General features: G+C 37.6%; 4 protein-coding genes, 1 non-coding gene and 1 pseudogene across 9 annotated transcripts in view; 5 read left to right on the plus strand and 1 right to left on the minus strand.

The window, feature by feature from the left end:
- The first annotated feature begins 25559 nt into the window (after positions 1–25559).
- Positions 25560–29399, plus strand: LOC130935394 (DNA-3-methyladenine glycosylase). Its single transcript, XM_057865123.1, has 6 exons — positions 25560–25916; positions 26082–26153; positions 26345–26468; positions 27064–27134; positions 28805–28862; positions 29055–29399. The coding sequence occupies exons 1-6, from the start codon at positions 25605–25607 to the stop codon at positions 29219–29221; spliced, it is 804 nt and encodes a 267-aa protein (XP_057721106.1). The 5' UTR covers positions 25560–25604; the 3' UTR covers positions 29222–29399.
- A 299-nt stretch (positions 29400–29698) lies between these two features.
- On the minus strand, positions 29699–33580 carry LOC130935392 (gamma-tubulin complex component 3). 4 transcript variants are annotated; one of them, XM_057865121.1, is made up of 4 exons: positions 31246–33580; positions 30713–31144; positions 30546–30642; positions 29699–29900 (listed from the first exon to the last, which is right to left on the minus strand). In XM_057865121.1, the coding sequence occupies exons 1-2, from the start codon at positions 33549–33551 to the stop codon at positions 30892–30894; spliced, it is 2559 nt and encodes an 852-aa protein (XP_057721104.1). In that variant the 5' UTR covers positions 33552–33580; the 3' UTR covers positions 29699–29900; positions 30546–30642; positions 30713–30891. The 4 variants fall into 4 exon arrangements, with proteins under 4 accessions (XP_057721104.1, XP_057721103.1, XP_057721105.1 ...); XM_057865120.1 differs by having other exon boundaries at positions 29699–29903; XM_057865122.1 differs by lacking the exon at positions 29699–29900 and having other exon boundaries at positions 30218–30635.
- A 5859-nt stretch (positions 33581–39439) lies between these two features.
- On the plus strand, positions 39440–43689 carry LOC130932527 (E3 ubiquitin-protein ligase SINAT2-like). The gene is made up of 4 exons (XM_057861857.1): positions 39440–39631; positions 41095–41431; positions 41994–42380; positions 43150–43689. Exons 2-4 carry the CDS (start codon positions 41210–41212, stop codon positions 43468–43470), a joined length of 930 nt encoding a protein of 309 aa, XP_057717840.1. The 5' UTR covers positions 39440–39631; positions 41095–41209; the 3' UTR covers positions 43471–43689.
- Positions 43690–44168: 479 nt separating this feature from the next.
- On the plus strand, positions 44169–59642 carry LOC130933753 (uncharacterized; annotated as a pseudogene).
- LOC130937225 (small nucleolar RNA R71) lies at positions 52929–53036 on the plus strand. Its single transcript, XR_009068452.1, has one exon. It is a non-coding gene; the product is annotated as a small nucleolar RNA R71 (small nucleolar RNA).
- Positions 59643–69405: 9763 nt separating the features above from the next.
- The window catches only part of LOC130936832 (probable protein kinase At2g41970), a 2463-nt gene continuing 346 nt past the window's right edge, over positions 69406–71522 (plus strand). The window contains exons 1-7 of one of the 2 annotated variants that reach the window (XM_057866991.1): positions 69406–69426; positions 69560–69718; positions 70194–70447; positions 70535–70661; positions 70819–71092; positions 71246–71378; positions 71498–71522. The exon at positions 71498–71522 is cut by the window's right edge and continues 62 nt beyond it. In XM_057866991.1, the coding sequence (XP_057722974.1) occupies positions 69619–69718; positions 70194–70447; positions 70535–70661; positions 70819–71092; positions 71246–71378; positions 71498–71522 (913 nt within the window). In that variant the 5' untranslated portion in view covers positions 69406–69426; positions 69560–69618. Of the gene's footprint in view, positions 69427–69559; positions 69719–70193; positions 70448–70534; positions 70662–70818; positions 71093–71245; positions 71379–71497 lie in introns of those variants that run through there. The other variant, XM_057866993.1, reaches the window with a different exon arrangement.

Below are 71522 nucleotides of genomic sequence, written 5' to 3' on the forward strand. Positions count from 1 at the left end.
TTCTGGTGGAAATGGCCATTGGTCGTGTACCTGTAGACGTCGTACACCAAGGCACCTAGTAGATCTTTATCAAGCATCTTTAAAAAAAGACGACAAAGGAAAGGAAACGAATTTTGTTTCAAATGATGCTGAAAATTCCACCACTCATTATGATGTGTCAGATTTCTTTGAGGATCCTGAAGAAAATATTGGTCATTTGATTAATGATAGAATAGTTTAATATATATTGCTAAGTATTCATATAAATAAATAATGTAAAAAACTTCTTGTTAAGTTTTATTTTCTATGCATTTAAGTTTCAAATATGATGTATATAAATAATGAAATATTAATATTTATGTTTAAGAATTTCGAAATCATTAAATGTGTAAAGTTTTAAATAATAATAATAATAATAATAATAATAATAATAATAATAATAATAATAATAATAATAATAATAATAGTGACAATAATAAAATTTTAGTATATGACATTATTTTTATGTATAGTGTTTTTTAGAAAAATAATTTCGACCAAGTATTCAATTTAACTGTGCATACTACTCATTTTATTATTATTATTATTTGTCTTTGAAGAAAATGGCAAAGGTATATAATGAAGATGTATGCCTTGCGGATAGTGCAAGTTCGCACACCATTCTCAAAAGTGATACATATTTTACCCATTTTGTGCCAAAAGAAGAATATGTTAATACTATTATTGGTTCAGGCAATGTAATTGAAGGCTCCAGAAGAGCTATAATTTTGTTTTTCAAAGGAACAAAATTCATAATAAATAATGCACTATTGTCTACCAAGCCTCTAAGAAACTTGTTGAGTTTTAAAGATATCCGCCGAAATGGATATCATATTGAGACTATGAATGGGGGAGGTCATGAGTACTTATGTATCACAACTCATGATTCAAATAAAAATGTTATATTAGAAAAGTTACCATCCCTTTCATCTGAGTTATATTATACCAAGATTAGTGTGACTGAATCACATGCCATTGTAAACCAGAAGTTTACTAACACAAATGAATTCATAACTTGGCATGACCGATTGGGTCATCTAAGAACAACCATGATGCGGAGAATTATTGAAAACTCCCATGGACATTTACTACTAAAGAACCAGAAGATTCTTAAATCTCGTGGATTTTGTTGTGCTGCATGTTCTCAAGGAAAGTTAATTTTAAGACCATCACCAATAAAAATTGGATTTGAATCTCCTGAATTCCTATAACGGATTCAAGGTGATATATGTGGACCTATTCATCCACCATGTGGATCTTTTAGATATTTTATGATCCTGATAGACGCATATTCAAGATGGTGTGCTTATTATCTTATCGCAACCTGGCGTTTGCGAGATTACTGACTCAAATTATTCGATTAAAAGCACAATTTTCATAAAATCCAATTAAAGTAATTCGTCTTGATAATGCTAGTGAATTTACTTCTCAAGCCTTTGATGCTTATTGTATAGCTAATGGAATAAGTGTTGAATATCCAGTAGCTCATGTTCACACACAAAATGGGTTAGTAGAATCACTTATTAAACGCCTCTAATTAATTGCTAGACCCTTACTTATGAGAACAAATCTCCCAACCTCGATTTGAGGGCATGCTATTTTACATGCCGCAACACTTATTCTTTTGAGGCCAACGAGTTACCATCAGTTCTCTCCTATGCAATTAGCCTTTGGCCAACAACCAAATATTTTCCATTTAAGAATATTTGGGTGTGCAATATATGTTCCCATTGCACCACTGATGAGCGGATAATTTATACGCTTTTTGGCATTGTTTTTAGGTAGTTTTTAGTAAGTTCAAGCTACTTTTAGGGATGTTTTCATTAGTTTTTATGTTAAATTCACATTTCTGGACTTTACTATGAGTTTTTGTATTTTTCTGTGATTTCAGGTAAATTCTGACTGAAATTGAGGGATTTGAGCAAAACTCTGAAAAAGGCTGACAAAAGGACTACTGATGCTGTTGGAATCTGACCTCCCTGCACTCGAAATGGATTTTCTGGAGCTACAGAATTCCAATTGGCGCGCTCTCAACGGCTTTGGAAAGTAGACATCCAGAGCTTTCCATCAATATATGATAGTCCATACTTTATTCGGAAATTGACGACGTAACTTGGCATTGAACGCCAAGTACATGCTGCTGTCTGGAGTTAAACGCCAGAAAAACGTCATGATCCGGAGTTGAACGCCCAAAACACGTCATAACTCGGAGTTCAACTCCAAGAGAAGCCTCAGCTCGTGGATTGATCAAGCTCAGCCCAGGCATACACCAAGTGGGCCCCGAAGTGGATTTATGCATCAATTACTTACTCATGTAAACCCTAGGAGCTAGTTTATTATAAATAGAACATTTAACTATTGTATTAGACATCTTTGGTCTCAGTTTTGTTTTATTCTTCATCCTAAGAGGCTATTGATCACGTTTTTGGGGGCTGGCCATTCGGCCATGCCTGAACCTTTTACTTATGTATTTTCCACGGTGGAGTTTCTGCACACCATAGATTAAGGGTGTGGAGCTCTACTGTACCTCAAGTATTAATGCAATTCTATTTTCTTCCATTCAATTCAACTTGTTCTTATTCCAAGATATTCATTCACACCCAAGAACATGATGAATGTGATGATTATGTGACGCTCATCATCATTCTCACCTATGAACGCGCGTGATTGACAACCACCTCCGTTCTACATGCAACCGAGCTTGAATGTGTATCTCTTAGATTCCCCAACAGAATCTTCGTGGTATAAGCTAGATAGATGGCAGCATTCATGAGGATCCGGAAAGTCTGACCTTGTCTGTGGTATTCCGAGTAGGATCCTGGGAATCCGGAAAGTCTAACCTTGTCTGTGGTATTCCGAGTAGGATTCCGGTAATGAATGACTGTGACGTGCTTCAGACTCGCAAGTGCTGGGCGTTAGTGACAGACGCAAAAGAATCAAGGGATTCTATTCCAGTAGGAGCGGGAACCAACCAGTGATTAGCCGTGCTGTGACAGAGCGCGTGAGCGTAGTTTTCACTGCGAGGATGGGATGTAGCCTTCGGCCAGTGTGATGCCTCCAGACGATTAGCCATGCGAGTGACAGCCGCAGAGGACCATTTTTCCGAGAGGATTAAAAGTAGCCATCGTCGAACGGTGAACCCCTATACACAGCTTGCCATGGAAAGGAGTAAGAAGGATTGAGTTGAAGCAGTAGGAAAGTAGGCGTTCTTGAGCCATACAGTATCTCCATTCGCTTATCTGAAATTCCCACCAATGAATCTGCATAAGTATTCTATCCCTTTTATTATTTCTTCTTTTTTTTATTAATTTTCGAAACCATAAACAAATTTAATCTGCCTAACTGAGATTTACAAGGTGACCATAGCTTGCTTCATACCAACAATCTCTGTGGGATCGACCCTTACTCACGTAAGGTATTACTTGGACGACCCAGTACACTTGCTGGTTAGTTGAACGGAGTTGTGTCCACACATAAGTGCCATAATAATGATTTCATACAAATACAAAGAATATGGATCATAATTTCGTCCACCAAATTTTTGGCGCCGTTGCCGGGGATTGTTCGAGTATGGACAACTGACGGTTCATCTTGTTGCTCAGATTAGGTAATTTTCTTTTCAAAAATCTTTTTCAAAATTTTTCTTTTCTTTTTCGTTTTTCTAAAATATATTTTCGAAAAAATTTTTAATAAAAATCCAAAAAATCATAAAATCATAAAAACAAAAAATATTTTGTGTTTCTTGTTTGAGTCTTGAGTCAATTTTTAAGTTTGGTGTCAATTGCATGCTTTTAAAATTTTTTTTCTTGCATTTTTCGAAAATCCCATGCATTCATAGTGTTCTTCATGATCTTCAAGTTGTTCTTGATAAGTCCTCTTGTTTGATCTTGATAATTTCTTGTTTTGTGTTGTTTGTTGTTTTTCATATGCATTTTTTGTTTGTTAGAGTCCATGCATTAAAGATTTCTAAGTTTGGTGTCTTGCATGTTTTCTTTGCATCAAAAATTTTTCAAAATTATGTTCTTGATGTTCATCATGATCTTCAAAGTATTCTTGGTGTTCATCTTGACATTCATAGCATTCTTGCATGCATTCATTGTTTTGATCTAAAAATTTCATGCATTGAGTATTTTTGTTGTTTTTCTCACTCATAATTAAAAATTCAAAAATAAAAAAATATCTTTTCCTTATTTCCCTTCAAATTTTCGAAATTTTGGGTTGACTTGGTCAAAAATTTTCAAAATTAGTTGTTTCTCACAAGTCAAGTCAAAATTTCAATTTTAAAAATCTTATCTTTTCAAAATCTTTTTCAAAAATCATATCTTTTCCATTTTTTTTATTATTTTCGAAAATTTTAAAAATTATTTTTCAAAATCTTTTTCTTATCTTTTATACCATGTTTTCGAAAATATGCTAACAATTAATGTGATTGATTCAAAAATTTGAAGTTTGTTACTTTCTTGTTAAGAAAGGTTCAATCTTTAAATTCTAGAATCTTATCTTGTAGTTTCTTGTTAGTTAAGTCATTTTAAAAAAAAATTAAATCTTTTTCAAAATATCTTTCTCTTAAAATTTTTATTTTATCTTTTATCTTATCTTTTTCAAAAATTTCATCTTTTTCAAAATTTGATTTCAAAATATTTTATCTAACTTCTTATCTTCTTATCTTTTTAAAATTTGATTTCAAATCTTTTTCAATCAACTAACTAACTTTTTGTTTGTTTCTTATCCTTTTCAAAACCACCTAACTACTTTTCCCTCTCTAATTTTCGAAAATACCTCTCTCCTTTTCAAAAATTCTTTTTAATTAATTAAGTATTTCATGTTTTAATTTTAATACCTTTTAATTTTCAAAAATACTAACCCCTTTTTCAAAATTATTTTCGAAAATCTCCCTTCTCTTTTCTTCTTCTATTTAATTATTTGTTTACTAACACTTCTCTTCACCTCTCTTCATCTAAAAATCCGAATCTCCTTCTTCATTCTTCTACCCCTTTCTTCTTCAACTAACATAAAGGAATCTCTATACTGTGACATAGAGGATTCCTCTTTCTTTTCTTGTTTTCTTCTCTTTCATATGAGCAGGAACAAGGATAAAGGCACTCTTGTTGAAATTGATCCAGAACCTGAAAGGACTCTGAAGAGGAAATTAAGAGAAGCTAAATTACAACAATCTAGAAACAACCTTTCAGAAATTTTCGAACAAGAGAAGGAGATGGCAGCCGAAAATAATAATAATGCAAGGAGAATGCTTGGTGACTTCACAAAGCCAACGTCCAAGTTTGATGGAAGAAGCATCTCCATTCCTGCCATTGGAGCCAACAACTTTGAGCTGAAACCTCAGCTAGTTGCCTTAATACAACAAAATTGCAAGTTTTATGGACTTCCATCTGAAGATCCTTATCAGTTTTTAACTGAGTTCTTGCAGATCTGTGAGACTGTAAAGACTAATGGAGTTGATCCTGAAGTCTACAGACTCATGCTTTTCCCTTTTGCTGTAAGAGACAGAGCTAGAGTATGGTTGGTTTCACAACCCAAGGATAGCCTGGACTCATGGGATAAGCTGGTCACTGCCTTCTTGGATAAATTATTTCCTCCTCAAAAGCTGAGCAAGCTGAGAGTGGATGTTCAAACCTTCAAACAAAAAGATGGTGAATCCCTCTATGAAGCTTGGGAAAGATACAAGCAGCTGACCAAAAGATGTCCATCTGACATGTTTTCAGAATGGACCATATTAGATATATTCTATTATGGTCTCTCTGAATTTTCAAAAATGTCATTGGACCATTCTGCAGGTGGATCTATTCACCTGAAGAAAACGCCTGAAGAGGCTCAAGAACTCATTGACATGGTTGCAAACAACCAATTCATGTACACTTCTGAGAGAAATTCCGTGAATAACGGGATACCTCAAAAGAAAGGAGTTCTTGAAATTGATGCTCTGAATGCCATATTGGCTCAGAACAAAGTGTTGACTCAACAAGTCAACATGATCTCTCAAAATCTGAATGGATGGCAACATGCATCCAACAGTACTAGAGAGGCAGCTTCTGAAGAAGCTTATGATCCTGAGAACCCTGCCATGGCAGAGGTTAATTACATGGGTGAACCTTATGGAAACACCTATAACTCATCATGGAGAAATCATCCAAATTTCTCATGGAAGGATCAACAAAAGCCTCAACAAAGCTTTAACAATGGTGGACGCAACAGGCTGAACAATAGCAAGCCATATCCATCATCTTCTCAGCAACAGACAGAGAATTCTGAACAAAACACCTCTAATTTAGCCAATGTAGTCTCTGATCTGTCAAAGGCCACTTTCAGTTTCATGAGTGAAACAAGATCCTCCATCAGAAATCTAGAGGCACAAGTGGGCCAGCTGAGTAAGAAAGTCATTGAAACTCCTCCCAGTACTCTCCCAAGCAATACAGAAGAGAATCCAAAAGGAGAGTGCAAAGCCATTGACATAGTCAATATGGCCGAATGCACAAGGAAGGAGGAAGACGAAAATCCTAGTGAGGAAGACCTCCTGGGACGTTCCTCAAGCAAGAAGGAGTTTCCTATTAAGGATCCAAAGGAGTCTGAGGCTCATACAGAGACCATAGAGATTCCATTGAATCTTCTTCTGCCATTCATAAGCTCTGAAGACTATTCATCCTCTGAAGAGGATGAAGATGTGACTGGAGAGCAAGTTGCTCAATATTTAGGAGCTATCATGAAGCTGAATGCCAAGTTATTTGGTAATGAGACTTGGGAAAGTGAACCTCCCTTGCTCATTAATGAACTGGATACATGGATTCAGAAAATTCTACCTCAAAAGAAACAAGATCCTGGCAAGTTCTTAATACCTTGTACCATAGGCACCATGATCTTTGAAAAAGCTCTGTGTGATCTGGGGTCAGGGATAAATCTTATGCCACTCTCTGTAATGGAGAAGCTGGGGATCATTGAGGTACAACCTGCCTTGTTCTCATTACAACTGGCAGACAAGTCATTGAGACAAGCCTATGGAATAGTAAAGGACGTGTTAGTAAAGGTTGAAGGCCTTTACATCCCTGCTGATTTCATAATCTTAGACACTAGGAAGGAAGAGGATGATTGCATCATCCTTGGAAGACCTTTCCTAGCCACAGCAGGAGCTGTGATAGATGTCAACAGAGGTGAATTAGTCATTCAATTAAATGGGGACTACCTTGTGTTTAAGGCACATGGCCATCCCTCTGTGACAGAAGAGAGTAAGCATGAAGAGCTTCTCTCAGTTCAGAGTCAAGAAGAGCCCACACAGTCAAACTCTAAGTTTGGTGTTGTGAGGCCACAACCAAACTCTAAGTTTGGTGTTAAGACCCCATATCCAAACTCTAAGTTTGGTGTTGGCAGCTATACAACATTGACCTGATCACCTTGTGGCTCCATGAGAGCCACTGTCAAGCTATTGACATTAAAGAAGCGCTTGTTGGGAGGCAACCCAATTTTATTTATCTAATTTTTATTTTATTCTATATTATTGTTATTTTGTGTTTTATTAGGTACATGATCATGAGGAGTCACGAAAAAAATCATAAAAATTAAAAACAGAATCAAAAACAGCAGAAGAAAAAATTTTCACCCTGGAGGACGCACAGGCTGGCGTTCAACGCCAGTAAGATGCATCTGGCTGGCGTTCAACGCCAGAACAGAGCACCATTCTGGCGCTGAACGCCAGAAACAAGCAACATTCTGGCGCTGAACGCCAGGAATGTGCCCAGAGAGGAAAAACTGGCGCTGAACGCCAGTAACAAGCATGAAACTGGCGTTCAACGCCAAAAACATGCTTTACATGGGCGTTGAACGCCCAGAATGTGCACCAATGGGCGTTTAAACGCCAGAATGGTGTGCAAAGGCATTTTACATGCCTATTTGGTGCAGGGATGGAATTCCTTGACACCTCAGGATCTGTGGACCTCACAGGATCCCCACCTACCTCGCCCTCTCTCTTTCCATTCATGGTCATCCCTTCTGTTTTTCATTCACCACCTACATCTATCCACTCTTCCCCATACACCCCACCTACCTTTACAATTCAACTTCTCTTTCCCACCCAATCCCACCCCTATAGCCGAATCCATCTCCCCTCAATCACCTCCATTTTCTTCTTCTTCTTCTTCCTCTCTTCTTTCTTCTCTTGCTCGAGGGCGAGCAATATTTTAAGTTTGGTGTGGTAAAAGCATAGCTTTTTTTTGCTTTTCCATTACCATTAATGGCACCTAAGGCCAGAGAAACCTCAAAGGGAAGACAAAAGCTTCCACCTCTGAGTCTTGGGAGATGGAAAGACTCATATAAGCCGTCATAGCTCAGTGGTAGAACATGTGGCTGCAAATCAAGAGATCCCTGAGATACCTCAGGGGATAAGTTGTCCTCCACACAAACATTGGAAGCAACTAAGGGTAGAAACACCAAAATTACTAGGAATCATTCAACAGAAGCAAGGAAGAGACATAGAGGAGCTCAAAAAGCACCATTGGACCTTCAAGAAGGCGCCACCCTCACTCAGGTAGATTCATTCCTTGTTCTTATTTCTTTCTGTTTTTCGGTTTTTAATGTTGTGTTTATCTATGTTTTGTGTCTTTACTTCATGATCATTAGTATGTAACCATGCCTTAAAGCTATGAATAAAATCCATTAATCCTTCACCTCTCTTAAATGAAAAATGTTTTAATTCAAAAGAACAAGAAGTACATGGATTTCGAATTTATCCTTGAATTTAATTTAATTATATTGATGTGGTGATAATACTTTTTGTTTTCTGAATGAATGCTTGAACAGTGCATATGTCTTTTGATCTTGTTGTTTATGAATGTTAAAACTGTTGGCTCTTGAAAGAATGATGAACAAAGAGAAATGTTATTGATGATCTGAAAAATCATGAAATTGATTCTTGAAGCAAGAAAAAGCAGTGAAAAAGAAGAAGCTTGCGAAAAAAAAAAAAGAGAAGGAGCAGTAGAAAAAGCCAATAGCCCTTAAAACCAAAAGGCAAGGGTAAAAAGGATCCAAGGCTTTGAGCATCAATGGATAGGAGGGCCCAAAGGAAATAAAATCCAGGCCTAAGCGGCTAAATCAAGCTGTCCCTAACCATGTGCTTGTGTCATGAAGGTCCAAGTGAAAAAGCTTGAGACTGAGTGGTTAAAGTCGTGATCCAAAGCAAAAGAGTGTGCTTAAGAGCTCTGGACACCACTAACTGGGGACTCTAGCAAAGCTGAGTCACAATCTGAAAAGGTTCACCCAGTTATGTGTTTGTGGCATTTATGTATCCGGTGGTAATACTGGAAAACAAAGTGCTTAGGGCCACGGCCAAGACTCATAAGAAGCTGTGTTCAAGAATCAACATACTTAACTAGGAGAATCAATAACACCATCTGAAATTCTAAGTTCCTAGAGAAGCCAGTCATTCTAAACTTCAAAGGAAAAAGTGAGATGCCAAAACTGTTCAGAAGCAAAAAGCTACAAGTCCCGCTCATCTAATTATAATTAATATTCATTGATATTCTGGAATTTATAGTATATTCTCTTCTTTTTTATCCTATTTGATTTTCAGTTGCTTGGGAACAAGCAACAATTTAAGTTTGGTGTTGTGATGAGCGGATAATTTATACGCTTTTTGGCATTGTTTTTAGGTAGTTTTTAGTAAGTTCAAGTTACTTTTAGGGATGTTTTCATTAGTTTTTATGTTAAATTCACATTTCTGGACTTTACTATGAGTTTGTGTGTTTTTCTGTGATTTCAGGTAAATTCTGACTGAAATTGAGGGATTTGAGCAAAACTCTGAAAAAGGCTGACAAAAGGACTGCTGATGCTGTTGGAATCTGACCTCTCTGCACTCGAAATGGATTTTCTGGAGCTACAGAACTCCAATTGGCGCGCTCTCAACGGCTTTGGAAAGTAGACATCCAGATCTTTCCAGCAATATATGATAGTTCATACTTTATTCGGAAATTGACGACGTAACTTGGCGTTGAACGCCAAGTACATGCTGCTGTCTGGAGTTAAACGCCAGAAAAACGTCATGATCCGGAGTTGAACGCCCAAAACACGTCATAACTCGGAGTTCAACTCCAAGAGAAGCCTCAGCTCGTGGATTGATCAAGCTCAGCCCAGGCATACACCAAGTGGGCCCCGGAAGTGGATTTATGCATCAATTACTTACTCATGTAAACCCTAGGAGCTAGTTTATTATAAGTAGAACATTTAACTATTGTATTAGACATCTTTGGTCTCAGTTTTGTTTTATTCTTCATCCTAAGAGGCTATTGATCACGTTTTTGGGGGCTGGCCATTCGGCCATGCCTGAACCTTTTACTTATGTATTTTCCACGGTGGAGTTTCTGCACACCATAGATTAAGGGTGTGGAGCTCTACTGTACCTCAAGTATTAATGCAATTCTATTTTCTTCCATTCAATTCAACTTGTTCTTATTCCAAGATATTCATTCGCACCCAAGAACATGATGAATGTGATGATTATGTGACGCTCATCATCATTCTCACCTATGAACGCGCGTGATTGACAACCACCTCCGTTCTACATGCAACCGAGCTTGAATGTGTATCTCTTAGATTCCCCAACAGAATCTTCGTGGTATAAGCTAGATAGATGGCAGCATTCATGAGGATCCAGAAAGTCTGACCTTGTCTGTGGTATTCCGAGTAGGATCCTGGGAATCCGGAAAGTCTAACCTTGTCTGTGGTATTCCGAGTAGGATTCCGGTAATGAATGACTGTGACGTGCTTCAGACTCGCAAGTGCTGGGCGTTAGTGACAGACGCAAAAGAATCAAGGGATTCTATTCCAGTAGGAGCGGGAACCAACCAGTGATTAGCCGTGCTGTGACAGAGCGCGTGAGCGTAGTTTTCACTGCGAGGATGGGATGTAGCCTTCAGCCAGTGTGATGCCTCCAGACGATTAGCCATGCGAGTGACAGCCGCAGAGAACCATTTTCCCGAGAGGATTAAAAGTAGCCATCGTCGAACGGTGAACCCCTATACACAGCTTGCCATGGAAAGGAGTAAGAAGGATTGAGTTGAAGCAGTAGGAAAGTAGGCGTTCTTGAGCCATACAGTATCTCCATTCGCTTATCTGAAATTCCCACCAATGAATCTGCATAAGTATTCTATCCCTTTTATTATTTCTTCTTTTTTTATTAATTTTCGAAACCATAAACAAATTTAATCTGCCTAACTGAGATTTACAAGGTGACCATAGCTTGCTTCATACCAACAATCTCTGTGGGATCGACCCTTACTCACGTAAGGTATTACTTGGACGACCCAGTACACTTGCTGGTTAGTTGAACGGAGTTGTGTCCACACATAAGTGCCATAATAATGATTTCATACAAATACAAAGAATATGGATCACAATTTCATCCACCAACCACCTTCTCATACCAAAATGGGACTCCAAAGAAAATTGGGGATATATGTTGGATATGATTCTCCCTTTATAGTGAGGTATCTTGAGATACAAACTGTAGATATATTTAAATCCCGGTTTGCGGATTGTCATTTTAATGAATCAAAATTTTTAACATTAGGGAGGAGAGAATAAGCTTCCTGAAAAGGAACTTAATTGGAATGCATCATCCTTGATGCATTTAGATCCTCGATCAAGGTATTGTGAACTAGAAGTTCAAAAGATTATACGTTTGTAAAGAATAGCAAATGAATTGCCTGATGCATTTTCTGATACAAAGAGGATAACCAAATCTTATATACAAGCAGAAAATGTCCAAATTCGAATTGATGTCACAGTTGGACAAATTGCCACCGAAGCAAATACACGCCAGAAGCGTGGCAGGCCTGTCGGTTCCAAAGAAAAAAATCCTCGAAAGAGAAAAGAGGTAAATACTATTTCTATTGAAAAAGACATAGTAAAGACACATGCAGTTATCCAAAATTCTGATATAGTTTTAACGCTAGAAGACATTCAGGTACTTGAAAATTGTGAAAATGACGAGATCGATAAATTTTATCTTTACAGGAGAGAAATGAGACTGAAATAAGACAATTGTCAATGAAATATTTGCCTATAATGTGGCATTAAATATCATGCATGAAATTAAGGATCTTGAGCCAAGATCAGTTGAAGAATGTCGACAAAATAATGATTGGCCAAAATGGGAAGAAGCCATGAAAGTTGAGTTAGACTCACTTGCAAAACGTGAAGTTTTTGGACCTGTAGTCTGGTGCACGAATTTGTGATTCGCACAACTAACCAGCAAGTGCACTGGGTCGTCTAAGTAATACCTTACGTGAGTAAGGGTCGATCCCACGGAGATTATTGGTTTGAAGCAATCAATGTTTATTTTATTAATCTTAGTCAGGAGGCCAATAGGATTAAAAGTGAAATTACCAGATTTGATTATAAAAATAAAAGAGAATAACAGTGTTACTTGTTGTGCAGTAATGAGAAACATGTTGGAGTTTTGGAGATGCTTTGTCCTTTGAATTTCTACTTTTTCCTTGAAATCCTCTTCCCACACGCAAGGTTCCTTCCATGGCAAGCTCTATGTAGGATGTCACCGTTGTCAATGGCTACCTCCCATCCTCTCAGTGAAAACGTTCCTATGCTCTGTCACAGCACGGCTAATCATCTGTCGGTTCTCAATCAGGTTGGAATAGAATCCATTGATTCTTTTGCGTCTGTCACTAACGCCCATCCTTCAGGAGTTTGAAGCTCGTCACAGTCATTCAATCCCAGAATCCTACTCGGAATACCACAGACAAGGTTTAGACTTTCCGGATTCTCATGAATGCCGCCATCAATCCGGCTTATACCACGAAGATTCTGATTAAGGAATCTAAGAGATACTCATTCAATCTGATGTAGAATGGAGGTGGTTGTCAGGCACACGTTCATGGATTGAGAAAGGTGATGAGTGTCACGGATCATCACCTTTACCATAATTAAGCGCGAATAAACATCTTAGATAAGAACAAGCGTGTTTGAATGGAAAACAAAGGAATTGTATTAAATCATCGAGACGCTGCAGAGCTCCTCACCCCCAACAATGGAGTTTAGAGACTCATGCCGTCAAAAAGTATGTAATTCAGATCTGAAAATGTCATGAGGTACAAGATAAATCACTAAAAGTTGTTTAAATAGTAAATTAGTAACCTAGGTTTACAGAATATGAGTAAACTGAGATAATTGGTGCAGAAATCCACTTCTGGGGCCCACTTGGTGTGTGCTGGGGCTGAGACTAAAGCTATCCACGAGTAGAGGCCTTTCTTGGCGTTAAACTCCAGGTTATGACGTGTTTTGGGCGTTCAACTCCGGATCATGACGTTTTTCTGGCGTTTAACTCCAGACAGCAGCATGAACTTGGCGTTCAACGCCAAATTACGTCGTCTATCTTCGCGCAAAGTATGGACTATTATATATTGCTGGAAAGCTCTGGATGTCTACTTTCCAACGCCGTTGGGAACGCGCCAATTGGACTCCTGTAGCTCCAGAAAATCCATTTCGAGTGCAGGGAGGTCAGGATCCAACAGCATCAGCAGTCCTTTTTCAGCCTAACTCAGATTTTTGCTCAGCTCCTTCAATTTCAGCCAGAAAATACCTGAAATCACAGAAAAATATACACACTCATAGTAAAGTCCAGAAATATGATTTTTGCCTAAAAACTAATAAAATTTAACTAAAAACTAATTAAAACATACTAAAATCTATATGAAATTATCCCCAAAAAGCGTATAAAATATCCGCTCATCACAACACCAAACTTAAACTGTTGCTTGTCCTCAAGCAACTAGATGAATAAAATAGGATGAAAAGAAATTAAGAAACAATAATATCTCAGAGTTTCAAGTGAAGCTCAGATTCTAATTAGATGAGCGGGGCTAGTAGCTTTTTGCTTCTGAACAGTTTTGGCATCTCACTTTATCCTTTGAAATTCAGAATGGTTGGCATCCATAGGAACTCAGAATTCAGATAGTATTATTGATTCTCCTAGTTTAGTATGTTGATTCTTGAACACAGCTACTTTATGAGTCTTGGCCGTGGCCCTAAGCACTTTGTTTTCCAGTATTACCACCGGATACATAAATGCCACAGACACATAATTGGGTGAACCTTTTCAGATTGTGACTCAGCTTTGCTAGAGTCCCCAATTAGAGGTGTCCAGAGTTCTTAAGCACACTCTTTTGCTTTGGATCACGACTTTAACCACTCAGTCTCAAGCTCTTCACTTGGACCTGCATGCCACAAGCACATGGTTAGGGACAGCTTGATTTAGCCGCTTAGGCCTGGATTTATTTCCTTGGGCCCTCCTATCCATTAATGCTCAAAGCCTTGGATCCTTTTCACCCTTGCCTTTTGGTTTTAAGGGCTGTTTGGCTTTTATTCCTTTTGATCCAAATATTATTTTTTTCGCAAGAAAATTTTTTTTTCACTGTTTTTTCTTGCTTCAAGAATCAATTTCATGATTTTTCAGATCATCAATAACATTTCTCTTGTTCATCATTCTTTCAGGAGCCAACAATTTTAACATTCATAAAATTCAATATCAAAAATATGCACTGTTCAAGCATTCATTCAGAAGACAAAAAGTATTGCCACCACATATAAATAATTAAATTTTCCTTATTAAGAACTCGAAAAAATTAAATTGCCTCTTTATTCTACAAATCTACTATTTTATTCATGTTTGATGATGATGAGAAAAATAAGTTATAACTTAATTGGAAATAAAGCCAAAATAGATATGCTAATTACTACTACTCCTATATAACTTCTAAGGTAAAATCCTATAATAATACTATCACAGAGTTAAAGCTAGAATTAGAACTTAACAACCTGTATTTTGGGAAGTGGATGTTCCTCTAGTCTGTGGGGTGCCTTCAAGAATTAATTTCTGACGCTTCGGCTCCCTTAAGTTCACATCCTTGCTCTTCCTGTTCTCTTAGGTGCCATGATCTTAATGAGTTTTAACTCAGTGATCATGGCAAATCACACCAAACTTAGAGGTTTGCTTGTCCTCAAGCAAAAGAAAGGAAAGGAGAGGAGTAGAAGGAGAGGCAGTTTCGAAAAAAGATAAGATGAGTTGAAAAAGATATGAGAAGAAATTAAAAATATTTGAAAAAGAATTGGATTGGAAAAAGATTTGTGTTTATAAATTAAGATACATTTGATATTTTTGAAAAAGGGATTTTAGAAATTAGGGTTCTTAGAAAACTAATTTGATTTTGAAGAATGACATTTTGAAACATGTTTATGCAAGAAATCATGAATTGAAACATAAAAATTTAGAAAAATTGTAAAGAAAAACGAATTTTACCTCCTCCCCACCATCCTGGCGTTAAACGCCCAAACGATGCATGTTTTGGGCGTTTAACGCCCAAATGCTGCTTCTCCTGGGCGTTCAACGCCCAGCTGATGCTTCTTTCTGGCGTTGAACGCCAGGAAGTCCTTTGTCACTGGGCATTTTTCTGAACGCCCAGGATGCTAACAATCTGGCGTTAAACGCCCAGAAGGTGCTTCTTTCTGGCGTTCAACGCCCAGAAGATGCTCCTTTCTGGCGTTTAACGCCCAGATGGCTACCCTTACTGGCGTTGAACGCCCAGTGGGTGCTTCTTTTGGGCGTTCAACGCCCAAAATGTTTCTTACTGGCTTTTTCACGCCAGTGAGCTTCCAAATTTCCCTGTAACTTTGTGAATTCAATCAATTGCTATTTTTACCCTTTGAAGATACTTGGACACATACCTGTAAAAAAAGGAAATTTATTTAATTAGTAAATAAACTTTGTAAATGGCTGGGTTGCCTCCCAGCAAGCGCTTCTTTATTGTCTTTAGCTGGACTACCACTGAGCTCTAATCAAGTCTCAGTTTTGAGCATTCTTGCTCGAAGTTACTTTCAAGATAATGTTTAATTCTCTGTCCATTAACAATGAACTTTTTGTTAGAGTCATTATCCTGAAGCTCTACGTATCCATATGGTGATACACTTGTAATGACATATGGACCTCTCCACCGGGATTTTAATTTCCCGGGGAATAATTTGAGCCTAGAATTAAATAGCAGAACTTTCTGCCCCGGCTCGAAGACTCTGGATGACAATTTCTTATCATGCCATCTTTTCGCTTTCTCTTTATAAATCTTTGCATTCTCGAAAGCATTGAGTCTAAATTCCTCTAGCTCATTTAACTGAAGCAATCGTTTTTCTCCAGCTAATTTGGCATCAAGGTTTAGGAATCTGGTTGCCCAGTAGGCCTTATGTTCCAGTTCCACTGGCAAGTGACATGCATTTCCATACACAAGCTGGTATGGAGAGGTCCCTATAGGGGTCTTGAATGCTGTTCTGTATGCCCACAGAGCATCATCCAAGCTCCTTGCCCAATCCTTTCTACGGTTAATTACAGTCCGTTCCAGGATTCTTTTGAGTTCTCTATTTGAGACTTCAGCTTGCCCATTAGTCTGTGGGTGATATGGAGTAGCTACCCTGTGGCTAACTCCATAACGCACCAGAGCAGAGTAAAGCTGTTTATTGCAGAAATGAGTGCCCCCATCACTGATTAACACTCTAGGAATACCAAATCTGCTGAAGATATGTTTCTGGAGGAACTTTAACACTGTTTTAGTGTCATTAGTGGGTGTTGCAATAGCCTCCACCCACTTGGATACATAATCCACTGCCACCAGAATATAGGTGTTTGAGTATGATGGTGGGAAAGGTCCCATGAAGTCAATACCCCATACATCAAACAATTCAATCTCCAAGATTCCCTGTTGAGGCATTGCATAACTGTGAGGTAGGTTGCCTGATCTTTGGCAACTGTCACAATTAAGCACAAATGCTCGGGAATCTTTATAGAGAGTGGGCCAGTAGAAGCCACTTTGGAGGACTCTTGTGGCTGTTCGCTCACTTCCAAAATGTCCTCCATACTGTGATCCATGGCAGTGCCATAGGATCTTCTGTGCTTCTTCCTTAGGCACACATCTACGGATTACTCCGTCTGCACATCTCTTGAAGAGATATGGTTCATCCCAAAGATAGTACTTTGCATTTGTGATTAATTTCTTTGATTGCACCCTACTGTACTCTTTGGGTATGAATCTCACTGCCTTGTAGTTTGCGATGTCTGCAAACCATGGCACTTCCTGGACGGCAAACAGTTGCTCATCCGGAAAGGTTTCAGAGATCTCAGTGAGAGGGAGGGACGCCCCTTCCACTGGTTCTATTCGGGACAGGTGATCTGCTACTTGATTCTCTGTCCCTTTTCTGTCTCTTATTTCTATATCAAACTCTTGCAGAAGCAACACCCATCTGATGAGTCTGGGTTTTGAATCTTGCTTTGTGAGTAGATATTTAAGAGCAGCATGGTCAGTGTACATAATTACTTTAGATCCTACTAAATAGGACCTGAATTTATCAATGGCGTAAACCACTGTAAGTAGCTCTTTTTCTGTGGTTGTGTAATTCTTCTGTGCATCATTTAGAACACGGCTAGCATAATAAATGACGTGCAGAAGCTTGTCATGCCTTTGTCCCAACACTGCACCAATGGCATGGTCACTGGCATCACACATCAATTCAAATGGTAATGTCCAGTCTGGTGCAGAGATGATTGGTGCTGTAACCAATTTAGCTTTCAGAGTCTCAAATGCCTGCAAACACTCTTTATCAAAGATAAATGGCGTGTCAGCAGCTAGCAGGTTGCTCAGAGGTTTGGCGATTTTTGAAAAATCCTTTATAAACCTCCTATAGAATCCTGCATGCCCCAGAAAACTTCTGATTGCCTTAACATTGGTAGGTGGTGGTAATTTTTCAATTACTTCTACCTTAGCTTGATCCACCTCTATTCCCTTGTTCGAAATTTTGTGCCCAAGGACAATCCCTTCAGTCACCATAAAGTGACATTTTTCCCAGTTTAAAACCAGGTTAGTCTCTTGGCATCTTTTCAGAACAAGTGCTAAATGGTTAAGGCAGGAGCTGAATGAGTCTCCAAATACTGAAAAGTCATCCATGAAGACTTCCAGGAATTTTTCCACCATATCAGAGAAAATTGAGAGCATGCACCTCTGAAAGGTTGCAGGTGCATTGCACAGGCCAAATGGCATCCTTCTGTATGCAAATACTCCAGATGGGCATGTGAATGCCGTTTTCTCCTGATCTTGGGGATCTACTGCAATTTGATTATAACCTGAATATCCATCCAGGAAGCAGTAGTATTCATGACCTGCTAGTCTTTCTAGCATCTGGTCTATGAATGGTAAAGAAAAATGATCCTTTCTGGTAGCTGTATTGAGCCTTCTGTAATCAATACACATGCGCCACCCAGTAACTATTCTTGTAGGAACCAGTTCATTTTTTTCATTATGAACCATTGTCATGCCACCTTTCTTAGGGACGACTTGGACAGGGCTCACCCAGGGGCTGTCAGAAATAGGATAAATAATCCCAGCCTCTAGTAATTTAGTGACCTCTTTCTGCACTACTTCCTTCATTGCTGGGTTCAGCCGCCTTTGTGGTTGAACCACTGGCTTGGCGTCACCCTCCAGTAAGATCTTGTGCATGCATCTAGCTGGGCTAATGCCCTTAAGATCACTAATGGACCACCCAAGAGCTGTCTTGTGTGTCCTTAGCACTTGAATTAGTGCTTCCTCTTCCTGTGGCTCTAAGGTAGAGCTTATGATTACAGGAAAAGTATCACCTTCTCCCAAGAATGCATATTTTAGGGAAGGTGGTAATGGTTTGAGCTCGGGTTTAGGAGGTTTCTCCTCTTCCTGAGGGATTTTCAGAGGTTCTACTATTTTCTCTGACTCCTCCAGATCAGGCTGGACGTCTTTAAAGATGTCCTCTAGCTCTGATTCGGGACTCTCAGCCATATTGACCTCTCTTACCAGAGAGTCAATAACATCAACACTCATGCAGTCATTCGGGGTGTCTGGATGTTGCATGGCTTTGACAACATTCAATTTGAACTCCTCCTCATTGACTCTCAAGGTTACTTCCCCTTTTTGGACATCAATGAGGGTTCGGCCAGTTGCTAGGAAAGGTCTTCCTAGAATGAGAGTTGCACTCTTGTGCTCCTCCATTTCCAGCACCACAAAGTCAGTAGGAAAGGCGAATGGCCCAACCTTGACAATCATGTCTTCAATCACGCCTGATGGGTATTTAATAGAGCCATCAGCAAGTTGAAGACATATCCTGGTTGGTTTGATTTCTTCAGTTAAGCCAAGCTTTCTGATAGTAGATGCAGGTATTAGGTTGATACTTGCCCCAAGATCACATAAAGCTTGCTTGGTACAAGTACCCTCTAATGTGCATGGTATCATAAAGTTCCCAGGATCTTTAAGCTTCTCAGGTAAGCTTTTCAGAATGACTGCACTGCATTCTTCAGTGAGGTAAACTTTTTCAGTTTCCCTCCAATCCTTCTTATGACTTAAGATCTCTTTCATGAACTTAGCATAAGAGGGTATTTGCTCAAGTGCTTCTGCAAACGGAATCTTTATTTCAAGAGTCCTGAGATAGTCTGCAAAGCGGGCAAATTGCTTATCCTGTTCCGCTTGGCGGAGTTTTTGAGGATAAGGCATTTTGGCTTTGTATTCCTCAACCTTAGTTGCTGCAGGTTTATTACCTACAGAAGTGGATTGGGAAGCCTTTTTAGAAAGGTCAGCACTTGTATGTGACTGATTCCCCACTGGCATTTGAATGCCAGTGGTGGGAGCTGGAGTGGCGTTAGACGCCACTTCCTTGTTTGTTACAGGCGTTTGAACGCCAGAACCATGCTCCCTTTGGGCGTTCAACGCCGGATTCATGCTTGTTTCTGGCGTTGAACGCCAGGAATGAGCATGGTCTGGGCGTTCAGCGCCAGCTTTATTCCTCTCTGGGCTCTGATTGTCCTCAGAGGGATTTTGAGTATCCACCTGTTCATTTCTTGGTTTCCTGCTGCTTTGAAGTGAGGTATTTAATGTTTTCCTACTTCTTAATTGAACTGCTTGGCATTCTTCTGTTATTTGTTTTGACAGTTACTTTTCTGTCTGCTTTAATTGTACTTCCATGTTCCTGTTAGCCATTCTTGTTTCTTGTAATATTTCCTTGAATTCGGCTAGCTGCTGAGTTAGAAAGTCTAATTGCTGATTGAATTCATTAGCCTGATCCACTGGACTGAGTTCTGCAGTTACTGTTTTAACTTCTTCTTTCATGGAAGATTCACTGCTTAGGTACAGATGTTGATTTCTGGCAACTGTATCAATAAGCTCTTGACCTCTTCAATTGTTTTTCGCATATGTATAGATCCACCAGCTGAGTGGTCTAGAGAAATCTGAGCTCTTTCTGTAAGCCCATAGTAGAAGATGTCTAATTGCACCCATTCTGAAAACATTTCAGAGGGGCATTTTCTTAGCATCTCTCTGTATCTCTCCCAGGCATCATAAAGAGATTCATTATCTCCTTGTTTGAAGCCTTGGATGCTTAGCCTTAGCTGTGTCATCCGTTTTGGAGGGAAATAGTGATTCAGGAATTTTTCTGACAGCTGCTTCCATGTTTTTATGCTGTTCTTAGGCTGGTTATTTAACCACCTCTTAGCTTGATCTTTTACAGCAAATGGAAACAGTAATAATCTGTAGACATCCTGATCCACTTCCTTATCATGTACTGTGTCAGCAATTTGTAAAAATTGTGCCAGAAATTCCGTAGGTTCTTCATGTGGAAGACCAGAATACTGGCAGTTTTGCTGCACCATGATAATGAGCTGAGGATTCAGCTCAAAGCTACTAACTCCAATGGAGGGTATACAGATACTACTCCCATATGAAGCAGTAGTGGGGTTAGCATATGACCCCAGAGTCCTCTTGTCTTGTCCATTCATACTTACTTCCATAGTGGAATACAAGAGTGATGATATGTATGTTGATATTATTTATTTTATAATAGTGGAATAACTAAAAATGGAATATATGAAAAATATTTTGAAAATACTTTGTGAAAATTTTTCGAAAAATTTGAAATTGAAATTTGGATTTTATATTAAAAATTTCGAAAATGTAGTTTTAAAATTGGTTAGAAAATAATTTTTTTTTTGAATTTTATGATGAAAGAGAAAACAAACACACAAAAGACACAAGACTTAAAATTTTTAGATTTAGTGCTCCTTATTTTCGAAAATTTTTGGAGGGAAAACACCAAGGAACACCAAACTTAAAAATTTTAAGATCAAGACACAAGAAAAACTCAAGAACACCTTGAAGATTCACAAGAACACCAAGAACAAAAGAAAGAACACCAAACTTAAAATTTTTAGAAAACCAAGACAAATTTTCGAAAATTAAAGAAAGATTAACAAGAAAACACCAAACTTAAAGTTTGGCACAAGATTAAATCAAGAAAAATTATTTTTGAAAAAGGTTCCAAAGGGTATAACCAATTATCAAGAACAACTTAAAAATCAAGGAAGAACCAAGAACACTAACACGAGATTTTCAAAGAAAATATAAAATATGCAATTAACACCAAACTTAGAATAAGACACTAAACTCACAAAAAATTAACACTTAATTAAGAAAAATAATATTTTTGAAAAGAAATTTTTGAAAAGAAACTATCCTATCAAAATTTGATGACTCTATAACAACAATAAATTATTCCTAATCTAAGAAATAAAATATGCCTTCAATTGTTCAAACTCAATAATCCCCGGCAACGGCGCCAAAAACTTGGTGCACGAATTTGTGATTCGCACAACTAACCAGCAAGTGCACTGGGTCGTCCAAGTAATACCTTACGTGAGTAAGGGTCGATCCCACGGAGATTATTGGTTTGAAGCAATCAATGTTTATTTTATTAATCTTAGTCAGGAGGCCAATAGGATTAAAAGTGAAATTACCAGATTTGATTATAAAAATAAAAGAGAATAACAGTGTTACTTGTTGTGCAGTAATGAGAAACATGTTGGAGTTTTGGAGATGCTTTGTCCTTTGAATTTCTACTTTTTCCTTGAAATCCTCTTCCCACACGCAAGGTTCCTTCCATGGCAAGCTCTATGTAGGGTGTCACCGTTGTCAATGGCTACCTCCCATCCTCTTAGTGAAAATGTTCCTATGCTCTGTCACAGCACGGCTAATCATCTGTCGGTTCTCAATCAGGTTGGAATAGAATCCATTGATTCTTTTGCGTCTGTCACTAACGCCCATCCTTCAGGAGTTTGAAGCTCGTCACAGTCATTCAATCCCAGAATCCTACTCGGAATACCACAGACAATGTTTAGACTTTCCGGATTCTCATGAATGCCGCCATCAATCCGGCTTATACCACGAAGATTCTGATTAAGGAATCTAAGAGATACTCATTCAATCTGATGTAGAACGGAGGTGGTTGTCAGGCACACGTTCATGGATTGAGAAAGGTGATGAGTGTCACGGATCATCACCTTCACCATAATTAAGCGCGAATAAACATCTTAGATAAGAACAAGCGTGTTTGAATGGAAAACAAAGGAATTGTATTAAATCATCGAGACGCTGCAGAGCTCCTCACCCCCAACAATGGAGTTTAGAGACTCATGCCGTCAAAAAGTATGTAATTCAGATCTAAAAATGTCATGAGGTACAAGATAAATCACTAAAAGTTGTTTAAATAGTAAACTAGTAACCTAGGTTTACAGAATATGAGTAAACTGAGATAATTGGTGCAGAAATCCACTTCTGGGGCCCACTTGGTGTGTGCTGGGGCTGAGACTAAAGCTATCCACGAGTAGAGGCCTTTCTTGGCGTTAAACTCCAGGTTATGACGTGTTTTGGGCGTTCAACTCCGGATCATGACGTTTTTCTGGCGTTTAACTCCAGACAGCAGCATGAACTTGGCGTTCAACGCCAAGTTACGTCGTCTATCTTCGCGCAAAGTATGGACTATTATATATTGCTGGAAAGCCCTGGATGTCTACTTTCCAACGCCGTTGGGAGCGCGCCAATTGGACTCCTGTAGCTCCAGAAAATCCATTTTGAGTGCAGGGAGGTCAGGATCCAACAGCATCAGCAGTCCTTTTTCAGCCTAACTCAGATTTTTGCTCAGCTCCTTCAATTTCAGCCAGAAAATACCTGAAATCACAGAAAAATACACACACTCATAGTAAAGTCCAGAAATATGATTTTTGCCTAAAAACTAATAAAATTTAACTAAAAACTAATTAAAACATACTAAAATCTATATGAAATTATCCCCAAAAAGCGTATAAAATATCCGCTCATCATAGTCCATACACCAGAAGATGTAAAACCTGTTGGATACCAATGGGTATTTGTGAGAAAACGAAATGAGAAAAATGAAGTTGTACGCTACAAAGCTCGACTTGTAGTACAAGGTTTTTCACAAAGACCCGGTATAGATTATGAAGAAACTTATTCCTCTGTAGTGGATGAAAAAACATTGTGTTATATATATATATATATATATATATATATATAAAAGTCCCTGGAGGACTAAAGATATCTAAACCATCCAATGAATATTCACAAGGGTTATACTTAGTTATATTGCAAAGATCTTTATATGGTCTAAAGCAATCTGGACGAATGTGGTATAATCGTCTTACTGAGTATCTGGCAAAAAATGGATTCAAGAATGATGATATCTGTCCATGTGTTTTCATAAAGAAATCTGCATCTGGGTTCATCATAATTGCTGTGTACGTTGATGATTTAAATATTATTGGAACTCTTGAAGAGATTCCAACAATTATAAAAGCTATGAAAGAAGAGTTTGAGATGAAAAATCTCGGAAAGACTAAATTTTGTCTCAGCCTGCAGATTGAGCTTACAAAAAATAGGATATTTATTCATCAAACAACATACACAGAAAAGATCTTGAAAAGATTTTATATGGATAAGTCACATCCCTTGAGTACCTCAGTGATCGTAAGGTCTTCGGACGTGAAAAATGATCAATTCCATCCTAAAGAAGAAAATGAAGATATCCTTAGTCTTGAAGTACCATATCTTAGTGCCATTGAAGCGCTAATGTATCTTGCTAATAATACACGACCCGATATATCATTTGCTGTGAATTTACTAGCAAGATATAGTTCCTCTCCAACAAGAAGACATTAGAGTGGAATTAAACAAATCTTTCGATATCTTTATGGAATGGTTGATATGAGATTGTTTTATCTATATGGATCCAAGTCACAATTAGTTGGTTATACAGATGCTGGATACTTGTCTGATCCACATAAAGGAAGATCTCAAACAGAATAAGTGTTCACATATGGTGGTACATCTATATCATAGAGTTCCACGAAACAGACGATTGCAGCAACATCCTCTAATCATGCTAAAATACTAGTGATACATGAAGCTAGTCGCGAGTATTTTTGGCTCAGGAGTCTGATCCAATATATTCTGTCATCATGTGAACTGATTGATCATAAGATAGCTCCAACTATCCTGTTTGAAAATAATACAGCATGCATTGCTCAACTTAAAGGCAGATACATCAAAAGCGATAGAACAAAGCATATTTCTCCTAAATTCTTCTTCACTCATGATCTTCAAAATCAAAGAACAATTGATGTTCAATAGATTCACTTAAGTGACAATCTGGCAGATTTATTCACAAAGTCACTCCCAAAATCCTCCTTTGAAAGATTGGTACATGAGATTGAGATGCACCGATTTTGAGACATTAAATAATGTCAACAAGAGGGGGAGACTGTACTCTTTTTTCCTTGGTCAGGTTTTTTCCCATTGAGTTTTTCTTGACAAGGTTTTTAATGAGGCAGTCCCCATCACAAAGGATTTTGTACTCTTTTTCCTTCACTAAAATTTTTTCATTGGATTTTTCTTTAGTAAGGTTTTAACGAGACATAATCTTAAATGGTCATCCAAGGGGAGTGTTGTCATAAGCATGAAGGATGTGGATGCCCATTAATATCACAGGTGACTCAGTTTTTCCATAAAAGAATATTCATGTTACCAAAAAAAAATTTACATTTAATAAATGTTGAAAATATGAACCCTATACATGTATAAATAAGAAGTATGGTACCAGACAAAACACACAACAATAAAACAAATATCTTCTTTTTCTCTTCACATTACAATATAAACTCTCTTACCTCTCTACAGTTTTAAATTATAATAATCATAATATTAGTAAATATAGAGAGGGGAATGCTAGGTAAACAATGACCGTCTTGAACAATTACCAATCAAATAAAAATACACTACACTTCTAAATTAACCATCTAAATCTTAAAATTAAAATAACCATCCGTACATCTAGTAAAATGAATATCCAATATATCTGTTATTCACATTATTTAATATTTTTATTATCTACCTATACTTTTCCATATAAAAATTACTTCTATTATAATAAAATAAGAGTATTAGTAAATGTTAATACTAAAATTTTATATTTCTTTATTTTATATTTATTTTCTTCCTTGTTTATTTATTCTACAACAATGTGAAATTTTTATAAGGTTATTATTAAAGTTTTAATTTTAGAAGGAAATTGATAAATTGAGTGTAAGTAGAAAGCGTGGAAAATTTGAGAGAACATAAGAAAGGTTGAAAAGCTAAGGGACAGGGTGGTGGCTAATCCCAGCATGCGGCATGTCTCTCCCAACAGAAACAGAAACAGCATCGTCTTTCTTTGATTCCTTCTGTTTCCGCGGAACCCTAATGAACCCACGACGTACCCAGCGGTTCAAACGAGTAGCCGAACCGGAGAAGAAGAAGAAATCCAGCCCTACGAAATCATCCAAGTTCAGCGCTGCAAAACCCAAACGCATATCAGAATCCAAATCAGCCACAAAAATGGAAATTTTACCCTCCACTTTCTTCCAGATTGATGCTTTAGACCTTGCCCCTCGTTTGCTCGGAAAGTTCCTTCGCCGTGACGACGTCGTTCTTCAGATTACTGAGGTAGCTATGCATTCCTCATTCTCCTTTCTGAAATTGCACTCCTTTATAACTGTTAAATCCGTTTCATACTTTCATCCGAACTAGGTTAAAAAAAGTTTTTTTTTTCTATTTTTTTTATAAATTTGGTTTGCATTAGTGATTTAACGGGGGAAATGTATCAGACAGGTTGAAGCTTACAGACCAAATGATTCAGCTTGTCATGGGCGGTTTGGCATTACATCAAGGACTGCCCCTGTTGTAAGATGCTTTCTTTATTCTTTGCCATTCTTAATAGAGCAATGAAAATAAAATAGGTCGAGTTCTTCAACTTGAATCACGGACTTGTATAGTATATCTGTAATTCTGTATATATATATATATATATACTCCCTTATTGAAGATTATTGGTGGTAGTGTAGCTGGAGCAACTTTGGTGTGTGTTTTTGTAGTTTGGACCAGGTGGGCATGCTTATGTTTATCTTTGCTATGGTCTCCACATGATGCTCAATGTTGTTGCTGACAAGGAAGGAGCTGGAGCTGCTGTCTTGATACGTTCTTGTGCTCCCATTAGCGGTAATGCTCTCTATACTCTGCAAAAGCTACTATTTAAGTGTAACCGTTCTATTACACATTGCGTCCTGCTGTTTTGAATCCCTTCTGCTCAGCACGGTGTCTCGCTACATGCTTTTTTCTCTGTTATTGATTCAATTTATTCATGAATGAAGAGATACTGATATTGTTGTCGGGCTTCTAAAATTGGATATCTTGCTCTCTTTTAAAGAAATGAACTGCTTGAAGAGATATCCCGAGTAATGATTTGGTCATGTTGAACTAAGATACCATCACAGGCTTGTAGATAGTATCTTTTCTCTTTTTGGCTGCCCACAAACCGAAGAGTTTACGGGGAAAACCCTGAATTATTGAACCCAATATGTCGTCTAGTTTCAAGTATTTCATCTTTTGGGTGTGCCAAAACTGGCTAATTAATTCGAATGGTGAGACTTTCAACAAAACTTGAAGTAAAGCTCTGATTTCCCAGACATGTCCTAACAATTTAACTTATTGTTGCAAAAGACCTCAATATCTTCACCAGTGTTCAATATGTGGAAACTCTGCATTGTATTACTTAAAAGATTTAGTACCTTGTTAATATTCAACAATTTAACAGGATTGAATGTCATTCAGCAGCGTCGAGGTCTGGAAACTGATAAACCTATACTTCTTACTGGCCCTGGCAAGGTTTACTTCTCTTCCTTCCTCCTTTTAATATGTTTTCTTCAGGTGCTTATGTTTGTTTGTGTGGAGTTGGTATCCAATTTACTTTTTTTTTTCCATCCTTAAAATACCCTTATCAGATTTTTTAAAATATCGTAAACTATTTTTTCTATTCTTACGATTTGAATCCAATACCATTGGTTAAGAGACCAAAGTGACAAATTTCACTTTGGTTAAAGTGTTTATTAATCTTGTAGTGAACAATGATGAGAGGACAGTTCCATACTTGCTCCCTAGATTCGAATATATCCATTACATAACCACATGATTAATTCTTAGTGCTGTAGTTTGTGAAATAACTTGTTGTCCGGGTCATTAAGTTTTGTACTATGGCTATTTTCAAAAGTAATTTCATTCTCTGTAATGTACAACAACAACAAAGCCTTGTCCCACAAATTGGGGTCGGCTACATGAATCAAACGACGCCATTGTACTCTGTCATGTATCATGTCTACAGAGAGACCGTTTACATGTAGATCTCGTTTGACCACCTCATTGATGATCTTCTTAGGTCTTCCTCTGCCTTTCGCCCTTTGTCCATCTTCTATCTCATCCACCCTCCTGACTGGATGTTCTATCGGTCTTCTTCTCACATGTCCAAACCACCTAAGACGTGATTCAACCATCTTTTCCACAATGGGTGCTACTCCAACTCTCTCCCTTATATCTTCATTCCTTATTTTATCCAATCGCGTATGACCACTCATCCATCTCAACATCTTCATCTCTGCCACATTCAGCTTATGTTCGTGCACCCCTTTAGTCGCCCAACACTCCGTACCATACAACATAGCCGGTCTTGTAGCGGTGTGATAGAATTTACCTTTAAGTTTTAGAAACACTTTTTTGTCGCATATAAAACCAGATGCACTCCGCCATTTTGACCAACCTACTTGGATCCTATGATTTACATCCTGTTCAATCTCTCCATTATCCTGTATGATGCACCCAAGATACTTAAAACTTTTAACTTTTCGTATGATGTTTTTTCCAATCTTCACCTCTATCTTGGGGTATTCCCTTCTCAGACTGAACTTACATTCCATATATTCCGTCTTGCTACGGCTTATGTGCAGACCATACACTACTAAAGTTTCTCTCCATAACTTCAACTTTTTATTTAGATCTTCCCTTGACTCTCCCATAAGGACGATATTATCGGCAAAAAGCATGCACCATGGCACAGGCTCTTGGATGTGCTCTGTGAGTACTTCCAAGACTAATGTGAAAAGGTATGAACTTAAGGATGATTTCTGGTGCAGTCCTATACCAATAAGGAATTCCTCTGTCACACCACCTTGAGTCTTCACACTAGTTATGGCCTCATCGTACATGTCTTTAATTGCCCGAATATATGCCATCATTCTCTGTAATGTGAAATAAAATATTTCATGTGGGTTTTTTAAAGATTTGTAAAACGTGAATTCCATGTGAGATCTCGATCTGGTACATAACAGAACTTACTATGGTCATAATGATTACTTGAGGTTCTTCCACAGAAGGCAAAAGTCAGTAAGGAGAAAAAGGATAACACATTCCATAATTTAGTTTTCCATGCTTGTTCTTAATGACCCAAGAATTTTTTTCACCAGATTTCGAAATTGATAAATATGATTTGTTTTTCCAAATGGTAGGTGGGTCAGGCACTGGGTCTTTCAACGGAGTGGTCCAACCATCCTCTTTATACCCCTGGTAAGCTTATATTACTATTGTCCAAACCTGAAACACATGATTGTTAATGTGTTGCTTAAAAGGAAAGGAAAGTGCATGCGTATAAGAAAATAATTTTTAATGCATAAATTGTAGTGTGGTTCATACTTTAATATTCAAAGTCTTTTTTTCTTTGGACTTGAAGTATGATATCTTATCTTTATGAATACACAGGTGGTTTGGAACTCTTAGATGGTCCAAAGCCGGAAAACATATTGGTGGGTCCACGTGTGGGTATACAATATGCTTCACCAGAGCATATCAATGCATTATGGAGATTCGCCATTGCCGGATCACCTTGGATTAGTGCTCCAAAAAACACTCTCAGGGCCCCATTGTAGTTATGTCTGCTGTAATGTAGCAGATTAGGTAAATTCCCACATGAATACTCTCAGGTTTAACACTTTTGAACTTTGTATGCACATGCTTGTACAGCTGGCAGCATATTACTTGTGCTAGTTAACACAATGTCTACTATGGTTTTGAATTTTTGATAATTTACTTTTCAAGTTTGTTTACTTTTGAAAAAGTAAAGAGTTCATTAGCTTACTACTTAGACTGGAAAATGGAGATAGAACATTTTAAGTGCAACTATAATGAGCATTCAGTGAACCAATATATTATCAATCAATTAGAAAATATAAAATTGGCCATTTGATTTTATCCAATAAATGGCTTTCCGGCTTTGACGTGTGTATATTGGTCGAAATTTTCCGGTGAAGGCCTGTGAGGCCTCCAGCTAATTTTTTTAAGGCTCTTAAGTCTTAACAAATGACTGATGGGGGAAAAAAACTTGAATGTAAAACATAAACTGATTTAATATCTCAACTAGTAAATCACCTTTGTTATTTACAAACCACAATTGTTAACAATATCTTCACTCAGTGACTAGTACCATTGTATAAAAAACTTTAAGGCCTCATGAACACTGCAATTTGGTCCACATGCCTCATTCTTGATGTTTAAGCATCCCCCTGCAAAATAAATTCAATCCTTCTCCCTCTTGCGTTTCTCGAGACACTACTGAAAATAAACATCTCTAATAACTACATTTTCAGCCAGAAAGATACGAGATAACTATTTACATTTCATTCTAACAATGAACATAGACACGCATAAACATTATAGTAATAGTAACATCAGTAACCTCTAAACCAAGTTCTACATGTTGAAATACGATAGCTTGTAATACTTAAGCATGTGTCCAAGCTAGTAATCACTGCTAAGCTCTATTTTTTTCTTTTCAAGTGCAGCTCCGTTTAGAGAGAGAGAGAGAGAGAGAGAGAGAGAGAGAGAGAGAGAGAGAAGGCTTTACAATCGTTGATCTAGGAACTGAGTTTATACAAAATCAAAATGGAGCACCTTCATTAGCTTACAAAGTTACACGCATATAAAGTGCATTGAATAATAATGTAAGCATCTTGATGCTTGAGTCACCCATGGCTTCATTTTTATTGCCACAGAGCGAAAATTCAAGCACACTGCAGAGTGAGGAGAGATAGTAAACCAGAAGTAGTTCAAGAAAATGCAGAAATAAGATTTTCAGACACCCATATTTCATTCAGCCGGTAAAAATCAAAGATACACATAAAACACTATCCGGAAAGCACAGCCTACAAAAGCCGCTGAAACACGAATCAAATAATCAGATATTCAGACACTTACGTGTGTACTACTCACAGTAAGCATCCAATCAGAATATTAGTAGCTTCACATCCGCCACAAACCACCTTCCAAACCACAACAATTGGTCATCTGGACTCTGGAAACAAGAGTGCGTTAGATCTTCCTTGAAAGAAATATACGACAAAGTGACAGTATATACATCTTACCTATAGTCAAATAATGACCCATGGAAGAGTTGGTCTAGAAGGAAGTTAGTACCAAGACCAATAGAATCATTCCACTCAAAAACAGAATGGTGGTTAGCTGCTTGCAGAGCATTGATAGTTCATCATCTTCTTGAAGTAATAATGCTTCAACTTGATCCTCAGCCTTATTCACAAGTTACTTATGAGCTAGGAGACACCCGCCTATAAAATTCATTGAAATCGAGACGGAAAAAGAGAAACTTTAGATCAACATGCTTCTGTACAGGGAACTGAGATATGAATTCCTCTTGCAATGACGAATACTCTTTTGAAATCTCCTCCAGATCATGTCCCATATTTCGAAGAAATTCGCCAGCACGTTGTGTTAGGGCTTTCCTTCCATCAGCAGTCCAGGATCCTTGTTCAGAAGAGGATTGGGAAGATCTTGTGATTCTGGAGCAGATTCATATAAAATGTTAAAATGGAAGTATATTTTAGGAGTGAGGAAGTGGAGGAAGCTGAAAAATGCAGGGAAGACAGAGTAAGATGAATACCTTGCTTGCAACTCCTGAATACCTTCATACAGCCGATCCGCATGGCTCCGAAAACGTAGTATAAGGTCAAATATCACTAATAATGACTTGTAAAGCGATTGGGAGAGCTCACCAAGAAGGGATTTCTCTACAATGGAATCTAGATATGTGTCATGAGCTGCAAGTAGATCATCAAGATCCTTGGCTACATCCATCTCACTTAAGAAGTTTGACCATGATACTTCCAAGACTTCGAACATTATATAATATTGCAAATTTGAAATGAAGTGATTAATTTCAACCCATAGAACCTGGCAGCGCCTCAATGTTGAATCCAACTCCTTCTTTACTGCACTTTGCAATCTGGTAAAGGAATGATAACTGATGCAGTTTGGTTTCATGGTCTTCCAGGCACCGGTAAGTGCATGTTCAACTCTTCTAAGCTTCCACAAAAAGTTAAAAATTCTTAAATACTTTGCCATCACAGACTCCGTGAACACAGTGTCCAACGGAACTCTTGCATCATATTCCAGTGAAAATACATCCCAGCCCCTGTCACCGCTTTCATGCGGCATCATTTTGACCCTGAGCCTATCCAACATGTCACGATCATCATACTGAGCATTGGATGCCCGAACTGCAGTTTCCAACAGTCCAGAGAGTTTGAAAGAGCTTATCGTGTTTGCTGGCTCAGAAAGATCAGGCCCAACAATGTCCATTAGATATTGCACAAAATCACCTTGACCAAGTAATAAATACCGCTTAATTGCAAGGCAGTGTTCTTTGAATTTGTACCGTCTGTAAATTACATCCAACAGATGCTTATCGATTCTCTTTGCAGCTTCATCAACTAGTGACTCAAGGGTATCAGTTTCACCGTACCCAAAACCCCCTCTTCTTGCTGTCACCCCTATATCAGTGGCAACTCTGGTTGCTGCATCAGCCCAACTGCGATCATCACAGCACACCCGAAGGAAATTGATGGACTTCCCAGTCCTCAAAATACGCTGTGCAAGCGAGGGTGAAATGAATGAAGGAAGCATCGAGTGGTTGAGCCTATAACCTTCACGCCAAAGAGACTCAGCTTTCACCTCTTGCCCCACAATAAAAAACTCTGCAAATATATCCTCCAACTCCCCTTCCTGAACCCACCTTTTCACCATCTCAAACAGAGGTGCACACACTCTCTGCAGCAACCTCCTCATGAACTCATGAACCAGAGGATCGCCATGTCGGGCATGCAAATGAATTGCACTGGCCATTGCACCGCCCTTCAGAACCCTGCACTTGTCAACCAAATCAGCCATCAACGTCATCTTCACCATTGGTTCTGCAATCCAAACAGCCAACCTCCTCAATGAAAGATAATTTCCTGAGCTAGCAGTTTCGGATACCAAAGGAATCGGATTCGAAGACTGCGCCTCAAGCACAGCTAGCAACTTATAATACTCAGTAAGCTCATCCTGCAATGCAGAACACAAAGCCTGCCCAACAGTACCTACGTCTTCGGCGGGAAACCGATCCATACTCTGCGCAATATACCCAGTAACCTTCCTAAACAACCTGCCCAATTCACAAAGCTTATGAACCATAATCCTAGTAGCTCTAGGCACCCTAATCGAATCTGATAACACATACCCAGCGCCATCACTACCACCATCGAATTTAACATACTTCCCATCAACCCCTTGGCAAGCATACAACACATCCCTAACCAAAACCTCTTCAGAAACCTCATTCTCTTCCCTAACCAAAGTGACAAATTCTCTAAACGCAAGCTCGCGCCTATTCTCGGGATCCTTTGAAACCAATAGAACCCCGTTATCCCATCCCTTTTTGTTATTATCCCCCAAAGGCTTAACAGAAGAAGAACCCTTACCCTTACCAAAATCGGCGTCGTTGGAGAGGGACAAATTGGGCAAGAGGTTAGAAGGGCAATACTGGGACTTCGCACCCTTGCTATCCTCGGAGATGATCTTGAGGAGGTAGATGACGGCCCACTTGTTGTTAACGCTGCCAGGGCCGGTCTTGGAGGAGAACTTGGCGAAGAGGTCGGCGAAGGAGAGAGCGAGGGAGGAGCTTCCGTGGGAGGCGAGGCGGCGCTTCACGGAGTCAGCGATGGCAGCGGCGTCGGGGGCGACGGAGGGGGTGAGGCGGCTGCAGAGGATGCGTTGGGCGTAGCGGAGGGAGTTGACGAAGTGAGGGGAGTTAAGGTTGGGCTTGGAGTTGGTGGTGGCGGAGCCGTCGTCGGCGGGGGAGGAGAGGAGGCGGATTACGAGTTCCCGCACCAGATCTGAAACCTTCTGCTGGTCTTCTTCGTCCTCCATCTTTTGCTGGGGGTGCAGTGTGAAGTGAAGTGAAGTGATGAAAAAGAAAAGAAAAAGGAGTTGCAAATTTTTGGGAAAAAGGAAAACCCTTTTTTTTCCCCGAATGGGTTTTTTTTTTTCCTTTTTTAATTTTGATTTGATATATTATGGGCGCGGAAATGAAAACGAGAACGGACGACAGAAACTAAATATGAATGATACACTCCTACAGGCTACAGAAGAGAACAAAAAATATAATAAGTAGTACAATTCAATACGAAATTATAAATCATAAATAATAAACATTTAGACGAGGGAAGATTTTATGCTTATTTAAGTAAAAATTCACATGCTACTGTTTTTATATTAAGTTAATAAAATTTTAATTATTAACTTAACATTAATATAAAAGAAAGGTTATAGAATCAGCATTTTTATTAAAATTTGATCAATATTTAATCAGCAAAAAAAAAATAATTTTATTAAATATAATATTACACTATTTAAAACACTAATAATAACTAATTAATAACTACAATCCCTAACAATCCTCTTAATACAAACTGCATATAAATTTTCACTCTCTTTATATATTACAATAATTATTGCGATGATAATGCCAAGCGAATTAATCTTACACGAGCATTATATTCGAGCGTATTATAATGTCTAAAATCGACTATAATATTCTAAATTTTAGGATTTGTCTAGTGAGTTTCTAAAAAATAGATCTTTTTTCGACTTATCTTTTTTTAAATGATTTTATGAAAAAATAAAAATAATTTTATATTTAAATATCTCATACAAAAAAATCTTTTTATTTATCAATTATATTTAGGTATAATAATATAAAAACACTTTTTATTTATTTATTATATAAAAAACATCTTTTTTTAAATTCTTTTAAAAAAATATAAATTATAGCATCTCAAAAAAATTTTTTATTTTTTTACTACTTTTATTTCTATTATTAAAAATTTATTAAATACACTAAAAAATTATTTATTAAATTTTTTTTATCAAAAAATAATGTCATTCAAACAAATACTTAACCTTACATCGTAAGGTTTGAGATGAAATTCAACTCCCTTGTCCTAGAGGCAACTTCTTAAAAGGAAATTATGAGTGTATTTTGATTATTTTCTTTATTATTTTGGGCTGGATAATACCATTTTCTTTAAAGACCTATTTATTGCTGCGTTAATTAGAAGGAAAAAAAAAATGATTCAGATAGATAAAGGTTAAAGGAGTGGCTACTGTAGTATAATGTTTGAACTGGGCAGCATACACATGTCATTGATGTAAGATTGGTTTGATCAGATTGGACTAATTATTTGGGCCAAATTCTATGTCGTTTTATAGTTTTTGGTCGGAGAATTCTATGTCATGTTGAATAATTAGTAACTACCTGCTTTGCCATGGGCCCTGTATTGTAATAGTTGTATCTATGTGTCTATTATGTCCTTATTTCGTGGCATGGGCTTTACATAACTGAAAATCTCACTATTTGACCTAAAATGCCCAATCATGACCATAAAACAAAATAAATGTATGTCTCCACCAAAGGTAATAAGTAATAACAGGAAAAAGGAAATTAGAGTAGAATACATGATATTTGAGTTAACTCAAATGTTAAAAATTTAACGACTAAATTATAAATTCAACTGTTTTCCTTGCCTCAAGTTGTTGATTCCTTGTATTTTGTTTAGTATTGTTTAATTTATTTACTCTATTTTCAAAAAATATGCAAGCGACAGACAATGATAAATAATTAAATACACACAAGAAATTATTTTTATTTTGCACTTTTTTTCCATTTCATTTCAATAATATAGACTAGTTCAAAATTAATTTTTTATTTATGAATATTTTTAATTTAAAAAAATAATAAAACTACAATATAAATATTTGTACTTTTAACATTAATTAGAAGGAAAACCTACAAAGATATATACTTCGATGTTTAAATCAATATTGCGCTTAAAATGATATTAGTAAATTGTCTTCTATCTTATGAATAGTCCCTTTTTCCTATATTATATCCTCCTAAAGTATTCGTTAGACATTTTACTGCTCTAAATATACGTTTTGATGTCATAATCTGACGATTTTACTAGTTAGTGATTTTATTCTTTAATGATATTTCTGTTATTTACTTAACTTGATGATAACATATTATTCTCTATTAATTGAATTTTTAGCTTGCTATTCTTGTCCAGAACAGTAAACATAAACATTGAATTACTCTCGAAACAGTTATTTTATCATTATTCAATATTTGTAATTTACTGTCCCGTGGCATTGATGTCATGAAATGAAAGTATTGATGATTGAATTGGTCCCAAATGATAAAGGCATGAATATGCTAAAGCCTGTGCCATTTTGTTCGCTAACATTGGCAAATTGTTAGGACCACCCCCTTCTCTGTGGGGCAGCCCAGAACAGAAGAGGAGCACTCACTCTTTTCTTTCTTTCTACCAAAGCATCACCATGATCAACACAAAAGTAGTAATAATAATTTCACAATTGAATTAGTTCATCAACTTTTGACAATTTCATGGTTTGAATTTGAATTTGGAGGTCACCAATCATAATCAATTCATAGTATTCGATATTTTTTTTTTTTAACTATAACTATATATGTAGTACACTAGTACTGGTAAAATTATTGCTGAGAAGAGAACAATTAAACTACTAATGCAATTGATTAACGTGGGGAAATTCGTTAAAGACAAAAGTAGTAGAAGTAAATATCTCTTACTCAAGCAATGACATTAGTAGTTAGTAGTTACCGTTTACTAACCTCCGTACGAGGCTAAAAGCAACAAAGCTTTAAGTCAACGGACACCCAAAGACAAAGAGTATCCAAAGAAAAATATTGTATCCATTTATAAAATTAAGTGTAGAACTTATATTATATTTTGAAAAAATTTAAGTTTAAGTTAGTAGTAATATTATCAAAATATAAATTTATATTTAATTTTACAAATTAAATAATAATTTAATTGATATAATATTTTAATTATGACTCAATTTATATATTATTTAAATATAATTAGATGTTTTATATTGTATAACTATTTATTACTTTTAACTTTAAAAAAAAGATTAAATTTTAACTTCTATACCACCTTAAAAAGTTATACTTTATATATTAATTTTTTAAGAGATGTTCTCCACGTCCAAACAATTTTAGGTCACGCAGTTTTTTTGTTTTTTATTCTTCTTCTTCTTCTCCCGCGCTTCATCTTCTTCTTCTCACGCTCGTTTACGCATGGAACGTCTTCTTCTTCTTTGCCTTCTTCTTCGCATTCCTCCTCCTCCTTCTTTTTCGCGTTCTTTTTCTTCACATGTTTTCTTCTTATCGTCATTCTTTTGTTGTTGTTACTGCTGTATTTTTTGTCTTTTTCTCCTTCTCTCCCTGGTGAAGTAGTAGGAGGTGAGTAGGAAGAATTTTGAATTGTGCAGAACATAAATGAACCGAACATATTATTATGGTGAAGTAATTGTATAGTACTAAATGAATGGAATATTATTAATTATATAAATTTAAATTCGAACAGCTTTCTGCATAATGAACCGAACACGTACTCATAGTGAAACAATTATATAGTATTGAGTGAACGAAATATAATCTATTATATAAAATCAAATTCAAATAACTTTCTGCATGATGAACCGAACACGTACTCATGGTGAAACAATTATATAGTACTGATTGAATAAAATATAATCCATTATATAAAATCAAATTCAAAATACCTCTGTCTACAATTTAGATATTATCAATTCAATTCAGATTCAGAACACTTGCGTTCATTCAATTCAATTCAGCAATTGCATTCTATTCAATTCAATTAAAAAAAATAATATTTGTATTGTTGGTGATGACAATAATAAAAGAGAAGAAGAAGAAGAGAAGGAGGAGGAGGAGGAGAAGCAAAAAAGAATCTGCGTGCACGAAGAAAGAGGAAGAGGAGGAAGAGAAGGAGGAGGAAGAGGTATACGTGAATTTGAAAGAAGAAGAAGATGACGTATGCGTGTATTTGGAAGAAGAAGAAGAAGTGTAAGGGAGAAGAAGAAGAAGAAGCGAGTGTAATAAACGCTCTTGTAATGAGAGTGGTTTTTGTTGCTGTTGGACCTACTTGGATAAAATTTGGATAGAAAAATATTTGAATGTGTAGCATAAGCCTTTTTTTTTAATATCAAAAGTTTTGGTAACGATTTTTTATATACTAATGACTCAAACTGTTAAAGTATAATTTTTTTAATGAATTTTTAGAAGTCATTTATTTTTTTATTTTAAATTTATAAATTTATAAAAATATAAATTTTTTAAAATTTATACTAAAACACAAAATTTAAAATATTTTTTATTTTTATTTTTTTAATATTTTATTTAAATTCAAATAAAATATTTTTTTGACATTTATATTTTAAAGATAATAACTTATTGAAATAGTAAATCGAATTAAGTTGATTTGAGATGGGCTAGAGTGAATTTGGAACTTTCAATGGAGGAGAGAGCTGTTCCAGTGGGAGTTAGACTTTCTGAGTCAGCTACATGAGACTCTGAGACCTGTCAGGATAGTAAATAATAGAGAGGATAGGGTTGTGTGAAAATTTGGTAGACTTGGTATATTTTCGACTAACTCCTTTGTGTATGTGCTACAAGAAGGAATGCTTTCAGAGGATGTCACGAGCTACAGCTTCACGAAGACCATCTAAAAAGGTTTGGTTCCGCCAAGAGTAGAGCTGTTTGCTTGGTTTGTCCTGGTAGGCAGGGTGAATACCAAGGAACGACTGATTCGGTTCGGGGTTATTAGCCAGGACGATACGAGTTGTATTTTATGCACTAAGGATGTTGAGTAGGTCGATCACTTGTTTCTTGGCTGTGAATTTGCTTGGCAGGTGTGGAGTGCTTGGGTATCTGTATTTGTCCGGCTCTGGTCTTTTTTGAGGATGATGAAGGACCATTTTTTAAGTTGGACAGATGAGCCGCATGGAAAAGAGGCTCAAAAGCAGCCTATGAGGTGCTTCTGTGCAACCATCTGACACATCTGGTTGGGGAGGAATAGGAGGATATTTCAGAATCAAACCAAAGGCGTAGAAGATATTATCCACGTAACCATGCTCAGTTGCAACAAGTGGAGTGATGCCCTGTCCTAGTGTTGTTGATGGCTATGCTGGAGATAACACAGTGGATCTCCTTTCTTTTGGTTGTTGGTATCTTTTAGAATTGCTTTTCTTTTTGTGTTGTTTGACGCTGATTACTCCACCTAGTATGTCGAGCTATTTAGTATTAAAAAAAATATATTGTACAATAATAAATCAAATAAAGTTGTACATCGAATCAACCTACATAAAAATATTCAGATAAAAAACATAAGACATTTTTATCCTATTTTTCTGGCTAATTTTTTTTATATGAGATTGATATGTGAGTTATGTTGAGTTATGGAGTATTGGAGAGGTATACACGATTGTGACAGCTTTCAATTTTTTGTTTTAGTTAGTGGGAAGAAATTGGACCCAAAATTTTATGCCAGTACACAAATCGGACTCAGGGTTTATATAAATCAGACCCAAAATTTTTCTGTCAGTACACAAATCGAATCCAAAATTTTCAGTACCTCCAATCGAACGGTCCGATTTGTCTTACACAATCTTCATACTTTAATAAAACACTATATACCTTAGTAACTCTTATATACACCAACCCTCCCTCCATATTAAAATAAAAAAGTTCTATTTTTTCACTTTACATGTTATTGGCCTAAACAAAAGGGCAACGTGATGGGTTTTTAAACGTCGCGTGCGGGAAGGGGCAGCGGCCCCACCGTGGTTGTCCATTGTCAGTAACTCAGTATACCGTATCGCTCGGGGACGAGAAGACATCACGCACATCAAAATATCAAATCTTTTTTTATTTATTTATTTTGGAGTAAATAATTAAAAGAAAACACGGAGAGCAGATAACAAGGAAATCGTAGTAAGCAGTAGTAAGTAGCAACCGATACCAACAACGGAACCCTTTTTTTTTCTTCTTCAATCTCCATGGACACCAACACCACCCATCTCCGCAACTTCCGGAGCTCGCGGTACGATACTCTTTCTTCGTCTCTACTTTCATCTCAATCTATTATTCAATTCTCGCTTTCTGTCTTCTTTCTCCCTTTATTTTATTTTTCAAAATCAAATTTTCTGTTTTTCGCTTTGTTCTCTTCTCCTCTCATGCTTCATGCCTTTGATTTTCAATGCTACATTTCGTCTTTTACTTCTTTGTCTCTCTTCTGCCTTCTTTATTTTTTTATTATTACCGCGCTTTGTTTCTATATATCGGGGCATTGGTTGGTTTTGGATAATCCCGGTGAGGTTTTGTATGCTTGCATTATAAATTGCATGTGATGATGTTTTAGATGCTAGTTCTGGTTTGAGAGGTTAAATTTGAACTCTTTGTCCTTCTTTAAGTTCTTTCAATTTGGATTCAGTAGGAAAAGGTAGTGTTCCGGTATAGCCTTATCTGCTTGCTTCAATTTCTTGCTTTTCTTTTCTTTTCTATAATTTTCTCTGATATGTTTGATGGATAACTCAAGTGGAGGAAGATTTCAGACTTGGTCATTGTTGATCTCTTGCATAAGTAAATAACTCAGTTTTGTATGAAATTAAAGGCTTAATGAAGAAACTACAGTAGGATTTCTTTGCTCCTATGTTAATGTGTTAGAAACTGAAGCACCGGAATGAGAGTCAATCATAGTGAATATTGAGAGATGTTTTGTTGGGAAATTCGTGTCTTGATATTGATCCGCGTTTGGATTTTCTCAGATCTGCTGTAAAATGAGTCCCTTCTGGGATGCAATGAAGCTCTTGCTCTGGCTGTGTTACTTCTTGTTCTGTTCTCTTACCTTGTGCTGAAACAGTTTGAAAATTTTGAATAGCAATTTAACAATGTCGTCCTAGTTTAGGAATTGGAACATTGTTATTTGTTAACAAATTTATGTTCTACTTGTCCCTTGAGAAGGGTGTAGCAACAAGTGAAGTTCGCATATGGAATGGTATATGAGGATATCATCCGCTTGATAATTATGCAAACAAAGATTTTTATTTTTTTGCTATGCTTTAATGAATATTAATATGGACTTCATTTAAATTTTTTAGGATGCGAAGTTTTCTACCTGCTTAGTATTTTGTGCATGCTTCGATACTTTGAGCTTCAGTCTGAATATTGTAGTTTGGAGTAACCATGTTGAATGATCTCAGTTTCAGTCATATTTTCTTTCCGTAACTCCATCATTCTTTTAGTCTACTGATAAAGACTTAATATTTACATGATAAGAGTGGTGTTGACACTTGTTTAATCAAGTTTGAAGTTACTCTAGTTACTGTTGCATTAGAGCAGTACAAAATCTCTAGAACGCCATCGGTGTTTGGTGTTTCTGATTCTTTGTTTAGAAAATACACATGGTAGGTTTCACCTACATTTTGAACTAAAGAATATTAAAATTTGAATGTAAAAGCATTTAATATCTATGTATTTACCGTTGACAATTTTATTGTTTAACAGATATAGCACGCAATAAAGAGCGAAAGGAAGAAAAAACTAAACAGAAGATATTGGAGTATAGTGGAGTTCTAGCTCCTAGTCATTTAGAACGAAATACTGTAGATCTGAGCCTGCAATGGCTCCTGGAGGCAGCATTTTCAAAGAAGTTCTTGAATCTCACCTGATGTCTTCAGATTATGAAACAGCCAAAGCTAAATATGAGTCGAAGACTAGTAGTACAGTTATGAAATCTTGTGTTGGGTTGAATGGAAAGAATGGACTTAGTTCAAAGAATGGCGTGTATGACTTACTTGAGTGCCCCGTTTGCAAGAATCTGATGTACCCTCCAATTCACCAGGTGCAGTTCCTGCAAACTTTTACCTTTTTCTTCCCTTCCTTTTAGTAAGTAAAACCCTTTTCTTATAACGCACGATGCATTAATGAAACAATGTCATCTTGATAGTGCCATTGTAATCCTTTATCTCCATATCAAATATATGATGCACCATGCTTGGTCTTGAATGAAAGAGATGTAGCAGGATTAACAAATTCAATAGCTGGAATCCTTGGTATTGCTCGAGTTCATCATATTATCTATTCATTTTTCATAGAACTTGCTCCACATTTTCTTGTTCCATCTGCGAGTTCTAGGCAACAACAAAAAGATAAAATCAACTACATGTGTTGCTAGTTTAGTTTTCCTTGTTGGATCTCCCAAAAGAGGCTGTTTTCCTGACCATGTTTCATTGGGCTGCAGACTCTATTTTGAGAATACAGTTAACAATTAGATTATCATAGATGATCAATAGAACCTATTGTGGAAACTCTTTAATCATAATGTTCACATCAGATCTTTATGGTAAATTTATCCACACTTATAAATTATAATATCTCGTTTATGACTGCATTGTGCGTTTCAGTGTCCAAATGGCCATACATTATGTTCCAATTGTAAGATTGAAGTCCATAATCTTTGCCCAACCTGCCACCATGATCTCGAGAACATAAGGTGTTTGGCACTGGAGAAAGTTGCAGAATCGTTGGAGCTTCCTTGCAGATATCAGAGTCTAGGTTGTCATGATATATTCCCATACTACACAAAGCTCAAACACGAGCAAAATTGCAGACTCCGTCCATTCAGTTGTCCCTATGCTGGAGCCGAGTGCTCTGTGATGGGTGACATCCCAAGTCTAGTTTCCCATCTCAAGGATGATCACAAGGTAGACATGCACAATGGATGCACCTTCAATCATCGATATGTCAAAGCAAATCCACATGAAGTTGAAAATGCCACATGGATGCTAACTGTAAGTCACTTAATAAACAAAAATATATGCCTTTGCTTGATGGTTTGATTTATTGCATGTAACTATTTTTTATTATTTAATTGGTAGCTTCTCAAATCACATCTTCAATTATGCAGCTTTGATTATGTGTGCACATGGCCATGGTTGTTTCTGTTTGAAACAAGAAATATGCTTGTGCACTAAGTTTATTTCTCTGCAAGTGATGTTGGGAATTTTTTTAGTCCTTTTTTATTAGAAGTAGCCCGCATAATATTGCATCATGGGTCACATGATTAACACGTTAACGTAGGCATGTGGTATTGTTAATTTGATTGCACACTAGAATATTTCTTTAAGGCCTAAACTAATATAAAGGTTTAACCTTTGTCTAAATTGCTGATCATCATAAATCTTATCATGACATCCTAATATAGCTCTTCTGTACTCGCCCAATATTATTAAAACAATAAAATCATTAATATACAAGCATACTTTTGTACTTATATCGACATTAATATACAATAATATTTGCATGCTTACCTTTAAATGCGTGATCTAAGAACATTTTAAAATTATTTATTTCTATTTATAATAATATTTAGAAGTTATATTATGAATAAGAGGAGTTGTAAATTTTTTGGGTTACACATTGAATATATTCCAGAGCACAAAACTATTCCTCTTAATATTCAATACATTTACGATGCCTATAGTATTATACCAACATGGCTTCAACAAACATTCCTCCTAGAAAAACTCCCAGTCACATGATGAAGTTTCTTGTTGGCAGGTTTTCAATAGTTTTGGAAGGTATTTTTGCTTGCACTTTGAGGCATTCCAGCTCGGGACAGCTCCGGTATATATGGCCTTTCTTCGGTTCATGGGTGATGACAACGAAGCCAAGAAATTCAGCTACAGCCTGGAAGTCGGCGCGAGTGGACGCAAACTTATATGGCAAGGAATTCCAAGGAGCATTCGCGACAGTCATAGGAAAGTTAGAGATAGTCAAGATGGACTAATAATTCCGAGGAGCTTGGCTCTTTATTTCTCTGGTGGGGATGGAAAAGAGTTGAAGTTGAGGATCACTGGTCGTATATGGAAAGAAGATTGAGATTTGAGAGATGTAAATATACTATTATTAGGGATATGCCACAAGTGATTATTGTTGTATAGAGCCTGTAACGATTTCTTCCATGATTTTTGCTCATTGCCAGAGAATGAAGGAGGAACCACTACTGTCCTTAACCGTATCTCCATAGATTCTCTTTACTTAATTTACTTTTTCAATGAATTTTTTTCAAGTTGGAATTGAAATTCACAGTGAAAATTACACTGTCTACAAATTTTTATTTGTTTGATACATTAATCTACCCAAAAAGTTGAGGTAAATAATCAATGAAATGAATCTAGTTTAATCGAGGACAATAATAATAATAATAATAATAATAATAATATATAACTATAGAAAGAATGGACAAAAATATACCTAAAAGTTCACATGTTAGGTACGACTACACTTCAATAATTTAATGAGTCATGCGTCCACAGTATTTATACACTCCGGCGAACACATTCACCCTTCCAGCCATCGTCACACTCTTCCAGCCATCGGCGTGTGGCGTTGTTAAATGATTGAAGTGTAGTCATGTCCAGCGTGTAAACTTTCAGGTGTATTTTTGTCCCTTCTTCCTAAAAAGAATAAACATGAAAATACTGTGTCTGCCGGAGTATATAAATACTATGCACGCATGACTCATTAAATGACTGAAGTGTAGCAGAGAAAGAGTACGTACTCCGTACTCAAGGAGAATGAGAGAAGGAGAGAGCAGGGGCGAGCAGTTGAGGGTGAAAGACGGTGAGGAAGATGGTCATGCCATCGGAAGAGATAAGGGGGAGAGCGTGGGTGGGTGTGTAGGGTCTTTATCTGGGGATGGTATCGCGACGGTCACAGGTAAGCAGGGTGATTCTCGTCCACCAAGTGTCAATTTTACCAAGGAGGCAAAGAGCTGTCTGGCTAAACCTTATAAGGAAGCCATCGTGATCAAGGTGTTGGATAAGCATTATGGCTACACGGCTCTCATGCATAAGCTTCGGATAGTATGACGCATCAAAGGAGGGTTTGATTTGTTGGATGTGGGGTTTGGATATTTTTTGGTTAAATTTGATATTGCTGCAGATCGTGAGAAAGTCATTCTTGGTGGCCCGTGGTTGATAGACGGTCACTATGTTGCAGTAAAGCCATGGGATGTGGATTTTAGGCCATGCGAAAAATCCTTTGGATCAACGCTGGTATGGATTCGAGTCTCGGGACTTCCAATTTGGTGCTACCAGGAACAAGCAATGCTGCGAATTGCTTTTGCAATAGGGATTCTGGTGAAAGTAGATTTGGCCACTAAGCTTGCAGAAAGAGGAAAATATGCCCGAGCTTGTGTTCAAATTAATCTTGAGTTGCCTGTAATTAAACATATTATAGTGGAGGGTGTGACTTATGAAGTGGAGTATGAGAGTTTATAGTTGATTTGTGCTACTTGTGCACGGTATGGGCATGATAAATCGTTGTGCATGGAGAAGGAGTCCTTGGAAGGAAACGGAAATTCCTTTGGTGATGGAAAAAATAATGAATCCCCGACACTAGTGCCACACAACAATCATGAGATTCAAAAAGAGGCTGAATCAGAAGCTCGTGATTTAGGTGAGAATCCTCGTAATTTGTGTGAGAAATTAGGAGTTGTTAAAGGGAAGGATGTGGTTATGGAATCATTGGCTCCTCACGTGCCTGATGGTCATGTTAATGAGGCATGCATGGATGATGAAGAGGGCTGGCAACAAGTGCTGCGTAAGGAAAAATTCACAATGGGCCAGTCATCAGGTTTGAAGGACCAAGATGGAAAGCAGCACAAGTTTGGTTCAAGAAGGGTTCCAAGGCCCAATTTGCATGGTGATGGAGGCAAATCAATTGGCATTAGGATGGGGAAGCGAGAAAAACATGAAATTGCGCCATCTCCATCGCGCAGAACTCCTGCACGTCGTGGAATTTCTCTACGAAAGCGTCCTCGGCCTTCCTCCTTGCAGAACTCGCCAGTTGATAAAAATGGTGGCACAACGGAGAAAACTTTAGTAGATGGAAGCATGGCAGGTGCAGTGTCAGGAGGTCCGAAGGTGGCAATTATTAAAGATCAGAGTGTGCTAGTACCGTAGGACAAACCACCTATTGAGGTTGGTGATTCTGTTTAGAGCTTATGTTCTTATTTATTCTGTCCCTATTATTTATGGATAGTTTAAATATGATTGTTTGGAATATTAGGGGTGCTTCTAATAAGTTAGCCCAGGTGCATTGTAAGGAACTTGTTAAGAAATTTAGACCTGTTTTCTTTATTGTGGTTGAAACTCACTCCCTTTTTCAGCATTTAAAATTATTTTGGGAAAGGTTAGGGTATCACTCTGTTGGTATAGTAGAAGCAGAGGGGCATAAGGGAGGTATTTGGTTTCTATCCTCTATGAAGGGTGTTTGTTGTAAGTTCATTGATGCTTTTGATCAGGGTGTTACTGTTGAGGTTCACTTTGATAATTTAATTTGGAGGTGTAGTGGTATTTATGGCAGTCCTCAATTTAAGAAAAGGATTCTCCTTTGGGATTATCTTGTTGCACAATCCATGGTTTTTCAAGGACCTTGGATTGTTCTTGGTGATTTTAATGAAGTCAAATTTTCTCATGAATCTAAAGGCTGTCAATTTTCTCATCAAAGAGCAGACATGCTTGCTACTTCATTAGGGGATAGTGGTTTGTTTGATCTGAAGACTATTGGGAGGCAATTTTCTTGGTACAGAAGGGTGAAAAATTATGTTGACATGGCAAAAAAGCTTGATCGAGTCTGTATAAATAGTAGTTGGTTATCTATCTTTCCAAAGGCTTATGCAGAAATTTTAAATAGGCTTCAGTCTAATCATTTCCCTATTCTGGTGCATTGTAAAGGTTGTCCTCAGCCTAAAGGGAATCGACCTTTCCAATTTGTTGTTGCTTGGGATACTCATCCTGGGTATAGGGATATTGTGAACCAGTCATGGTGGTCTGGTAATAGAGGGATTCATGGCAAGCTTTCGGAAGTACAGAAGAATTCACTAGAGTTTAACTCGAAGGTATTTGGTAACATTTTTGTTAAGAAATGTGAATTAGAGCAGCAGATTAATTATTTACAAAAGCGTTTGGAAGTGGTGGATAGTATTTATTTGCGTCAGAAAGAGCAACAGTTGCTTGATGATTATAATAATACTCTAGTGCAAGAAGAGCTCATATGATTCCAAAAGTCCAGAGAGCAGTGGGTTAGTGGTGCGCGAAATCGTGATCTCTACACAACTCCGCACGACTAACCAGCAAGTGCACTGGGTCGTCCAAGTAATAAACCTTACGCGAGTAAGGGTCGATCCCACGGAGATTGTTGGTATGAAGCAAGCTATGGTCACCTTGTAAATCTTAGTCAGGCAGACTCAATTGGGTATAGATGATGAATAAAACATAAAGATAAAGATAGAGATACTTATGTATATCATTGGTGAGAGCTTCAGATAAGCGTATGAAGATGCTTTCCCTTCCGTCTCTCTGCTTTCCTACTGTCTTCATCCAATCCTTCTTACTCCTTTCCATGGCAAGCTTATGCAAGGGTTTCACCGTTGTCAGTGGCTACCTCCCATCCTCTCAGTGGAAATGTTCAACGCACCCTGTCACGGCACGGCTATCCATCTGTCGGTTCTCGGTCAGGCCGGAATAGAATCCAGTGATTCTTTTGCGTCTGTCACTAACGCCCCGCCTGCTAGGAGTTTGAAGCACGTCACAGTCATTCAATCATTGAATCCTACTCAGAATACCACAGACAAGGTTAGACCTTCCGGATTCTCTTGAATGCCGCCATCAGTTCTTGCCTATACCACGAAGACTCTGATCTCACGGAATGGCTGGCTCGTTTGTCAGGCGAGCACTCGGTTGTCAGGCGATCAACCATGCATCGTGTATCAGGAATCCAAGAGATATTCACCCAATCTAAGGTAGAACGGAGGTGGTTGTCAGTCACACGTTCATAGGTGAGAATGATGATGAGTGTCACGGATCATCACATTCATCAAGTTGAAGAACAAGTGATATCTTGGACAAAGAACAAGCGGAATTGAATAGAAGAACAATAGTAATTGCATTAATACTCGAGGTACAGCAGAGCTCCACACCTTAATCTATGGTGTGTAGAAACTCCACCGTTGAAAATACATAAGAACAAGGTCTAGGCATGGCCGAATGGCCAGCCTCCCAAAGTGAGTTCAATCATAAAAACATGATCAAAAGCTCTCTCAATACAATAGTAAAAGGTCCTATATATAGAGAACTAGTAGCCTAGGGTGTACAGAGATGAGTAAATGACATAAAAATCCACTTCCGGGCCCACTTGGTGTGTGCTTGGGCTGAGCAATGAAGCATTTTCGTGTAGAGACTCTTCTTGGAGTTAAACGCCAGCTTTTGTGCCAGTTTGGGCGTTTAACTCCCATTTTGGTGCCATTCTGGGCGTTTAACGCTGGAAATTCTGAGGGTGACTTTGAACGCCGGTTTGGGCCATCAAATCTTGGCCAAAGTATGGACTATTATATATTGCTGGAAAGCCCAGGATGTCTACTTTCCAACGCCGTTGAGAGCGCGCCAATTGGGCTTCTGTAGCTCCAGAAAATCCACTTCGAGTGCAGGGAGGTCATAATCCAACAGCATCTGCAGTCCTTTTCAGTCTCTGAATCAGATTTTTGCTCAGGTCCCTCAATTTCAGCCAGAAAATACCTGAAATCACAGAAAAACACACAAACTCATAGTAAAGTTCAGAAAAGTGAATTTTAACTAAAAACTAATAAAAATATACTAAAAACTAACTAGATCATACTAAAAACATACTAAAAACAATGCCAAAAAGCGTACAAATTATCCGCTCATCACAACACCAAACTTAAATTGTTGCTTGTCCTCAAGCAACTGAAGATCAAATAAGATAAAAAAGAAGAGAATATGCAATGAATTCCAAAAACATCTATGAAGATCAGTATCAATTAGATGAGCGGGGCTTTTAGCTTTTTGCCTCTGAATAGTTTTGGCATCTCACTCTATCCTTTGAAATTCAGAATAATTGGCTTCTTTAAGAACTCAGAATCCAGATAGTGTCATTGATTCTCCTAGTTAAGTATGATGATTTTTGAACACAGCTACTTATTGAGTCTTGGCCGTGGCCCAAAGCACTCTGTCTTCCAGTATTACCACCGGATACATACATGCCACAGACACATAATTGGGTGAACCTTTTCAGATTGTGACTTAGCTTTGCTAGAGTCCCCAATTAGAGGTGTCCAGGGTTCTTAAGCACACTCTTTTTGCCTTGGATCACAACTTTATTTCTTTTTCTCTTTCTTTTTCGTTTTTTTTTCTTTTTTCGCTTGCTTCTTTTTTTTTGTATTCACTGCTTTTTCTTGCTTCAAGAATCATTTTTATGATTTTTCAGATCCTCAGTAAGATGTCTCCTTTTTCATCATTCTTTCAAGAGCCAACATTCATGAACCACAAATTCAAAAGACATATGCACTGTTTAAGCATACATTCAGAGAACAAAAGTGTTGCCACCACATCAAAATAATTAAACTGTTATAAAATTCAAAATTCATGCAATTCTTTTCTTTTTCAATTAAGAACATTTGTTTATTTAAGAAAGGTGATGGATTCATAGGACATTCATAACTTTAAGGCATAGATACTAAGACACTAATGATCATAAGACACAAACATGGACAAACATAAAGCATAAATTTTCGAAAAAAAACAAGAAAATAAAGAACAAGAAGATTAAAGAACGGGTCCACCTTAGTGATGGCGGCTTGTTCTTCCTCTTGAAGGTCTTATGGAGTGCTTGAGCTCCTTAATGTCTCTTCCTTGTCTTTGTTGTTCCTCTCTCATGACTCTTTGATCTTCTCTAATTTCATGGAGGAGGATGGAATGTTCTTGGTGCTCCACCCTTAGTTGTCCCATGTTGGAACTCAATTCTCCTAGGGAGGTGTTAATTTGCTCCCAATAATCTTGTGGAGGAAAGTGTATCCCTTGAGGCATCTCAGGGATCTCATGATGAGAGGGGTCTCTTGTTTGCTCCATCCTTTTCTTAGTGATGGGCTTGTCCTCATCAATGGGGATGTCTCCCTCTATGTCAACTCCCACTGAATAACAGAGGTGACAAATGAGGTGAGGAAAGGCTAACCTTGCTAAGGTAGAGGACTTGTCCGCCACCTTATAGAGTTCTTGGGCTATAACCTCATGAACTTCCACTTCTTCTCCAATCATGATGCTATGAATCATGATGGCCCGGTCTAGAGTAACTTCAGACCGGTTGCTAGTGGGAATGATTGAGCGTTGGATAAACTCCAACCATCCTCTAGCCACGGGCTTGAGGTCATGCCTTCTTAATTGAACCGGCTTCCCTCTTGAATCTCTCTTCCATTGGGCGCCCTCTTCACAAATGTCAGTGAGGACTTGGTCCAACCTTTGATCAAAGTTGACCCTTCTAGTGTAAGGATGTTCATCTCCTTGCATCATGGGCAAGTTGAATGCTAACCTTACATTTTCCGGACTAAAATCCAAGTATTTCCCCCGAACCATAGTAAGCCAATTCTTTGTATCCGGGTTCACACTTTGATCATGGTTCTTGGTGATCCATGCATTGGCATAGAACTCTTGAACCATCAAGATTCCGACTTGTTGAATGGGGTTGGTGAGAACTTCCCAACCTCTTCTTCGGATCTCATGTCGGATCTCCGGATATTCACTCTTTTTGAGTGAAAAAGGGACCTCGGGGATCACCTTCTTCAAGGCCACAACTTCATAGAAGTGGTCTTGATGCACCCTTGAGATGAATCTCTCCATCTCCCATGACTCGGAGGTGGAAGCTTTTGCCTTCCCTTTCCTCTTTCTAGAGGTTTCTCCGGCCTTGGATGCCATAAATGGTTATAGAAAAACAAAAAGCAATGCTTTTACCACACCAAACTTAAAAGGTTTGCTCGTCCTCGAGCAAAAGAAGAAAGAAGAGAGTGGAAGAAGAAGAAATGAGGAAGAAGGGAATGGCTTTGTGTTTCGGCCAAAAAGGGGAGGAAGTAGTGTTTAGGGTGTGTGAAAATGAAGGGGTGAAGAAGGGTTTATATAGGAGAGGGGGGGCTCATGGTTCGGTCATGTATGGGTGGGTTTAGGAGGGAAAGTGGTTTGAATTTGAAGGGTGAGGTAGGTGGGGTTTTATGAAGGATGGATGTGAGTGGTGAAGAGAAAGATGGGATTTGATAGGTGAAGGGTTTTTGGGGAAGAGGTATTGAGGTGATTGGTGAATGGGTGAAGAAGAAGAGAGAGTGGTGGGGTTAGTGGGGATCCTGTGGGGTCCACAGATCCTGAGGTGTCAAGGAAAAGTCATCCCTGCACCAAATGGCATGAAAAACCACGTTTTGAGCCAATTCTGGCGTTAAACGCCGGGCTGGTGCCCCTTTCTGGCGTTTAACGCCAGGTTCTTGCCCTTTCCTGGCGTTTAACGCCAGTCTGGTGCCCCTTTCTGGCGTTAAACGCCCAGAATGGTGCCAGACTGGGCGTTAAACGCCCAACTGCTAACCTTACTGGCGTTTAAACGCCAGTAGGTTCTTCCTCCAGGGTGTGCTGTTTTTCTTCCTGTTTTTCATTCTGTTTTTGCTTTTTCAATTAATTTTGTGACTTCTCATGATCATCAACCTACAAAAAACATAAAATAACAAAAGAAAATAGATAAAATATAACATTGGGTTGCCTCCCAACAAGCGCTTCTTTAATGTCAGTAGCTTGACAGAGGGCTCTCATGGACCCTCACAGATACTCAGAGCAATGTTGGAACCTCCCAACACCAAACTTAGAGTTTGAATGTGGGGGTTCAACACCAAACTTAGAGTTTGGTTGTGGCCTCCCAACACCAAACTTAGAGTTTGACTGTGGGGGCTTTGTTTGACTCTGTTTTGAGAGAAGCTCTTCATGCTTCCTCTCCATGGTGACAGAGGGATATCCTTGAGCCTTAAACACAAAGGATTCTTCATTCACTTGAATGATCAGTTCACCTCTATCAACATCAATCACAGCCTTTGCTGTGGCTAGGAAGGGTCTGCCAAGGATGATAGATTCATCCATGCATTTCCCAGTCTCTAGGACTATGAAATCAGTAGGGATATAATGGTCTTCAATTTTTACCAGAACATCCTCTACAAGTCCATAAGCTTGTTTTCTTGAATTGTCTGCCATCTCTAGTGAGATTCTTGCAGCTTGCACCTCAAAGATCCCTAGCTTCTCCATTACAGAGAGAGGCATGAGGTTTACACTTGACCCTAAGTCACACAGAGCCTTTTTGAAGGTCATGGTGCCTATGGTACAAGGTATTGAAAACTTCCCAAGATCTTGTCTCTTTTGAGGTAATTTCTGCCTAGACAAGTCATCCAGTTCTTTGGTGAGCAAAGGGGGTTCATCCTCCCAAGTCTCATTTCCAAATAACTTGTCATTTAGCTTCATGATTGCTCCAAGGTATTTGGCAACTTGCTCTTCAGTGACATACTCATCCTCTTCAGAGGAAGAATACTCATCAGAGCTCATGAAGGGCAGAAGTAAGTCCAATGGAATCTCTATGGTCTCATTTTGAGCCTCAGATTCCCATGGTTCCTTATTGGGGAACTCAGTGGAGGTCAGTGCACGCCCACTGAGGTCTTCCTCAGTGGCGTTCACTTCCTCTCCTTCCTCTCCAAATTCGGCCATGTTGATGGCCTTGCACTCTCCTTTTGGATTTTTTTCTGTGTTGCTTGGGAGAGTACTAGGAGGGAGTTCAGTAACTTTCTTGCTCAGCTGTCCCACTTGTGCCTCCAAATTTCTAATGGAGGACCTTGTTTCAGTCATGAAACTTTGAGTGGTTTTGATTAGATCAGAGACCATGGTTGCTAAGTCAGAGGGGTTCTGCTTAGAATTCTCTGTCTGTTGCTGAGAAGATGATGGAAAAGGCTTGCTATTGCTAAACCTGTTTCTTCCACCATTATTGTTGTTGAAACCTTGTTGAGGTCTCTGTTGATCCTTCCATGAGAAATTTGGTTGATTTCTCCATGAAGAATTATAGGTGTTTCCATAGGGTTCTCCCAGGTAATTCACCTCTTCCATTGAAGGGTTCTCAGGATCATAAGCTTCTTCTTCAGATGAAGCATCCTTAGTACTGCTTGGTGCATTTTGCATTCCAGACAGGCTTTGAGAAATCAAATTGACTTGTTGAGTCAATATCTTGTTCTGAGCCAATATGGCATTCAGAGTATTAATCTCAAGAACTCCTTTCTTCTGATTTGTCCCATTGTTCACAGGATTCCTTTCAGAAGTGTACATGAATTGGTTATTTGCAACCATTTCAATTAGTTCTTGAGCTTCTGTAGGCGTCTTCTTCAGATGAAGAGATCCTCCAGCAGAGCTATCCAAAGACATCTTGGATAGTTCAGAGAGACCATCATAGAAAATACCTATGATGCTCCATTCAGAAAGCATGTCAGAAGGACATTTTCTGATTAATTGTTTGTATCTTTCCCAAGCTTCATAGAGGGATTCTCCATCCTTCTGTCTGAAGGTTTGGACTTCCACTCTAAGCTTACTCAATTTTTGAGGTGGAAAGAACTTTGCCAAGAAGGCATTGACTAGCTTTTCCCATGAGTCTAGGCTTTCTTTAGGTTGTGAGTCCAACCATGTCCTAGCTCTGTCTCTTACAGCAAAAGGGAATAGCATAAGTCTGTAGACTTCAGGGTCAACCCCATTAGTCTTGACAGTGTCACAGATTTGCAAGAATTCAGCTAAGAACTGATGAGGATCTTCCAATGGAAGTCCATGGAACTTGCAATTCTGTTGCATTAGAGAAACTAATTGAGGCTTAAGCTCAAAGTTGTTTGCTCCATTGGCAGGGATAGAGATGCTTCTCCCATAGAAGTCGGGAGTAGGTGCAGTAAAGTCACCCAGCACCTTCCTTGCATTATTGGCATTGTTGTTGTTTTCGGCTGTCATGGGTTCTTCTTCTTTGAAGATTTCTGTTAGGTCCTCTACAGAGAGTTGTGCTTTGGCTTCTCTTAGCTTTCGCTTCAAGGTCCTTTCAGGTTCAGGATCAGCTTCAACAAGAATGCCTTTGTCTTTGTTCCTGCTCATATGAAAGAGAAGAGAACAAGAAAATGTGGAATCCTCTATGTCACAGTATAGAGATTCCTTGAGGTGTCAGAGGAAAAGAAAATTAGAAGGAACAGGTAGAAGAATTCGAACTTAGTCAAAGAGAGTTCGAATTGTGCATTGAGAAGGAGTGGTACTCCATAAGTAGAAGGATGTGGGAAGAGAGGAAGAAATTTTCGAAAATTGAGTGAAAGATTTTGAAAATATTTTGAAAAACACTAATTGATTTTCGAAAATAGAGGTGGGAAAGAAATCAAGTGATTTTTGAAAAATAATTTGAAATTAGAAATGAAAAGGATTTAATTGAAAACTATTTTGAAGAAGATGAGGTTAAGAAGATATGATTGGTTTTAAAAATATGTGATTGAGAAGATATGATTTGAAAACAATTTAAAAAAAAAGATTTGATTTTAAAAATTAATGACTTGCCTAACAAGAAAAGATATGATCCAAACATTAAACCTTTCTCAACAGAAAAGGCAATAAATTTGAGATGTTCAATCAAATCATTAATTGTTAGTAAGTATCTTTGAAAAAGGAAAGAAATTGATTTTGAAAACATTTGATTGAAAAGATATGATTTGAAAAAGATTTGATTTTGAAAAACTTTGAAAACTTGAAAAAAATTGGTTTGAAAACAAAATCCTCCCCCTTGTGCCGTCCTGGCGTTAAACGCCCAGAATGGTGCACATTCTGGCATTTAATGCCCAATGCACTACCTTTTTGGGCGTTAAACGCCCAACCAGGTACCCTGGCTGGCGTTTAAACGCCAGTCTGTCCTTCTTCACTAGGCGTTTTGAACGCCCAGCTTTTTCTGTGAAATTCCTCTGCTGCATGTTCTGAATCTTCAGTTCCCTGTACTATTGACTTGAAAATAGAACCAAGATCAAATAAACAATGCATGCAAGACACCAAACTTAAAATTAGACACTAGACTTAAACAAGAAACATAAAATATTTTTGGTTTTTATGATTTTGTAATTTTTTTTGTGCTTTTTTCGAAAATTATATGAAACTAGAAAATAAAGGTTTCAGAATTCTTAGTTTGAATTCCAGGAATCATTGCAATGCTAGTCTAAGACTCCGGTCCAGGAATCAGACATGGCTTCACAGCCAGCCAAGTTTTCAAAGAAAGCTTCGGTCCAAAACACTAGACATGGCAAATGCCAGCCAAGCCTTAGCAGATCATTGCTCCAACAGCAAGATTGATAGAAATCAATAAGCTCTTGTGATGATAAGTTGAAACCTCGGTCCAATAAGATTAGACATGGCTTCTCAGCCAACCAGATTTCAACAGATCATCATGAAACTCTAGAACTCATTCTTAAGAACTCTGAAGAAAAATACCTAATCTAAGCAACAAGATGAACCGTCAGTTGTCCATACTCAAAACAATCCCCGGCAACGACGCCAAAAACTTGGTGCGCGAAATCGTGATCTCTACACAACTCCGCACAACTAACCAGCAAGTGCACTGGGTCGTCCAAGTAATAAACCTTACGCGAGTAAGGGTCGATCCCACGGAGATTGTTGGTATGAAGCAAGCTATGGTCACCTTGTAAATCTTAGTCAGGCAGACTCAATTGGGTATAGATGATGAATAAAACATAAAGATAAAGATAGAGATACTTATGTATATCATTGGTGAGAGCTTCAGATAAGCGTATGAAGATGCTTTCCCTTCCGTCTCTCTGCTTTCCTACTGTCTTCATCCAATCCTTCTTACTCCTTTCCATGGCAAGCTTATGCAAGGGTTTCACCGTTGTCAGTGGCTACCTCCCATCCTCTCAGTGGAAATGTTCAACGCACCCTGTCACGGCACGGCTATCCATCTGTCGGTTCTCGGTCAGGCCGGAATAGAATCCAGTGATTCTTTTGCGTCTGTCACTAACGCCCCGCCTGCTAGGAGTTTGAAGCACGTCACAGTCATTCAATCATTGAATCCTACTCAGAATACCACAGACAAGGTTAGACCTTCCGGATTCTCTTGAATGCCGCCATCAGTTCTTGCCTATACCACGAAGACTCTGATCTCACGGAATGGCTGGCTCGTTTGTCAGGCGAGCACTCGGTTGTCAGGCGATCAACCATGCATCGTGTATCAGGAATCCAAGAGATATTCACCCAATCTAAGGTAGAACGGAGGTGGTTGTCAGTCACACGTTCATAGGTGAGAATGATGATGAGTGTCACGGATCATCACATTCATCAAGTTGAAGAACAAGTGATATCTTGGACAAAGAACAAGCGGAATTGAATAGAAGAACAATAGTAATTGCATTAATACTCGAGGTACAGCAGAGCTCCACACCTTAATCTATGGTGTGTAGAAACTCCACCGTTGAAAATACATAAGAACAAGGTCTAGGCATGGCCGAATGGCCAGCCTCCCAAAGTGAGTTCAATCATAAAAACATGATCAAAAGCTCTCTCAATACAATAGTAAAAGGTCCTATATATAGAGAACTAGTAGCCTAGGGTGTACAGAGATGAGTAAATGACATAAAAATCCACTTCCGGGCCCACTTGGTGTGTGCTTGGGCTGAGCAATGAAGCATTTTCGTGTAGAGACTCTTCTTGGAGTTAAACGCCAGCTTTTGTGCCAGTTTGGGCGTTTAACTCCCATTTTGGTGCCATTCTGGGCGTTTAACGCTGGAAATTCTGAGGGTGACTTTGAACGCCGGTTTGGGCCATCAAATCTTGGCCAAAGTATGGACTATCATATATTGCTGGAAAGCCCAGGATGTCTACTTTCCAACGCCGTTGAGAGCGCGCCAATTGGGCTTCTGTAGCTCCAGAAAATTCACTTCGAGTGCAGGGAGGTCAGAATCCAACAGCATCTGCAGTCCTTTTCAGTCTCTAAATCAGATTTTTGCTCAGGTCCCTCAATTTCAGCCAGAAAATACCTGAAATCACAGAAAAACACACAAACTCATAGTAAAGTCCAGAAAAGTGAATTTTAACTAAAAACTAATAAAAATATACTAAAAACTAACTAGATCATACTAAAAACATACTAAAAATAATGCCAAAAAGCGTACAAATTATCCGCTCATCAGTTAGGTTCGGGGATAGGAATACAAGATTCTTTCATATTCAAACTCTTGCGCGAAGGAAGCATAATAAGATTCATGGCCTTTTTCTCAAGGATGGAGTGTGGGAAACTGATTCAGAGGTTCTGAGTCAAAAAGCAGAGTCTTTCTATAAAAGCTTATTCTGTCATTTGGATGATGTTGATTTGGGTTGCCTTGGTGATATGCCTCTTCCTTCTCTGAATGAGGAAGCTTGCAATAATCTTACGGCACCAGTTACTATGGAGGAAGTCAGAACAGCTGTTTTTCACATGAACTCTTTTAAAGCTCCAGGTCTTGATGGATTTCAAGCTTTCTTCTTCAAAGAATATTGGGAGATCATTGGTCTTGATGTTTGGAAGATGGTTAAGCAGGCATTCTCCGGTGTTACTCTTAATCCGAGAATGTTGGAGACTTTACTGGTTCTCATTCCAAAGGTTGAATCACCGGTATCTATGAAAGATTTTAGGCCGATTAGTCTCGGCAATGTTGTTTACAAGATCATCACGAAGGTCCTTGTTAATAGGCTTCGTCCTCATCTTGCGGAGATTGTTGGCCCGCTTCAAGGAGGATTTATTCCGGGACGAGAAACTCCTGACAACATCATTATTGCTCAAGAAGTCATCCATTTTATGAAGAAGACTAAATCAAAGAAAGGCACATTGGCCTTTAAGATTGATCTGGAGAAAGCTTATAACAGAGTTGACTGGAGGTTTTTAGCTCATACCCTTAAGAGCTTTGGTTTTCCTATTCCTACACTTAATTTGATTATGAATTGTGTCACTGCTTCTTTTTTATCTATTCTTTGGAATGGGAGTCGTCTGAATGGCTTTACTCCTAGCCGAGGTCTTAGACAAGGAGACCCTATGTCACCCTATCTTTTTGTGTTGTGTATGGAGCGATTGGCATGCTTTATTAGTCATCAGGTTGATTTGGGCTTGTGGGAGCCGGTTGCTATTTCTAGAGGGGGACCAAGAATATCCCACTTAATGTTTGCGGATGACTTGCTTCTATTCTGTAAAGCTACAAAGAGACAAGTGCAAAATATGATGTTGGTTTTAGAGACTTTTTGCAAAGCATCTGGGATGAAGATTAATGTGGAGAAGTCTAAAGCGCTTTGCTCTAAGAATGTCTCTGCAACAAGGAAAGAGGTTTTCACTGGGGTATCCTCTATCAGATTTTTTCAGGACTTGGGCAAGTATCTTGGAGTTATCCTTAGCCATTCTAGGGTGACTCGTTCAGCTTTCAATGGTGTCCTGGATAAGATTCGAAGTAGGCTAGCAAGCTGGAAAGGAAGTTTACTCAATCGGGCTGGTAGACTCTGCTTGGTTAATTCTGTTGCCGTCGCTATTTCCACGTACCCGATGTAGGTCTCGATTTTTCCCAAAGGAATCATTAGTAAATTGGAGTCTATGATGAGGAATTTTCTTTGGAAAGGACAAGTTGATGGAAGAGGATTGAATCTTGTTAGTTGGAAGGTACTGGTTACTCCAAAAAAATATGGAGGTTTGGGGATTAGAGATCCTTATTGTGTAAATATTGCACTTTTTGGGAAGCTAGTTTGGACTTTTTTCCAGCAGCCAAACAAGCTATGGGTCCAATTGTTGGATGCCAAGTACCGATCATCTCTATATGACTGTTTTAGTTATCCTAAGAACAAGGACTCTCCCATTTGGAGGTGTCTTTGCAAGGCTTGGGAAGTGTTGAAGGATGGGTTTGCTTGGTGTATTGGAGATTTGAACCAGAATTTTTGGTTTTCTAGCTGGAGGAGAGAAGGACGGTTATCTAATGAGATGGATTATGTTCACATTTCTGATTCGAATCTCCGGATACAGGATATTTGGTCGGTTGGTAGGTGGCATTTGGATACTCTTTATTCTCCTTTATCTCAAAATCTGAAAGGTAATATTCTCTCTTACAATCCAGATGAACAAGCAGATCCGGAAGTGGGTTGGTATTAGAGTGGGTCTGCTGCCAAAGTCTATAACTCACGCAATGGTTACTTGTGGTTGTGTAAGCAACTGTTTGGTTGGGAGGAGCAGGAGAATTGGCTTTGGCTTTGGCATCAGCTTGTTCCGGAAAAGCATAAGTTTTTGGCTTGGTTGTGTCTTAAGGAGGCTCTTCCTACTGCAAGTTTTCGCTTTAGAAGAGGGATGTCGTCATCGGATAGGTGTCCAAGATGTCTTTCTAGCTAGGAATTGATTTTACATTGTATTTGGGATTGTCCAAAAGCTCAGCTTGTCTGGCATAGGTTGGATATTTCTTGTCATCCTTTGGATTTGAAGAACTGGTTCTTGTACCATAGCAGAGAGCATCCGTTCAAGTTCTTTTCGGGACTTTGGTGGATATGGCGAGCAAGGAATAATGACATATTTAATCCCCATGAAACTTGGCCTCCGAAAAAAGTGATTTGTCTGGCATTAACTTCAGAAAAGGAGTTTAGGAATATTTTTGAATTACAACGTATGTCCCTTCCCTCTACTCTAAATGGTTTTTGGAATCCCCCATCCATTGGTACTTTTAAGATTAATTGTGATGCTAGTTATTTTGGTTCAGGTGATAGTGTTGGTTTTGCTTGTGTTATTAGAGATTGTAATGGGAGTTGGCAAAGGGGGTGTTTGGGAATGATTGAGAGTAATAGTATTCTTCAAGGAGAATTGTTTGCTATTTGGAGAGGATATCTCTTAGCTTGGGATGTGGGTCAACGAGATGTTATTTGTGAGACGGATTGTGTGGAAGCATTTAATCTTGTTACTCAAGATGGTTTTGGATTTATTGATCCATTGGTGCTCAAAATAAGAGATATCATGCATTGGAATTGGCGTGTTGACTTTCGTTTGATTATGAGAGATGCAAACACGGTGACAGATACTATGGCAAAGTGGCGATGAAGTTACAACTTTCGCATGTGGAGCTTCTTTCACCTTGGGAGGAGTTTAGGAGTAGTCTTAAACGGGACTGCCCCTCTATTTAAGCAGTTCCTTGTTTTGTTTGTTTTGTTTTTCTTTGTTTAATTTATTTCAGTCACAAAAAAAAAATGATTGAAGTGTAGTTGTGTCCAGTGTGTGAACTTGCAGATGTATTTTTGTCCCTTCTTCCATAACTATATTAGGTATATGTTAACATTAGTCACGAGTATAAAATATATGTTGGAATATAAATATACATTAAAAATAAATTGAATAGATGTAATTTATACATAAATAGTTAAATAAATTGATACTAATTTTAGTGATTGATTTTAGTGTACAAATAATATTTTTAATAAATAAATGATGTTTGACGGTTATCAGTGGCTAAGAGAAGGGGGGTTGAATCTTAGCCCCTTTTTTGCTGTGTGTCACTTTCTGCCTTTTAGAATAACTCCAGGAGATATTTCTGCTTTTTGTCTCGTCACTAGTCAAGAGACATTTTCTTTTTGTCTCGTAACTGGTGAGGAGATATTTTTCAATTTTGTCTCCTACGCAACAGAAATAGTAATGGAGTAGAAGAGAAAGAGAGAATCACACCAAGATGTATCTTGGTTCAACTGCTAAGTGCAATGCAACCTATGTCCAGTCTCCATCACAATAATGACGGAATTTCACTATAATCAAACTGATTACAGACACCAATTCTTCCCTAGGAACTACCCTTCCTATCCAGGACAAGTCCAGAATCTATCCTCAATCCTGAACTTGACTTGGTCACCTACCAAGCTTTCAACTGCTAAGTGCTAACCCAACTTGCAAGATGATTCCCACAGAATCATGATACACAACATATATATTTACAAAGGACCTCTAAGACATCTATGACTTTTTCTTTAATTTTGTACCCTCTGTCTTTTTCCTCTCATTGACTTTTTCTTACAAACCTCACTCTGTTTGCCTTTTTTACCATGAGACCTAGACAGACAAAACTAAAGAAAAGAAAACAAAATGTAACACATTGAAGGAGAAGAACTTCTGTTAGCTTAGGGTAGCTATGAGAACTCTGTGCTTACTCTCCTTGTTTCAACCCTTGGCGGTTCACCTTTATTATAGAAGGGGAAGCTTCCAAGGTTAAAACCGGTTCAACCAAGCCACTTTCTTCTTCTTCAATACCAAGTCTGGTTCAGACAGAGAGAAGAGAGAGGAAAAACCGGAAGCAAATCAACATGCATCTACCTCTCTCTCATCCCTTCTCATCAAGCTTCATCAATCTGAGTCTTCTATCTTGACTTTGTCCCCAAAAAAAAATTTTGACCCTTGATAAACTCTTAATCCTTGACAGCTCCATCTGTTCCATTTTTGCTTTTTCCTCCACGTAGCTATAGTAGCTACCTTCTGTGGTGGATGAACAAAAGTGGAAACGAGTTTTACCTCAGAGATCTTCTTCTTTGACTGAATCGGATTGCTTCTACTTTAGGTATGGAGATCTTGAAACTTCTTCTCCACATCTTGCTTTTAGTGGAAAAAATTTCAGCCACTCCATACTGTAGATCTTCTTTTTGCAAGGGCCATCATCACCTTAGCCGCTTGCTTCTTCCTAGCCTCTTTGTAATTCTTACTGATAGCTTCTTCCATCTTCATCTCTGATGGAAGTGACAATCTGAAAACAAGAGAGAGAAGAGAGAGAAGAAAAAAGAAAACACTAGAAGCACTGAATGCAATTAAACCAAATTAAATCCCACTTCCATTCCCCTATACATAGTAACGTGTGAGACAATAAAAGCAATCAAATTAATTTGAACTTTCTCTTTCCTGTTACCAATACAATTAAACCCATTGAATTAACTTTGAATTCCATTCCAAAGGGGAAATGGGTAACCGTGGAAAGCATGCACCATTTCCTTTCTCTTTTCTTTAATTTCGGACCAACTATTTTGTCCTGTTTCTTTTCTTTTTAATTCCTCTCCCTTTTGTCATCAATGGGGGACCTGCAAAACAGATGAAAAACAGCATGCCAATAATGCAGAATATTTAATTAGAAAACCAAAACACAGGAGTTAAAGAAGTTTAGTACAGTCATCCAACAGTTCATAAAACACTAAATCGAAAGAGTAATAAAATAGACAGAGTTCAAAGTAATAACCAGCAAAGAACACATCAGTCAAGCATCAGAGAGATTTATATCCGAGCTGAGTTGATTATCTTCTTCATCCGACTGGGCCATGTATTTTTCTAAGCTCCTAATCAGCAAGTTGATCCTCTCATTGCACTTGGTCCAGGCCTTTTCGTTTTTATTTGCTTGTTTCCTGGCCTCGTTGTAAGACTTGACCATCAGATTTGACATGTGAGAGAACTCATTCAACACATCCTTGATAGAGTTCGAAAGTTTAGATAATTTGGAAGGAAGAGATTCACTTTCACTGTCAGAAAGCATGGATGCCATTGAGCTCTTTCCCTTTTTATCTTTCATGGATTCAGGAACTCCACATCCCTTTATGGTAGAAACCTTGTTCTCTACAGGCTCATTGATAAAATCAACATTAGAGTATTTAAATATGCAGGTCAGAAAAATTCCATAGGGCAAATTAGCTTTCTTATCGTTGCGAACACAATCCCGCATGTGTCGCACCATGAGATATGCAAAAGAGATAAATTCAGATTTGAGAATAGCAAAAAGCACAAGAGTGTCACAAATTGTAATCCTTCGATAGGAGCCGCTTTGAGGCATGAGAACATGGTTGATGATGCGGTGAAGTAGAGCTCTTACAGGGCCTAGAGCTTTGTGAATGAGATTAGTTCCTTCAAGTGCAGAAAAGTTTTCACAAACACGGGTAAGAGCCACTTGGAGGGTAATCCCAACATGATTGTCCCATTTTCCTGACATGTAAGCCCAGATGCCTTCGTCTACATACCCCAAGGCTGCGTTCACAGTCTCTCTGTTCAAGGTAAGATGCACTGTTTTGACATAGGAGTGTAGAGCACCATCATAATACATCATGTTCGCATAGAACTCACGAACCAGGTTAGGGTAAACCGGTTTGCAAATCTTAAAGAGTGGAGTCCATTTGAGTTTGTCAAAGAGTATAGTAAAATCAATACCCTTTTCAAACAGATTCTCCAGATTCACAATATATGAGGCACACAAATGGCGGTTCACTAAAACTTGAGAATGGAATTCAAATGCAGCACAGGATATGAATTGAGCAGGATTAAAATGAGATTTATTTTTACCAAACTTATTTTTAAAGTCTAGTGAGTCCAAGTTTGGTGGCTCTCGAGTGTTCTGGAGGATGTAGCGCTTCGAACGCTGAGAGGGAGCAGTTTGACCAGAAGGATGGGGGTGTTGAGCGCCATGGAGGCGAAGGTGGTGGCGAAGACTAAGACGCTTCTTCTTCCTCGGGCATTGGCCCCTTTTCCTTTGCATCTTTCTTGCGTGAAGAGGTTCTTGGATGAATCACTTTCTTTCTCATTGAACTGGTTGAGTAAGACGATGGTGATAAGGATGAAGGAGAGTGTATATGGATATGGGTGTGTGTTTAAAGAGCAGAGGAGGATGGAGGTTTTTTGACAAAGGAGGTTCGGTTGCTTCTTCTAGTGGCCAACTTCTTTCTCATGATGAAAAGGATGAAGTAGAAAGTGAGAAGATGAAGAAATGGACAAAGGGGTTAGAATGTGGAGAGGTTACAACTGTATTAAATGCTAAGTGGAGAGAAAATTATTTAAAATAATGAGCATTTAGTGGAATGGTTATCAATCAAGGAAATTTTAAAATTAAAATAAGTAACTGAAAGATCTTTTCCTTGAAACGTGGGAGAGAATAAGGAAAAAGATTTTGATTTGACATGAACTCTCCCTATAAAAATATGATGTGATAACCTCCCAAAAAATATTATTTTAATGAAAATATGAAAAGAAATGAAAACGGGCCAGAATCATGGAGTGGGTCTAAAAGAGTTTGATCGGGCTCAAGTTTAATGACTCCAAGGTTCAGTCTCCCCCTGCTTCATGGCTTGTTTCTCACATACCCAGATTTGTCTCCTCCCTTCATACGAGACAAAAACAAACAGAATCATTAAAATCACAATTTTTCAACAGAACTCAAATCTAACATTCCCAAACTGTTCCTTAATGAACAGAACCTATCTTCACACAAAGGTTTAGTGAATATGTTAGCCAGTTGCTTTTCGGATTTCATAAATTGAATATCAATAGTACATTTTTGCACATGTTCTCTAATGAAATGATATCTAACTTCAATGTGCTTAGTTCTAGAGTGCAGAACAGGATTTTTAGAAATATTTATTGCACTCATATTATCACAAAATAAAGGTATACTATTGATCTTCAATTTATAATCCTCTAATTGAGTTTTTAACTAAATTAATTGAGAACAACAAGCAGCTTCACCTGTGGATAGTGCAACAGTGGCTTGTTTCTTGCTTGACCACAAGTTGAGTGAGCTTCCAAGGAAGCAACACATTCCAAATGTACTTCTTCTATCCACTCGATCACCCGCATAATTTGCATCACAAAATCCTACTGCACAAAACTCATCAGATTTAGGATACCATAAGCCAAAATCACATGTTCCCTTAATGTATCTAATGATTCTCTTAACAGTTGAAAGATGTGATTCTTTTGGGTGAGATTGAAACCTTGAACATACACCCACACTTTAAACAATATCCGGTCTAGAGGATGTAAGATACATGAGTAAGCCTATCATTCCTCTATATCGTGTTTCATCCACATCTTTGCCATTTTCATCCTTATAAAGTTTAGTGTTTGGATGCATAGGTGTTCCCATTGGTTTAGAATTTTCAAAGCCAAATTTTTTGACTAATTCTTTTGCATATTTACCTTGGTGAATAAAAATACCACTAGGAGTTTGTTTAATTTGAAGACCAAGAAAAAAAGTTAATTCACCCATCAAACTCATTTCAAACTCACTAGTCATAAGTTTTCCAAACTCTTCACACAAGGTTTCATTGGCCGAACCGAGCACAATATCATCCACATAAACTTGAACAAGAAGAATATCATCATTAGATACTTTTATAAATAAAGTTGTATCGGTGGTTCTCCTTTGAAATTGATTTTCCAACAAGAAGGCACTAAGCCTTTCATACCAAACTCTTGGAGCTTGCCTAAGGCCATAAAGAGCTTTTGAGAGTTTAAAAATATGATTTGAAAATTCTTTACTTTCAAAACCAGAGGATTGAGCCACAAATACTTCTCGATCTATAAAGCCATTAAGGAAAGCACACTTAATATCCATTTGGAACATCTTAAAACCCTTATGGGTAGCATAGGCAGGAAGCAACCTAATTGCTTTCATTCTAGCTACCGGAGAAAATGACTCATCAAAATCAATTCCTTCCTCTTGATCGTGACCTTGGGCCACTAATCTAGCCTTGTTACGAACAACACTACCATCCTCACCCAATTTATTTTTAAAGATCCATTTTGTACCGGTTAACTTCTTATTATTCGGATTTGGTACAAGTGTCCAAACCTCATTCTTTTCAAATTGAGCTAGCTCTTCTTTCATGACTTTGACCCATGTGGGGTCACCAAGAGCTTGCTTCATGTTGAGAGGCTCCAATTGGGACAATAAAGTAATATTGCTTTGATCAACTTTCTTCTTGCTTGAGGATCTTGTAGTTATGCCTTGAGATGGATAACCAATGATGAAATCATGAGGGTAGCCCTTCAGAAACTTCCACTCTCTTGGCCTTTGAGGTAAGGTTCTGTCTTAATGAGGTTTAGTAGACTGTTCTGTTCTGGATTCTCCAGCTGGTTCAGGAGACAAAACTGAAATGTCTCTTCTATCCCGATGAGACATTTCTGGACAGACAGGTTCATCACTTGGGACAGTTTTGGGATTTTCTTGGCTTAGTTGATGGTTTATATCAGCTTCACTTCCTGCATCATCATCTAAAGAGGCATTGGGAATTGAGTTAGTATCACAAAAGGACACGTGTATGGATTCTTCTATGGTTCTATGTTCATTGAGATAAATCTTAAATGCTTTACTAGTGGTGGAGTATCCAACAAACATTCCTTCATAGGATTTTGGATCAAATTTTTCAAGATTTTCTTTATTGTTAAGTACAAAGTATTTTCATCCAAAAACATGGAAATACTAAGATTAGGTGGGGTTCCTTTCCAAAGCTCATATGGAGTTTTCTTTAAATCTTTTCGAATGATGGTTCTATTCAAAATATAGCAAGCTGTATTTACAGCTTCAGCCCACAAAAATTTTGGTACATAATTTTCAAAAAGCATTGCCCTAATCATTTCTTAAAGGCTTCTATTTCTTCTTTCAACTATCCCATTTTGTTGAGGAGTTCTAGGACATGAGAAGTTATGTGCAATACCAAAATCATCACAGAATTTTTCAAAATCTTGATTTTCAAATTCTTTACCATGATCACTTCTCAAGTGGTCTATTTTCAAATCCTTTTCATTTTGAATCTTTTTACAAAGGGTGGAAAAAGTTTAGAAAGCATCATTCTTATGAGCTAGGAAGAGAATCCAACAGAATCTAGAGTAGTCATCCACCACCACCAAACCATAATATTTACCTCCTAAACTTTGAGTTCTTCTTGGACCAAAGAGATCAATATGCAAAATTTCTAATGGCCTCTTAGTGAAAATTCTATCTTTTGGTTTAAAAGAAGATTTTACTTGTTTGCCTAGTTGACAAGCATCACAAGTAATATCCTTATCAAATTTAATGTTGGGAATTCCTCTCACCAAGTTTTTCTTAACAAGCTTAGAAATTTGGTACATGCTTGCATGACCCAATTTCTTATGCCAAAGCCATTTTTTAGATTCAAGAGGTGTAAAACATGTTACTTTATTATCTTTTAAGTCCTCTAGAGTTAATCCATACACATTATTGTACCTTTTAGCTTCAAACAAGATTTCTCCAGATTTTTCACAAATAACTAAATAATCCAATTTTCTAAAGATAACCTCATAACCAAGATCACATAATTGGTTAATGCTTAGTAGGTTGTGTTTCAAACCATCAACAAGTAAAACATCATTTATGAAAGAAGAGAAACTCTTACCAACTTTACCTATGGCCACTATTTTTCCTTTTTCCATTATCACCGAAAGTGACAAACCCCCCATCATATTCATCAAGCTTGATGAAGAATGTTGCCTTTCCGGTCATATGCCTAGAGCATCCACTATCCATATACCACATGTTGTCTTTTCACTTGGATGCTAGGCAACCCTACAAAATAAGCTCAAGTGACCTTAGGTATCCAAATATTTTTGGATCTTTTGACGTCAAATCATCTTCTTTGTCCCAAGACATTATAATTACAGACAATTTTACAAACTTTATTTCCAATCATTCTTTCACTAAAGAAACATTGAATAGGAAAATGACCATTCCGATTACAAAATCTGCAAAATCTATGAGTTGCTATTTTCACAAAGCTTGTTGGATTTTGAAACCTTACATCATTTGAAGATGATGCCATGTTGGTAAAAGAAGGTTTTTCAACAAATTTTGCAATTTTATGAAACCCCAGACTAGCTTTATCATAAAGAGGTTTTTGACTAGTCAATAGTTGGTTTAAATTTTCATAACTTTGTGTAAAGTTGGCTAAGTCTTCTTTAAGTCTTTTTATCTCTTTATACAGCCACTCATTTTCTTTAAAATAGTTCAGATTTGCAGTCATAGAATGATGGTATTCACAGCTTTTAAGTTTAGCTTTTAACCGCTTGTTTTTCTCAACAAGATTAACAGCAGTTTCTGCTTCCCTTAATTTATCTTTGAGAAAATCATTTTCAGCTTTTAGTATTGAAATTTGAGACTCAAGATCTTGGTTTTCACTTAGGAAATATTTGATTTTTTCAGAAAGATGATCAATCATGAGATGAAGGTCTTCAGTGTCAGGGTTATGAAATACTACCTGTTTCTCTAATCTGTTTCTGAACCTCTAGATGATGAATCGAGTGATAACTTTTCTGAAAATGATTTTGTTTTGTTTGCTAAGAAATTTAAAAAAATGGTAAAGCTGAAGAAACGGAACAAGGGAAGCAGCTCAAGGAAGACAAAGAAAGATCTCAGCAAAGTAATCTGTTACAACTGTAAAGAGGGTGGACACTTCAAATCTGATTGTCCTAAACTGAAGAAGGAAGAGAAGCCGAAAAAGGAAAGAAGAAAGGACTCATGGCTTCTTGGGAAGACTTGGAAAATGACTTTGATGAAAATGAAGAATATGAAACCAAGAGAGAGAAGAGACAGACGAGAAAATGAAACACTAGAAGCAATTAATGCAATTAAACCAAATTAAATCCCACTTCCATTTCTCTATGCATAGTAACTTGTGAGACAATAAAAGCAATCAAATCAATTTGAACTTTCTCTTTCCTGTTACCAATGCAATTAAACCCATTGAATTAACTTTGAATTCCATTCCAAAGGAGAAGTGGGTAACCGTGGAAAGCATGCATCATTTTCTCTCTTTTCTTTAATTTCGGACCAACCATTTTGTTGGATAAAAAAAATAGTTTTGGGCTTCTTATTAGTTCTCTGGCCCAATTAACATTTTGTGATGCAACAAACAATTCAGCCCCAATGTTTAGAACATTTTTGTAGCAAATGCCGAATGTTTCCTGAACATATGGGACCATGATATTTTTTAGCCCAATAAACAAAATCTGCACACAAAACAGAAATTATTAAACAATTAATTTTGAAGTCAAAATCAAATTAATAATTCTAATTAATATTTTTAACAATGTTTGATCATCACAATAATTTGAAGTTTCCAAACTCAACAATGTTTTTTTTAAAAAAAAAGATATTATTAATACTTAGCTTGTAAAAGATATTTAATGAAACCAAAGAGGTTGAATTAGTAATTATATTCATTAAGTAGATACAAATGAAGGTGTCAAAACTCAAAACTCAAAAGTAAGCACCACCTTCATGTAAATGAGGCCTAACATTTTCTTTGGAAATTTGTATTTTTTAAGCCGAAATTGATTTAATTTGGGTCTATTTAACAAAATGTAATCTTAGTCGAACACCACGAAAAAATGATAATGGCCAAGCTTAGATATCCCTCCGCATTGTTAAATTCTGAGTTATACCAACAGTGCAAAAAGGAAAAAAAAAATAGTGTTATATTATTTGACTCTACTTTTAATCTATACATCAGATAGCACTACCATACGCCCTATCATATATTCATATTGCTTGGTATTGCTTGGTATTACACTTCACTTGTATTTTTTCTCACATGATGTTTGATAATCCACCAAAAAGTTGGTTTAAGAAAAATAATTGCCCAAATTATTCATAAATATAGATAAATAGAGCTCATAAATCCATGAGTCAAAGTTAAAAAGAAATACGAGTTTGCTTAATTAATGAATTGAACTTGAGGTTTGTTATATTTAACTTACTATTTCAATATAGCTAGCTTTATATACAAAATATACAACATTAGAGTATTTTAAGGTGAAAAAGTTTAACAATCCTTAGCATGGTGGGTTGTGTATATGGTGTAAATAAGAAATGAAATAGCAAAGCATAAAAATAGAAAGGGAGCGAAGGGCATGCATGATGCATCTTCATAACCGTTTTTCCCGCAATAAACAATAACCGCCCTTCCCTGATCCCTTTTGTTACCAAAACCACAACAACAATTGACAGTTAACACCCATTCTTATGCATCATCAATCAGCCTCACCCTCAGCCTCACATTATTTTTCTTTATTATTATTTTCTCTAATAATTATTAACATAATTGCCTCTCCCTCTTCTTCCTCCTCCTCCCCCTCCTCCTCCACCTCCATTTTCATTAGGCACAGGTTACAACCTAATCACCTCATCAACCTCATCTCATTTCTTTTTATAACTGCTTCATTCATCTACAAAATTTTAAAATTTTAGATTCGATTCATGTATACATGAACATTATCATATTGTATTCTATATTTTCAGGTGATTCAACTGGATATCATTTACTGAATGGCTTGTTAAGCCTGCAGCTTTAAACAAGTATGTTGTGCTGTGGAGGTGCAGAGGAGGAGAGCAGTGGCCCGCCTGCCAACCAAGCCACCACTGCACCGCCTCGAGGGGGAAACACATACGGTGGAGGAGGTAACATTTCTTCCATTATGTTATGATTTTAAATTGTGGTTGCGTTAACACAATTTGTGCATAAATATATGCATTGTTTTACATATTTTCAATGTGTAGTTTATATTTCAACATATATTCTATACAGATAGCTAATTTGGTAGCTGATTTTTTATGTCCGTATAACATAAGTGATTTTTCACCTCTATTACATTAACAATGTAATTGATTCATTCACAGTTGCTGTCCTTGTTTAGACCTTGGAGCATCTAATGCTCTAATGTTGCTTTTGTGAAAATGAGGAACATATCTAAGCTAAATTGTATCAAATTCAATCTCTTATGAAATAGAGAGAAAGCTGACATATGTAATCTCTCAAATACTATCAAGAAGAGCTTGTATATATTTTATATACAATATTTGAATCGGTTCAATATTATGTTTGATCTCCAAGGTTATGGAATAACAAATTTGCAACAATCTTATTCGAAAACAGGCAATGACAGAGGAGAGCCAAGGGGCAATGCTGCCAAGACTGGTGCTCCACAGAAAGTGCTGCCAATTGAGATTCCATCTATGCCATTGGATGAGTTAAATAGGTTAACAGGAAACTTTGGTTCCAAGTCCTTCATTGGAGAAGGTTCCTATGGACGGGTTTACTATGCAAAATTGGATGATGGAACAGATGCTGCAATCAAGAAGCTGGATACCAGTTCTTCAACAGAATCTGACACTGATTTCACAGCTCAGGTAAGATTGTAATGTCCATTGATGCAATGTTTTGGCTCCTATATTAGTGTTGTGTTACAATGCCTTATGTCACATTGGATCATGCAGTTATCAGTTGTTTCAAGACTGAAGCATGATAACTTTGTGGAGATGATTGGATACTGTCTAGAGGCAAATAACAAAATCTTGATTTATCAATATGCAAGTCTTGGTTCTTTGCATGACATATTACACGGTAAGCCTAACTATACAACTTTTTCTATTGATGAAATAGCATTTTGTTGAACCTCTTTTATTCAAAATGGATGGAGCAGAGGTTACAAGAACAAAACTCAAAAGAAAAGAAAAGAAACTTATGCTATGCTTTTGTTATTTTCTTTTTGTTGTTATAGGAAGGAAGGGTGTACAAGGGGCTGAACCAGGTCCAGTTTTAAGCTGGAATCAGAGAGCAAAAATCGCGTTTGGTGCGGCAAAAGGACTTGAGTATCTTCATGAGAAGTGTCAGCCTTCTATAGTTCACCGTGATGTTAGATCCAGCAATGTATTACTCTTCAATGACTATGACGCCAAGATTGCAGATTTCAGCTTGACAAACCAGTCTTCTGACACCGCGGCTCGCCTACATTCAACAAGAGTGTTGGGAACATTTGGCTATCATGCTCCAGAGTATGCCCTTCAATTATAATCTAAATCCCTCTGCAAAATATATAACTTTTCACATTCTTTTGTGCTTTCTTGTAGCCCAAGCTTTAGCATCCCATGCAAAGCAAACAATATAAATGTTAACTAATTTCATGGTTTTGTTTTTCTTAATGATAGGTATGCAATGACTGGACAGATAACACAGAAGAGTGATGTTTACAGTTTCGGAGTCGTGCTTTTAGAGCTCTTAACAGGAAGAAAGCCAGTAGATCACACAATGCCCAAAGGGCAACAAAGTCTTGTAACTTGGGTATGCATGCAAATTTAAGGATTAAATTACCTTGTGTTATTGTTCCATATATATTGTATATTCTTGAGCTAATATAATTTTTCTTTAAAATTTTGGAAAATTAAAAAAAAAAAATTCAGGCAACTCCAAGGTTGAGTGAGGACA

The sequence above is a fragment of the Arachis stenosperma genome, chromosome 6 (genome assembly GCF_014773155.1).
Source record: "Arachis stenosperma cultivar V10309 chromosome 6, arast.V10309.gnm1.PFL2, whole genome shotgun sequence".
In the NCBI taxonomy this organism is placed as follows: Eukaryota; Viridiplantae; Streptophyta; class Magnoliopsida; order Fabales; family Fabaceae; genus Arachis; species Arachis stenosperma.

Bases quoted from the DNA above. Each gene is read 5' to 3' on its own strand.
- LOC130935394 (XM_057865123.1), top strand. From the start codon at position 25,605: ATGTCTCTCCCAACAGAAACAGAAACAGCATCGTCTTTCTTTGATTCC. The intron at 25,917-26,081 runs GTAGCTATGCAT...TGTATCAGACAG, and splicing joins TCGTTCTTCAGATTACTGAG to GTTGAAGCTTACAGACCAAA. The intron at 26,154-26,344 runs GTAAGATGCTTT...GTGTTTTTGTAG, and splicing joins CATCAAGGACTGCCCCTGTT to TTTGGACCAGGTGGGCATGC.
- LOC130935392 (XM_057865121.1), bottom strand. From the start codon at position 33,551: ATGGAGGACGAAGAAGACCAGCAGAAGGTTTCAGATCTGGTGCGGGAA. The intron at 31,145-31,245 runs GTATTCATCTTA...AATCTGCTCCAG, and splicing joins ATTCAGGAGTTGCAAGCAAG to AATCACAAGATCTTCCCAAT.
- LOC130932527 (XM_057861857.1), top strand. From the start codon at position 41,210: ATGGCTCCTGGAGGCAGCATTTTCAAAGAAGTTCTTGAATCTCACCTG. The intron at 41,432-41,993 runs GTGCAGTTCCTG...TGTGCGTTTCAG, and splicing joins TGTACCCTCCAATTCACCAG to TGTCCAAATGGCCATACATT. The intron at 42,381-43,149 runs GTAAGTCACTTA...TCTTGTTGGCAG, and splicing joins ATGCCACATGGATGCTAACT to GTTTTCAATAGTTTTGGAAG.